The sequence below is a fragment of the Coptis chinensis genome, chromosome 8 (genome assembly GCF_015680905.1).
Source record: "Coptis chinensis isolate HL-2020 chromosome 8, ASM1568090v1, whole genome shotgun sequence".
NCBI classification, from domain to species: domain Eukaryota; kingdom Viridiplantae; phylum Streptophyta; class Magnoliopsida; order Ranunculales; family Ranunculaceae; genus Coptis; species Coptis chinensis.
In genome coordinates, this window is record NC_141463.1 from 24,168,650 (window position 1) to 24,229,597 (window position 60,948).

A 60,948-nucleotide genomic window follows, 5' to 3' on the forward strand; every position below is an offset into this window, starting at 1 on the left:
TTTTAAATAATAAATAGCCCAAGTAAATCCCATTTGATAGAGTTATTAGTGTGTTTTCTGAGTTGACCATACGCTTGAGTCTGATGCAAATAATAGTAGGGTATCAGTCAAAACTTGGAAATTGTTAAGCAACACCCACTACTGTTTTGTTAGTTTTGAAACTTGGTATTAGTTTTTTGAAATGTAATATGTCTTGATACTTTGCAAGGTTGTGTGTCAGTCGAAATAAGTATTTTGTAGCTCATGTTGCTCACATTGTAATGTTTACTGTTAGTTTTCTCTCTTAGTATACATTATATCTATTAGTCTAGTATTTATGGAGATAAAGATTGTGTCCTTTGCCAGTAGATTTATGAGTAATTTAACATGTGCTATTTTATAGCTGATTTTATAGGCGCGTTGTTGCCAATATTATCCAACACCTGATTTAAATGGGATTTTTAGAATATGCATTTATCTCTATTAGACCTGTCAAGAGTATGTATCCAAGGTGATTGTTTGTTTCTTTATATAGCTTTAGCTGTAATAAGGCATTCCAGCAATCTCACCAAATCTTTTTTTTTTAACCCACTTCCATTTCCAGAAAAGAAGTGCATTTCTCAACCATTTCTTCTTTCTGTTCTTGTTCTTGTTTGTATGATGATCTTCTTTTGAATGCAGGTGTTTGTAACTTGAAATGAACTGCTTCTAAAGATCTTGTTCTTGCTTCTTCTAATACCTTTTTTGGAAGAAAACAAAAAAAATGAGATACCAATAAATGAAGGGTCAATGACACGGATATTGAAGAAAATGAGAACAAATAATTTTTGGAGCATAATTGGCTTCCATGGAGATCACTGATTACATGAACTCTTTACCCCGTTGTGTAGTATAGACCTCGACATTACTACACTCGCAGGATTAATGAAGTAGGATACCTGCCATTTCAGAAGATGCATCAACTTAGATATATGCACCTTAGTTTCAGTTTTAAAAATGATGATCATACCAATAAAAGAATGATAAATGATACTTACAATCTCTAGAAGGCCGACTCTATGCAGGAAAAACTCGTTGTGCATTTCTCTGGGGGTAAGGAACACATCGTAAGAGCTCAGTCTATGATTTTTTGTCTGAGAAGATAACTCTATTTGCACTTTGCAGTAACAGGAGGTCTATTCACCTAGTTACTATGACACTTCCGTTTGCAAAAGGTTCATCTGCAGGTCCCAGATTCCCAATGTGACTTATGCTACCCTCGCAGATGTAATGGTTGGCGCAAGCCTGTTTACTCGTGTACAAATTCTAAAAAATAAATAAATAGGAAGAAGTTGCTAATTATCATGAATTTAGAGGGTCCCTCTAGTGGGATAACAATTACTACTAAACATATGAGTACTTGTATTTGTTCTCTTACCACTCCAAAATTTTGTATAGATACTATATATGGACTTATTGACAATATTTATTTTCTTTCCATCTCCAAGCTCTGCACATGCTATCAGTGAGTCATATCCAACGACTATTCGCTTGGCAAGAGTGCATGCCCAAAAGAATATAGGTAGTTAGAGCAAAATTCAGTTAGAGCAAAATCACTGGGAAAAAGATCAATGTAAGAACTAAGATCATTTAGTAAGATGTTAGTACCAGTCACCATCTGTCTCTTCTCGTGTCTGTGTTAGCTAATGCGAATGTTCACTTTCAGTGTAAATTCCATTCCCCTTACGCAAGTCAGCCTGGAGAATTCAACTGAAACTCGGTCAATAAGGCTTGAACAATAAGTCATGGTCACTTCTACTATAATGAAACTGAGCCAATAAGAACAAAAATATAGCTTCACTCCAAAACTTGGGGCAGAAGAAATCTCTTCCTCAATTCAATAATATCCACAGCAGTACGTAGCTTTTATCTACAAATGATGAATAGTGTGCTTAACTGCTTCAGCCCAATCTACTTTTTGTCTTCCTCTCATTGATTCTTTAGAACCCTCAGGTACACATCCCTTAAAACTTGGATTTCTTTTATAAGAATCAATCCAGAGATAAGAAAATAAGTTTTAACACTAGGTTATGACATTGTTGAACCTTGAGTCATCATGAAGTCAAAGAGAGAAATTGTATAACATTCAGCTATGGATTATGTAAATTTACAAAATAACATTATTTTGCTATAAATGAAGTAAATAAATCAAATTAATGCATATATAAAGTTTAAAATAAGCGTTCAACAGAATGAAATTATGATATTCAAGTACCAATCCTCATGGTTTTCTTTTCTTTATTCTGAAACGATTCTTCTCCTCTTTGTTGCTTTTGTCCTTGTTATGGTTTTTCTCCATGTCCTTCATTTCTTTAATTTTTTCTTCAAGACAATATATCTTGTCTTTGTTGTGTTTATCATCAACCAAACTGTATAAACAAAAATTCTCACCTCTAAGATCCTAAGTCTTGGTTTTTTTTCTCTTTTTTTTTCTTTTCCTCCACCCACCCCCCTCTCTTTTCCTTCCTACTGTTCCTTTTTATATCACCACCCCTTCCCTCTCAACCTTTGGTCTGCCTCCTATCTTTCGGTCCACCCTTGCACAGTTGTCCTTTTAGAGTTCTGCAGCCCCTGTTCCTTCCCCTTTAAGTTGCCTCTTCTTTGACTCTGACCGCACTTTTCTCACCTGCCATTGTACGACTTGTCCCCTTTTAAGGTGTCGCGGTCACGATCCGGTGCTTCACACCTCTACTTTCTTACTCTACTTTGGGCCAGCTGACATGCCACCTCAGTGGTCGTAAAATAGGTTGATATAGATGCCCCCTCTCGGGCTGCGGATATACGCAGATTCACGGGCCGGGACTCAACAGCTGGCAACCTACCGAGTTGTCTTGTCACCAATCAACCATTCAAACCCTTCTGACAACCACGTTACCTCCTGCCTAGACCTCCGAGCCCTTGCCACGCGTCCCTAGGCACGTGCCCTGCGGCGCACGCCCAACTAGCCCTGTCTTTTCGATTCTTGCGATGCCACACGTTTCCCCCTGAATGGCCCTCTTTGCCAAGTGCGTGCTCCCTTTTACTACTTTGCCCTTGACTTATCAAATCCCGCCCAAACGCCCTCATTATGCACCCCTCCATCTTCACAACTCTTCACTTTTCTTTTCACACCCTGCCTTCTCATCTTCTATCACTCCCATTTTCTTTCGTCTTTCATTCGTTCTCCCCTCCATTAGGTACCCATCACCACTCTTATCCCCCTTCTTGTCCTGTCCATTCCATTTTAATTAGTACCATGTCTAGCTCAAATTCTGGTGGCTCCTCCGCTTCCAGATCTACCAGATCTGCGTCCTCAACCTCCCAATCAGCTTGCTCTTCCACCGAATCTGGATCTTCCGACCCCTCCGCAGACCAACCAGAGTCCCTTTCCAATGAGTCAACCCATGCGGCCGCTGCCCCATCAACCTCCGGTAGATCCTCCGCGCTACCTCCCCCTCCATCTCACTATCGCAGACCAAATCTGGCCGCTGTGCAGGCTGCATACGATATCCCTGAGGACGAGGTCTTAGAACATGTGCCCGGGGTCACTCATTTTCCCCATCTAGTACCACCGCGGCCTGGGTTTTTGGTAGCAACTGTGGGGCAAATAGCGGCTGGTCTCCGCTTCCCCTTGTCTTTGTTAGATGTTGAAGTCTGCAACCACTTTAACATTCCGTCATGTCAAGGCATCGATAACTTTTGGCGAATCATGTATGCCGCCAACCATTACAATACAACGAATACCCCGCGGATTAGCCTGCAAGACATTACTTCCCATTATTTTATCAAGAAAAGCACCAAGTTTGGGAGTGTGGGGAATCAATCTTTCTGTGTGCGTCTGCGGAAGAAGTCGTTCGTTATTCGCGTCACCACCTCCGACAAGGTTTGGCATCACTACCCCCTATATGTGTCTGGGAACTTCCTTTCCGCTAATCTTCCCCCTGAACTGTCCTTGAGGCAATCCCATTTTCTCCACCGCGGTGAGTGGAGTCGGTTGCTTTGTTCGCTTCATACGCGGTCCTCACCTTGACATGTCTTTTCCTCTGCTTTTCAGGTTGGAATCCATATTCTAACTCCCAGATATACACTGGTGTTTTCTCTGAGATTTTCAACAGACTCCACAGCCTAGGGGACAGCCAGTGCGACATCCTCGGCATTGACCCCGACAAAGGGAGTCCGCTCCTCTAAGACCCTTCCCTCAAGGACATTGGCCGATATCGCGGCTTTATATACCTTCTGCCCCCGCCCAAAAAGAGGAAACCCAAACCATCTCCCCCCAAAAGACGGAAAGTAAAGGCCCCAGTCCAGTGGTCTTTCGGTTATACCACGAAGATCTCCCATAACCAAGCTCTCGCCCGGAAGGCCGCCGCCTCTCAGACTTGTAAGCCCCCAGTTGGCTCTTCCTCAATTCCCCCTGACACAATCCCCAGGTCTTATTCTTCCATAGCTGATTGGGAAGACGATTTTGCCCCCCTATAGGCACTTCCGGCAATATGGATGTTACCAAACTCAAGCTTTGGGAAAGTGGTTATGATGGCGAGGAGCCCAACAACACAGCGGCTAAGGGCCCTCCTGCCAAGAAGGCCAAGACCGCCGCTCCTAGTGCCCCCGCTCCTACCTCCCGACCAGCATCACCGCGGCCATCCTCCCGCCGTACCAGCAAAGCGGCGGTCCCCATTGGTCCCTTGCCCGCAGGGCCTGTAGAAATCTGGCATCCTCAGTTCAAGGCCAGAGACCGCGACGTCACCACTCGCAACTTTGCACGGGATAATCCAGTGGTGGTTGCGTCACTCTTCTTCAGTCCCCATCTCCCTAGGGATCAAGTTTATGGGGATTCTGGCTCCTTTGCCTCCCACCGGGCTGTGATCTACACTGGTTGGGAAAGGGTATGCTCCCCATCCTTTTCCTTTCCTTCTTTGCTGCTTACTTTTTTCTAACTTTGCCTTTATCTTCAGCTGAGCTTGGACATGGGTTATGTGATTCGCGGTCTAACCAACACCCTGGACACGTTTGAATCTATGAAGGCTGAGATCCACGGGCCGGCCACGCTCAACTAGAGAAGGAAAGAGATGATGCCCGTCTCACGGCCCTCAATCATCACAAGGAGCTCCAGCGCGACGAGTAAGTCCATAGGGATTATGTGGCCGGCGTCACCTCATAGCTTTAGAGTCAGAGGGAGGCCGCCACTCAGGCTGACCTGGAGCAGTCGTTGAAAGATGAAGCTGAACACTTCAAGGTCCTGGCCGCCAAGAAGATCGCCCGAGAACTAAACCAACAATTGGAAGCTCTAACTGCCGCCGGACATCTTCTCCCTGAACGGTCTCCTGCTTTGGCTCCCACCGACTCCGCGGCCATCTCCCCTGCTCTTGAGACGGAAGCCGCTGCTACTCCTGGGGTGTCAACATCTCCCATTGATGTGGACGAATCTACTGAAGTGGTGGAGGAGGGTGGCCTACAAGCGGACGCCTCGGGCGATTCAAAATGAAGCATACTTGGATTTCTCTCTGTTTGTTAGCTTAGCATGCTGCACAATTTAAATCTGATCTTTGATGATCTGACTTTTTGTTATAACCCCCAGGTCTAGATTTCTGGGTAGTCCTAGTAGACCACGGTGGGCCTCAGTTGCCTATTCAGCACTCGTTTGGTGGAAAATCATTGCAATCAATACATTCATATTTTGTAATTGTGTTGCCATCCTTCCCTATTTACTTATTGCCTTGTTGCACGCTGGCACTTGCACATGTCATAAGCGCCCCTCTGCCATTCCCATAGAAGGATTGGGGACGTTCGGTTTACCCCCAAGTTTACTTTGGCGATGTTGGGGGCCACTAAGTATGCCCGGGCCACTCAGCTTGCCCCCAAGTTGGCCGTGGAGATGTTAAAGGCTGCTGAGTATGCCTGGGCCAGTTAGCTTTCCCCCAAGTGGACTAAGGAGAGGTTGAGGGTCGCTGAGTATGCCCGGGCCACTCAGCTTGCCCTCAAGTTGATCGTGGAGATGTTGAGGACAGCTGAGTATGCCCGAGCCACTCAGCGTGCCCCCAAGTTGGCCACGGACATGTTGAGGGCTGCTGAGTGTGCTTGGGCCACTTAGCTTGCCCACAAGTTGACCGTGGAGATGTTGAAGGCCGCTGAGTATGCCCGGGCCACTCAGCTTGCCCCCAAGTTGACTAAGGAGAGGTTGAGGGCCGCTGAGTGTGCCTGGGCCACTCAGCTTGCCCCCAAGTTGATCGTGGAGATGTTGAGGGCCGCTGAGTATGCCCGGGCCACTCAACTTTCCCCCAAGTCGTCCGTGGAGATGTTGAGGGCCGCTGAGTATGCCCAGGCCACTTAGCGTGCCCCCAAGTTGGTCGTGGAGATGTTGAGGGCCGCTTAGTATGCCTGGGCCACTCAGCTTGACCCCTAGTTGACCGTGGAGATGTTGAGGGCCGCTGAATATGCTCGAGCCACTCAACGTGCCCCCCAAGTTGGCCGTGGAGATGTTGAGGGCCGCTGAGTATGCCCGGGCCACCCAGCTTGCCCCCAAGTTGACCATGGAGATGTTGAGGGCCGCTGAGTATGCCCGCGCCACTCAGTGTACCCCTAAGTTGGCCGTGGAGATGTTGAAGGCCACTGAGTATGCCCGGGCCACCCAGCTTGCCCCCAAGTTGTCTAAGGAGTTGCTATTAAGTTTGGAACCCCCTGTCCGCTGCCCTGGCCTAATCCACACATGAACGGATGCACACTTATCAGATGGAGGAAATTTGCTATTGCTTTCATTAACATAGTAGCTAACTTAAAATACCATTACAAGGCTTGAATGAAGCAAATACAATTTTCTTTAATTAAAAACACTAAAGACAAAGTTACTCATGGAATTCCTTTAACATCCTGATGTTCCACGGCTGCTTGATGCTATCCCCTTGAGGGGTCTGCAACCTGTAGGTCCCGGAAATTCCAGCCTCCACCACGGTGTATAGTCCCTCCCAGTTGGGTCCCAGCTTCCGGTCTGTCTCTTCCTTGGTGACCCCCTCCGAAGCACCCGATCGCCAACCTCAAACTTCCTCGGCTTCACCTGCTTGTTATACTATCTCTGTAACCTCCAGTAGTACTCCTCTAGTCTAATGCACGCGGCGTCTCTCCTTTCCTCTGTAAGGTTCAGTTCCCCGGCCAATATTTTCTCATTAACCCCTGCTTCCACAGCCTTGGTTCTAGTTGTTGACGCCATCATTTCCACAAGGATCACTGCCTCTACCCCATAGGCCATTGAGAATTGGGTTCTCCTGTAGATCTCTGCGGTGTCGTGCGATATGCCCACAGTACATGGTATAACTCATCTGCCCAACATCCCTTGCGTTCCTCCAACTTTTTCTTTAGGTTATCCATGATCAGTTTGTTTGAAGACTCTGCCTGTCCATTCCCCTCTGGATTGTAAGGGGCTGAGAAACCTTTCTTCACTTTGAAGGCTTGGAGGAAGGCTCTCACCTTCCCCCCTGTGAACTGGGTTCCGTTGTCTGCGATGATGGTGTGCGGTAGTTCGAATCTACATATTATATTCTCCCACAATAATTTTCTCACCTGTTCCTCCTTCACCTGCTACAGAGCCACCTCCTCAACCCATTTCGTAAAATAATCAGTTGCGGCTAGCATAAACCTCCTCTTCCCGCTGGCCATATGTAGAGGTCCGACGACATCTAACGCCCACATAGCGAACGGCCATGGGCTAAAGACCTTGTGCGGCTGTTCTGTAGGCGTGTGTATCAGCGGTGCAAAGATCTGGCATCTCTTGGCATACTCGGTTGCTTCTCTCTTCATGTGGGGCCAAAAGTACCCCTGTGATAGCAGCCGGTGAGCAGTTGTCCTTCCAGCTGAGTGGCTTCCACAATCTCCTTCGTGAACCTCACCCAACACCTCTTGCACCTTCTGCGGTCTTAGGCATTTTAGGAGTGGTCCACTGACACTCCACCGATATAACTCACCATCTAGCAGAACATATCTCTGTGACCTCTATTCCATTCACCTCCTTTCCCCCTTGTCCTCTATTTCTATCCCCAAAAGGTAACTCTTGATGGGTTCCATCCATCCATGCTCTTGCTCTGTAGTCAAGCACACCCCCGCATCCTCTGCAGTGCTTGGTTTGCTCAGCACCCTGACTTCAATAGATCTGCCTTCTGTCCCAGGGAGTACTGCGGCAACATACGCCATGGCGTCGACATGTCTATTCTCTCCCCTGCCTAGGTGAGCAAAACTGACTTTCTCGAATTCTCCTGCCTTTCTCCGCAATACCTCTAGATACTTTGCCATCCTAGGGCACCGCGCCGCGAATCCTCCATTGACTTGACATATTACCAAATTTGAATCATAATATACTGTTAGTTCCCGCACACCCAAGTTCTTGGCCAAATCCATCCCTGCTATCACTGCCTCATATTCAGACTCGTTGTTCGAAACCGCAAAACCCAATTTCATTGATAACTCTAGGTGAGTATTCTCTGGGGTGACCAGCACCACCCCAATGACATTACCCGTGTCGGTAGCGGACCCGTCTGCGAAGACTCTCTATCCATTTCGCATGTCCCAAGGGTCCAGGGGGTCGTGGTTTTGGTCCGCCTCCGGTTCCATGATCATCTCCTCCCCCCAGGTGGTGGGGTCCTCAGCCGGAAACTCAGCCAGAAATTCCGCCATCTCCTAGGCCTTCTCCGCGGTCTTGGCTTGGTACTCAATGTCATATGAACTGAGCAGCACAACCCATTTCAACATTCTCCCTGATTTCTCTACCTTCAGTGCCTGCTTGAGTGGCAAGTTGGTCACCACTACCACCGAATGAGCATCGAAGTAAGGTTTCAACTTAAGTGTAGAGAAGATCAGAGCTAAGGCATACTTTTCAATCCTACTATACCTTGTTTCGGCGTCCAACATTGTTTTGCTCTGGAAGTACACCGACCTCTCTACCTTGCCCACCATCCTTATCAACACTAAACTAATTGCACACTCTGACACCCCCAGGTATAAATACAGCTTCTCCCCCTACCCTGGCCGTGACAAGATCAGGGCTTTGCCCAAATATTCTTTCAATTCCTGAAAAGCCCTTTCACATGCCTCGGTCCACTAGAAGTCAGTCGTCCTCCTTAATAGTAGGTACAAGGGTCGACACTTATCTGATGACTTGGATATGAACCTATTGAGTGCCGCGACCCTACCAGCCAGCCTCTAAACCTCCTTCATATTCTGCGGAGATGCCATTTCCAATAATGCTCTAATCTGGTCCGGGTTCGCCTCTATGCCACGATACGTGACTGTATACCCCAGGAACTTTCCGGATGTCATCCCAAATGTACACTTCTCTGGGTTCAACATTAGCCTGTGTCTCCGTAGTATAGAGAATGTCTCCTTCAAACCCTCCAAATGCTCCTCTTCAGTCATACTTTTTTCTTCCATGTCATCTATATAGATCTCCATCTTCTTTCTGATTTTAGTCTCAAACATCTTCTCCCCCACTCGCTGAAATGTTGCCCCCGCATTCTTTAGTCCAAAAGGCATTATGGTGTAACAGTACGTTCCTCCTTCCACTATGAATGCTGTCTTTTCTTGGTCCAGGCCGTACATCACCACCTGATTGTAGCCCATGGACGCGTCCATGAATGAAAAGAACTTATACTTAGCGGTTCGTTCCACCAACTCATCTATCCGTGGCATCGGGTAGCAATCCTTCGGACATTCCTTGTTGACGTCCCTCAAATCCACACACATTCTTACTTTCCCATTCTTTTTCGATACCACTACCACATTCGACATCCATTCAGTAAACTTGCATTCGCGGATGATTCCAACATCTTTCAACTTCTTCACCTCCTCTCGAATTCCCTGTGTATACTGAGGCTTCATACTCCTCATTTTCTGCTGGACTGGGCGGGCACCTTCCCGCATATGCAATCTGTGACATGCGAACTCTGGATCTAACCCCGCCAAGTCCTCGATCGTCCATGCAAATACATCGCTATTCTCAGTTAACAAGGCAACCAATTTCCTTTTCCAATCCTCTGACAAACTTGTCCCTACGATTACAAACTTCTTCTCCTCTGTTATCCCGATGTTCACCACCTCAATTTCGTCCATTGTCTTGCTCCCGACGAGCGGCCTTTTCTCTCCGGCCGCGGTCTGTAATTGCTAATTTGTTATGCTAGCTTGTCCCCTATCTCCGGTGCCTCTTTACTAGGTGCTCAACTCAGACCCCTCACTGTCACCTAATAAATGTTCTGTGCCGCGACCTGATCGCCCCTTATCTCGTACATCCCTCCGTTCGTCGGGAAGCGGATCACTTGGTAATAAGTAGACGGGTCCACCTTCATCTCATGAATCCATTTTCTTCCCTGGATCGCGTTGTATTGTGAGTTAGTATCCACTACCAGGAATCGGGTTAAAGTGGTCATTGGCCTCGCTGATCACCGGCAGTACTAGTTCCCTTAATGGCTCGGTCATGCTGTCGTTGAACACGAACAAGTTGGTTTGAGGGGGCTTCATCTGCTTCCTTTCTATGCCCATTTCTTCCATCGCACTCTGAAATAGGAAATCCACTGAACTCCCACAGTCTATCAGCACCCTTTTCACCATGTAATTCCCCATCACTATGGTAATCACCAGCGCATCCTCATGAGGCACGCTCACCGACTCTAGATCCTTTAGAGTGAATTCTATCCTGTCATTCCCTTTGCTACCTCCTGGAACTAGCCGCGGACTGCTCACAACTTCATTTATCTACTGCAGATTGGCTGTCCTCCTCATCTTATCTCGGTGGGCGTTCCTTCCCAGCGTTTCACCACTGAAAATAACATTTATCGTGCCCAAGATTCAGGCCGCGACAGGAGCCCTTTCGATCAGCTGCACTTCCTTGACATGCTCCTTCAGTTGTCCTCTCCCAATTATTCTCTCTACTAACCATTGTAAAGCACACTCATGGTAGCATGATTTCTGACTTGATGATACGTACAAAACGGCTTTCCCTCTATCTCCTTTGGCGAGCTCCGCAGTTCTTCATAGTGCCGTTATCCTTTGATCAGCGGCAGGATTTCCTCCAACGGCTTGTTCAGTGGAGTTAAGTCTATTTCGCGGTAAGGCTTTCTCTCCCTATACTCCCTTCAGGCTTGGTCTCTGCCTCTCTCCACTCTCTGTGTCTCCCCTCTATAATTTCCTCCATCTCTTGTTTCGGCCTTGTCCCGGTCTCTCATGTCCTCCGCGGCCACGGCGTGCACTGACTTGTCGGGTTTCTTGTGTTCCTTACTATTTCTCTGCAAGATGTCCTCATATCAATCTGATGTATCTCTCTACCTTCAAGTACAAAGCATGCAAGGAGGTAACTTTGATCTTAGATACTGATTCATGCACCCGGGTTCCCTGCTTCAATCCATGCTGGAATGTTATGACCGCGGTGCGCTCATCCAAATTTTCCACCCTCAGCGTCTCTTCCTTAAATCTGCATAGGAAGTCTCTGAGTGTCTCGGTAGAGTTCTGCTTGACATTAAAGAGATCCGCTACATCAACTACCCTCTTCTTCCGATGGATGAAGTGATTCACAAAAGCTTGTTCCAATTCCTCGAACATTTGTATACTCTGCGACGCTAACCGATAATACCAGTCGGATGCTCCCCCTTTCAGGCTGGCAGGGAATATCATGCAACAGAGTCCGTCATACTTTGCCTCTTTCCACAGCGGCATATGCTGCCTGAAGTGACGCAAATGGTTAGCCGGATCTCCTTTTCCATTGTACCTTTCAAACCACGGTTGCGTGAACCTCTTGGGTACCTCAGAATTCCAGACCGAATCAGTCAGTGGATTCTAATTCAGGCTTTCCACCACCTTCTTGGCTACGCCGTGTTTCTCTTTTTCCACTGCGCGGTTAGCCTCTCTGTCTCTTTCGATCATCGCCTGCACCATTTCCATGGTAATGCCTCCTGCATGGTTCGCCCCGGTTGCCTGAGGAAGTTCCTCGCTTTGCACTTCCACTTCACTACCCGCAAGTACTGCTGTTTCCACTCCCCCCTGAGTGTCTTCTCTTTCTCTCCTCAACTCATCATTCTCTTCCTTGAGTCTACCTACCTCCTCTTGAAGCAACCTAGTCGCCTCAGCCACCGAATCTTCAACCTCCTCTTCCCCCACCTCTATGTTTTTCGCACTAACCGTTTCATTTGGAACGGCCTCCTCCCTCCTCGGTCTTTCTCTACCTCATCCTCTCCCTGTTCCTCTACCTCTTCCTCTCTTAGCTGGAGCCATGTTCCGCAATTTTTCCCTTCTTCTCAAGTCGTGGACCTACCTCGTCCCTACAGACGGCGCCAAATGTATGAACAGAAATTCTCACCTCTAAGATCCTAAGTCTTGGTTTTTTTTTTCTCTCTTTTTTTCTTTTCCTCAACCCCCCTTTCTTTTCCTTCCTACTATTCCTTTTTATATCACCACCCCTTCCCTCTTAACCTTTGATCTGCCTCATATCTTTCGATCCACCCTTACACACCTATCCTCTTAGGGTTTCGCGGCCCCGCTTCTGTACCCCATGTTCCTTCCCCTTTAAGTTGCCTCTTCTTTGACTCTGACTGCACTTTTCTCACCTACCTCTGTACGGCCTGTCCCCTTTCAGGGTGCCGCGGTCACGATTTGGTGCTTCGCGCCTCTACTTTCTTACTCTACTTCGGGCTAGCTGACATGCCACCTCGGTGGTCGTAAAATAGGCTGATACACAAACAATCTAGCATAATATTTCTATGGGCATCGAGTTGCTTTTGTCCTTGTTTTGGTTTTTCTCCATGTCCTTCACTTCTTTAATTTTTTCTTCGAGACAATATATCTTGTCTTTATTGTGTTTATTATTAACCAAATAATCTAGCATAATATTTCTGAGGATGTCGAGTTGATTATGTTTCTCTTCAACCTCTTTTCTTTTCGTCATAAGTTATTTGAAATTGAAGTCTTCAATTTCAATATCACGTTCATCCTTTATAAACTGTATTGCGTGAAAAGTTGTTGAATCCTCTGCTTTTGCAACAGAATATCTAGTGCTTACATCAATTTCTTTAATTACGACGTCTTCATTGTTAAAGAATAAGTCTTTTGGTACCTTTAATGTTGCAGTGCTTTTGAATCGCCCGTTCTCTAATTCTGTGTTGTAGACCGGATCTTGTTGAACGTTAAGTCCTTCTTCTAGAATTTCATTTAGCAATTTTTTTTTACATAAGTTGTAATTTTCATATGACATTATCTGAAATATACATAATAAAATTTATAAATTCTTGATCCAATACTCTTTAATATAACAAAAAAGAAAAGAGACTTCAATATGAAATTAAGTCAGAAAATAATTGTAAATAATGAAGAAGAGGAAGAAAATAGACTACCTTGTTTTTGGATATGTCTAGTGTGCAATTGTTTTTTTTGTACATATATAGGTTTTTTTAGGTTAATAGATTAGGTTTTACTACGTTATTGAAAGTTCACTTTTCGTAGGATTCTAGTTTTGTATATATCTTAAATTAGATTTTTTTTTTTTCAATTAGAAGGTAAAGATCAAAGTTAGGTAGAACATGTATTGTGTTTGAAACTTCTACGTGTACTATTGGGCTTAGGGCCCAACAAATTTTATAAGATATGTTATAACCCGAGTTTTGGGTATCGCAACTTCTATTCAAATTACAGACCTTGATTCACTCTGCTACCTCTTTTTCCGACACATATTTTGCTTCATTTCACACTATAGATAAGGTATTTTCATCTCCAATTCTCAATTTTATATTAAATTCATGTAAAATTTTTGCCAAAATGAGAAAGGGGCGTTAGTATTGTTCAATTTATTAATAACCGGTTTTCATTTCTCACAGTATTGGGATAGAATTCGAATAGGTTGCGATATATTAGCCGTAGAACACCATATCTGGTAACAATCCTGACGTTGGAGCTTTGTTTTCTGGTTTGATTTCTTAGTTGTTTGTTATGTATTGATTTCAGAGAGCAGATATGCTTAATATTCCTAACACAAATTATGGTAGTACTTATGCAAAATGATTTTGATATAGTCTTATGTTTCATCGACATAAAACTGAAAGAGTTTGAAATTTTTTATTTTAATTTCTCTGCTTTCTGTATTTCAATATAATCTCTGTTTCGATTTTTTTTTTTGTGAGATATCTCCGCTCTACATTAAGTTTGCTTTGGCTACATGGAGAAATGGACATTATTTGGATCATCGAGAAGTTGACTTTGCCGAGTAAGTATATTGATCTTTAATTTTTACCTATTTGTTTGTCTACCCGGATTCTCCGCTTTTAATTACTCCATTTTCTGTATTTTAATATATTATTTGTTTTGACTTTTTTATTATTTCTTTTTTGTGAGATATCTCGATCCGCTATATATTAAGTTTGCTTTGGTTGCATGGAGAAATGGACATTATTTGGATGATCGAGAAGTTAACTTTGCCGAGTAAGTATATTGATCTTTAATTTTGACCCGTTTGTCTGTCTGCCTGGATTCTCCGCTTTTAATTACTCTGCTTTCTGTATGGCACTATATTCTCCATTTTTACTATTTTTTTTAATATTTTCTTGTGAGGTATCTCTGTTGTATATTAAGTTTGGTTTTACTGCATGGAGAAATGGACATTATTTGGATACCTTATTATTTCTACATCTAATGGGATCGAGAAGTTTATTTTGCCGAGTAAGTGTTGATTTATAATTTTTACATATTTGTATGTCTTCACGGATTCTGTCGGATTATCCACTTTTAATTTCACTGATTTATGTATAGCTATTGCATTATATGCAAGACCTCAATCTAATTCATATTCAAAGTAGTCTCAATATAATAATAATATGTTAGAGGATAGACAAACAAAAAAATTGGCATAATCGATAAACATTAAACTATCGGCTAATTGATTATGACATAGTTCCATTTGGTAGACAAAATTTAAACTAATAGTTTCAATAGTAACTAATGTTCATAAATAGTATGCTTTTATTCATAGTGCTTTGGCTATCACGCTTTGATGGTTTCTGTGTTGTTGATATAGAAAACTTGTTCGTTTTCTAATATGAATGTCATCCAAGTTGCTTCTGCTACAGTTGGGTATGTGTAGTATGTTTTTCCATTTTTATTTTGTTCCATGTAAACCTTGTTTTCCTCGTTGTTGGCATATTCTTTCTTTTCTACGGCCTGTAAAAATAAAAGAATTTGTGCTCTTGGAAATCTTCTGGTTCGAAAATTTATCCTGTAGATAGCTGTATTTTTTTTTTTTATTAATTATCATTTTTTATCTCTAACATTGATTTGTTAATTTTTAACAATTAGTAAATGTAAAACGTTTGGATTTACCTTTTTCAAAATATTGCCTGTTGCATAAATTCATCATAAATTTCTCAAGTTTCATCTTGAATACTCGGTTGACAAATCCTTCATTCCTTGAGCCAATTTTGTTTCTTTCAATACATTTTTCAATTTCTTCATCAACATTGAAATCCATTACAATTTCAAAGGTTTTTGTGACTATGTTAGCGCTGAAAATTATTTGTCTAACCATTGAGTTGTCAGTAGTATCATAGATTCCACTGATGCGGTCAAGTTCACTGTCTCAGAACTTATAATTGGGTACACATGGTTACCTCAGACTGGTGTGCCTTATACTGGTGGCCTTGTAATTTGAACTTCTAGAAGCCGATTAGACGTTTACTCAATTGTTTTGGGTTTATTCTCACTTATTGCTTACAACATAAATGATGTCTTATGCTTAAAACAAATAATAACAAAAACTTTCACATTAACAGAAGCCTTTATCTCTAGAGAATTTGATATCTAATTCATTACCTTTATATCATTGCCCATCAATGTCACCTATGTCCAGAAGTTTCTCTTATGCTCATTATGTAATTCGAATGTCCTTTCATCTCAAGTTTTGTTATTGCCCTTTTTAACGATTATTGTCGCTAAGTTCACTTCAATTGTTTATACTCTTTTCTTCTTCTCATGTTTTCTTTTGCTTTCCAAATTGTATGTGTATTCTTAATTTTCTTAATGCAGCAAAATTCTTAAAACTACTATGTTTTGTGCAACCATTTCCTTCCTGTTCTTCTTTCCCTTAAAATGCATCAGAATTTGCCTGTGACTTCTTCACGTCTTTGACACAAACATATCAATAATTGCACGCCATGTAAACAATTCCAATTTTTTTTTTAGAGATCATATATATACATGTAGCATTTAGAGAATTCCATGATTATCAAGAAAAAAAATAGTGCACTCCGCATCTAGAAGACACACTAAGATCTGTCAAGATACCATTGGCAAGTATGTAGAATTCACAAAAATAAGTTCCAGATAGTTATCACTGAAGAGGTCTCTAATACGATTGAAGCCTTGTTGATTATTTATAATACAATATAAGTACCAGCCCACTATTACCAACACTAAATAGATTGAAGTGTATCACAATACTACTAAGAATAGATTCACAACTCCAACTGCCTTCAAAAGTCTTGCTATTGGTCGCATTTATAAGCAATTTATAGTATCCTCTCACTTGTGCCGGTTGACAACACCACAACTATCACTAACTTTGCATCTTCATGGGCATAAAATTAGCTAGTTGCCAATCGTATCTGCAACAGCAGTTCCTTTGCTCCTGCATCAAGTAATTAATAATAATAGAGTTAGCTTCAAGCTACACCTCAACTATTACAATGCATCGTGGAAGTCTATTTCAAGATGTCACAAAGAGCAAAACCATTTTGTTCATATCATAATATAAACCCCAAGTTTCATGACCTACATGTAACAGCGGTACAACGTCAGAATAATACTATGTTAAGAATGAATGCTCATATTACACATGTTAAGACTAATATTCTTGTGTGTTTATTTGCCTACATGCCACAAAGAGCAAAACCATTTTGTTCATATCATAAGATAAACCTACATGTAACAACAATACAATGTCAGAATAATACTTTGTTAAAAGTGAACGCTCATATTACACATGCTAAGACTAATATTCCATTGTATGTTAAATTATGATGCTAGCTTAAGATAGGATGCGGCATTCTGGTATACAAAGGCAACTTCATGGAAGAATAAGCTATGCTTGGGTTGATACAATTATCATATGAGGTGATTACCAAAAAAAATATATTATCATATAAGGTCTACCCAATGCTAGATGAAGAGAAGTATGACAGATCGAGCTCAAAATGTTATTTATTTATTGAGGTGACATGTTTTTGGTTTCCTACAGTCTTGAATAAATATGTTCAAGCAATAGTATAGATAAGGTATTGACTCATTGGTATATGAACCCCCTCCCCCTCTTGACACAAAGTAGGGTGAATTTGTTCAAATAATTTTGAGTCATTAGTATATGTTGAGTCTTTCAATCTCTTTTTCTGCAAAATTCTTTAGAATAATATCCTAAAAGACTATTGCAAGTTAAAAAAAACAAAGGACTCAAAGGAGTCCAAAGGAATTCAAACCCTCAGTCAATGGAGTATACATACAAATAAACACATTCATATCTATATGTAGAGATATAACATGCAGAACTTACCAACTTTTGTGTCCAACGTTGAAGATTGAAACACCGTAGCATCGGGTACTTGAAAAGCAAAGTTGACCAACTCGTAAGACTACCCTGCCATTATTCTCAAGTTAAAACCCACAAATTCAAGCAAAAAAAAAAAACAACAAACGATATAATCTTACCCGATAAAGTCTCAAAGCTAGCAAAATTTCCATTCCTTTGCAACTTAAGTGTTATCTCTTGCCTATCAAAATCAGTAGTTTGAAAAAACCATACTAAAGCTTCTTATTCACATTAGTTAAAAAAAATGAAAAGAAAAAAGAAAAAGGAGAATTAATAAATGGGAAGACATAATTACTCGATTAACTGGCCATTGAATAAGCCAAAGCTCCTTATTAGAAGTCATTGAAGATATATCTAAAAGTGGGTCCTTATTATTCTCTTCAAATTTCGGTGCATTCGGTTTTTTTGCCATTTGATCTATTTCAGATTGATAATTTACAATACAGTATAAGTACCAGCCCACTATTACCAACACTAAACAAATTGAAGTGTAGCACAATACTATTAAGAATAGATTCATAACTCTAATTGCCTTCAAAAGTCTTGCTATTGGTTGCATTTATAAGCAATTTATAGTATCCTCTCACTTGCGTGGGTTGACAACACCACAACTATCACTAACTTTGCATCTTCATGGGCATAAAATCAGCTAGCTGCCAATCGTATCTGCAACAACAGTTCCTTTGCTCTTGCATCAAGTAATTTATAATAATAGAATCAGCTTCAAGCTACACAACTATTATAATGCATCGTGGAAGTCTATTTCAAGATGAGCACCAAGGTCATACAAAGTCTCAAGATGGGTCATTACAGTAAGATATAGTTTATTGGCATACTTATCACATTGTGGAAGACCTTGAAAAAATGAAACACTTTTGGTACAGATTGTGTGTTTATTTGCGTACATGTAACAAAGAGCAGAACCATTTTGTTCATATTATAATATAAACCCCAAATTTCATAACCTACATGTAACAACAGTACAACGTCAGAATAATACTTTGTTAAGAGTGAACACTCATATTACACATGTATGTTAAGACTAATATTCCATTGTATGTTAAATTATGATGCTAGCTTAAGATAGGATGGGACATTATGGTATACAAAGGCAACTTCATGGAAGAATAAGCTATGCTTGGGTTGATACAATTATCATATGAGGTAATTACAAAAAAATAAAAATAAAAATAAATAAATATATATATATATATATATATATATAGAACGTATGAGGTCTACCTAATGGTAGATGAAGAGGGGTATGACAGATTGAGCTCAAAATGTTATTTATTTATTGAGGTGTCATGTTGTTGGCTTCCTACAGTCTTGAATAAATATGTTAAAGTAATAGTATAGATAAGGTAAATTGACTCATTAGTATATGAACCCCCTCCCCCTCTTGACACAAAGCAGGGTGAATTTGTTCAAATAATTTTGAGTCATTATATGTTGAGTCTTTCAATCTCCTTTTCTGCAAAATTCCTTAGAATAATATCCTAAAAGACTATTGCAAGTTAAAAAAACAGAGGACTCGAAGGAGTCCAAAGGAATTCAAACCCTCAGTCAATGGAGTATACATACAAATAAACACATTCATATCCATATGTAGAGATATAACATGCACAACTTACCAACTTCTATGTCTGACACTGAAGATTGAAATACAGTAGCAACGGGTACTTGAAAAGCAAAGTTGACCAACTCGTAAGACTACCCTGCCATTATTCTCAAGTTAAAACCCACAAATTCAAGCAAGAAAAAAAAACAACAACAAACAATATAATCTTACCCAATAAAGTCTCAAAGCTAGCAAAATTTCCATTCCTTTGCAACTTAAGTGTTATCTCTTGCCCATCAAAATCAGTAGTTTGAAAAAATCGTACCAAAGCTCCTTATTCACATTAGTTCAAAAAAAAAAAAAAAAAAGAAAAAGAAAAAGGAGAATTAATAAGTGGGAAGACATAATTACTTGATTAACTGGCCATTGAATAAGCCAAAGCTCCTTATTAGAAGCCATTGAAGATATATCTAAAAGTGGGTCCTTATTATTCTCTTCAAATTTCGGTGCATTCGGTTTTTTTACCATTTGATCTACTTCGGATTGATAATTTACAATACAGTATAAGTACCAGCCCACTATTACCAACACTAAACAGAAACCACTAATGCATAGCACACATAGAATGACTAAGACTAAGCAACGTCAAATACATGTAAAAGCGAGGACAAAAATACTTTGGTACAGTACGATGCACAACTTCAAGCAAGTATTAAGTCTTAATATCCAAGTGTCTGCTTAAAATTCAAAAATCTAAATACCCAATATAATATGGTTGAGCTTGTTAAATTTAGTTGGAAACTTTATCTTCATAGCCTGGACATCATTATGTTACCGACAACAGGATATCTTTTTTGCATGTTTCCAAATGTGTTGACTCAAGGAAAAAAATATGTAAAAGTAAAGACTATGCATTTTGCGCATATAACTATGTTAGAAATTTACAAATGACCACAAAGTTATTATTGTGTAGCATTGTTAAGCATAAACAATATCTTGCACAACACGCACTATCAACATAAATAGTAGACCAATGAGTTGCACATGATAATAATTAGGGTTTTTTAGACTTTGGTACCACTTTTTAGTACGATATTAGGAAATAGTACCACTTTTCAAAAAAATTAGGAAATAGTACCACTTCTGTCAGTTGACCGAGTTAACCGAAGTCAAACTGTTTCAATCTGTTTGTATTTTCATAATGCCCACAATACCCTCAATGTGGTTATCACGTGAGTAGGCAAAATACTGTTTAAAAAGACAAAAACACATGTCAAAATCACAATTTAATCCAACGGTTCAAAGAATAGAGTCGTTGGGAGGTTTTATGACCCATATAAGATCGAGTTCTCCTACAAGTCATATTCTTCTTCCCTTTCTGCAAATCATCTTTAAACAGTATTTTGCCAAATAAACTTTTAAACGAAGCCATGGGTGGAGCTCCTGTAATAAGTTATGTTGCACTTGAGGTATTTGCTAAACTAAAAAATGTAATGGCAGAATAGTGGTACTAAAGCCTAATTTTCAGTAATACATTGGTACTAAAGCCTAATTCATTCTGACGGTTTCTAATTCATTTTTTTCACAGATATATATGTCAGTTGTGTGAGCAAGAAGGCCACACAACTCTAGCTTGTGCCTACCTTTATAAGAGATGCAACAGCAGCTCCCCTTATTCTCCCAATAGGTGTAGAGGCATTATGAAATTAAACAAAGGTGCTGATGATTCTGGCAAAATAGTTCAAACGTGGCTTTCATGTGACTGGGTAGGGTGCTTCCATAAGGAGATGATTTATAGTGCTCCTAACCAGCCAATGGTGCCGACTGAGAAGAATACTACTCTTGTACTAGATTGTGAAGTGTGTGGTAATCAGCTGTGTGTTGTTGATTATCCTAAGTGATGGTGTGTGTTTATGTAATGGTTTTTTTCCTAATAATATAAAAGTGAAGTTCCTATAAACCTTAAAAAGATATATCTGCAACAAATCCAAATGAGATAAAATAGCTCAACAGTACCACTGCAACACTAACCATCTTAAACAAACCATAATAATTCAAACCAAACCATAATATTGCAACACTAACCATAATACTTCAAAGACACAAACAAACCTAATCATAGAAGTAGCAAACCTGAACCTAGACGCATAAACAAGCCTGAACCTAGCTAGATAACAAAGGAGCAAAACACATAACCAAACCTAATCATTGAACCAAAAGACAGAAACAAGGGACCCCAGAAACAACCTAAACATAGAAGTCCCTACAATTTAAGCTAAAGCAGCCCTTAAACCTTGCACCATGACTCTAATTGCAGCCTTCTTGTCCTTCTCCAGCAAAGCAGCCTTGCTCTTCTTATTCTTCTCCAAAGCAATCTTGCTCTTCTCTAAAATAGCTTTGCTCTTCTCTAAGCCTTACTCCCTTCCACAACACTTAAATATTGGCAGACCTCATCTTGTGTGCAGCCTGGATGTTCATCTATGAAGTCCTTGCAAATCTTTCTTCCTTGAGCCCCAAAGTTGTTATACCCACGTTTATATAAATGAGGATAAGGTGTAGGTGACTCTACTGCAACTTCTTTTCCCTTCCCCATGGGTGTTTGCTTTCTCCTAGCCATTTCAGTCTTCAGTATTGATGTTCTGTATTTGAGTCTTGTGTGTGGAGGACTGAGTGTTTAGGGTTGTGGTTTTATAAGCTAAATCATTTAATGAGTTGGTTGAAGAAGGTTTAACTTGGGTAACTTAAATACTGGGTCTTCCCTTCTGATGCATCTAGGTGGACTTAAAGACAACAACTACCAAGACATAAGGGGATATACTGCTAGAATCCAAGGTGTACTTTTCAAACAAATAAGGACTTCAAAGTACAAGGACTGGATGTTCAAACAAGTGCATATGTAAACAAAAGAAGGGTATGCACAAAACAATAGCAAAACAAATATATAAAAATCAACATAAACACATAAGGACATATAACACAAGTACTGGATTCCATTAAAATAAATAGGGACACATAAACACAAGTACTGGATTCCATTAAAATAGGTAGGGACACATAAATACAAGTACTGGATTCCATAACACATAAGGGACATAAATACATAACACATAACACAAGTATTGGATTACAATAACACATAAGGGACACATAACACAACCATTTGTTTATGACATCATATCCCATTTGTTTGTGACATCATAAGCATAACCATGATCCAAAACAAGCAAAACATGCAAAAAACACCAAAATATGCAAGTAATAACTGACCAACTACCGTGTCTGGCTAAGTGGCTCTTGTGCTGATGCTGATGTACTTGCATTTCTTGGAGGAGTTGAAGGTGTTTCTCCCCCTCCTCTAACTCCTATCTCTCCCCTGGTCCTTGCTCCTCTCCCTCCCTTGGTCCTTGGTCCTCCTATCCCTCTTTGAACTGGGGCTGCTGCTTGCTCTTGAACTAGTTCTTGTTGTTGTTATGCTGCCCTTGTTGCTGTTGTGCTGATCTTCCTCCTTTGGCCTTACCTTTTGATCCTCTTCTCCCTCTTTGCATTGGGGCTACTGCTTGCTCTTGAACTTGTTCTTGTTGTTGTTGTGATGCTCTTCCTCTGGGACTTGGAGGTTGTTGTTGCACTGATACTTGATGTCTAGATGTTGCTTCATCTTGCACTGAGACAGTTCAATTAACATAACATATACATCCACAAAACATTCAATTAAACTTACCCTTTTTTTTTCTTAGAGTTCTTTCCATATTGGCCATTTTGTCTTAGTGCACATGCAATTACATTGCGACCAAGTTCTCCACATTTTTTGCATTTCCTATTTGTTTTGGTTGGTTCATCTTCTCCCTTGATTCTCTATTTTCTTGGCCTTCCTGCCTTTCTAGTTAGTTCAGGAGGCAGTACCAACTCTTCAGGATCCTCCTGTTAAGAGAAATACCAACATCAATATTAAGTTATCAAGTGTACTTATAATAAAAGGGTAAAGAGTACATAAATTAGGGAATCTAGTTGACTTATTATTTCTGGCCATTCCTCAATGTTATCAAGTGGGTAAAGGTAATTTGAATAAGTTTGTCTAAAAGCCTCAACACTGAAGTATGGACTACAATATCTGCCAACATAGTAAATAGTAAATTAATGTAAACATTGTAAATAGAAAATTATTTAATTAAAAGAGAAAAACAAGTGTCTTATCTAGCCCACTTATCCCTCCTCCTTTGTCTAATGACAGCAATTCCATGTACACAAGGTACTCCAGACAATTGCCACTCAATACATGTGCATTCAAGCTTCACTAAGTCAACTAAGTACCTTGACCCTTTCTTGGTATTCACTACTAAGTATTCAGTATCACTTACAACCCTTACCTCATACCAATTGTACCTCATCTCCCTTTTCTTTATCATGAACAACACATTTGGAACAACATCACCCTCAAGTAACTCCATAGAAAGCTCTCTTCTGGTATACATCAAATTCAATAAATCTAGGTTGTATTGGTCAATAAAACGGACACAAGGTTTAGCTCTTATGTAAAGTATCCATGAATTAAAAGACTCACTAAAATTATTTGTCAATTGATCACACTTTGTTGTCCAATCAAAGTGTGCCCTAGCCCCACAACTCCTTGGCTCCCTGTCCAACCAATCCAAAGCTTTGCTATCAGTTTTGTTAATGACACCCAATATCCTTGTAAATTCTTGTACATTGTATGCCTCTGTTGCTCTCCAAGCCAGATTCTTCCACAACTCACCACGGAAAGTTTTTTTCAAGTTTTGGTACATGTGTCTGAAGCAGTTTCTACAACAACATATGCACTAATCAGTCAAACTTCACATCATAAAATATGTATTAAGAAAACAATACATCTGTAAAGAGCATGTGCCTGTGATTTGAGTCTAGAAAGTACTCAGCTACACTAGCTAATAATCCCTTTTGTCTGTCACTCATGAATGTCAGCTTGTCCTTATGCATGTCTAAATGTGACTTCATCTCACATAAAAACTGCCTCCATGTATCCTTGTTCTCTACTTTGCATATGTAGATACCAAGAGGGAAAATTCCATTCATGGCATCAAGTCCTATAGCTGTCAAAAAACACCCTCCATACTTGCCTTTGAGAAAACAACCATCAAGACCAACTATTGGCCTACACCCATTCTTCTACCCATCTAGTGATGCCTTGAATGCAACCAGAACACCAATGAACTTATAACTGTCTTGGTTCACAAGTATTTGGAAATACTACCTGGGTTTCTTCTCATAATATGCCTACACATTTCTGGGACTAGTTTGTAACCATTCTCATAATTTCCATGGATTGCTTCAAGAATTTGTATTCTAGCATTCCAAGCAGTCCAGTAGGATATGTTAATTCCAAACTGTGAAAACATCTCCTTCATTATATCCTTTGGCCTGTAATCAGGATGGTCTCTCATTTTTTCTAAAAGTGCTTTAGCAACCCATGGTGCTCTAACCTGTGTGTTCAGATTCTTCTCATATGCTTGACATGTATGTTCATCATTATAACTCCTGAGGATGAATGTGTGATTATCTTTTTTAGTAACACTAGCTATTATAGCCCAATCACAGTCAGGAACTTTACACTTCAACTCAAGTCTAAGTCTATCATTTCTCACTTGCTTAGTACTAAACTTATGCTTGATTGCCATTGTTTTGAAGAAATCCCTACAAACCTCAACAGTAGCCCATGACATCCTAGGCTTCAACTCACATATCCCAAACTCTTCCACCATTGGGTCTGCAACCTTTGCCATCTCCTCTACCTCATAAATGTTTCTATTTAACTTCACAACATTGCCCAACTCAGTACCTTGTATTTCTTCTTCCAAATTGTTAACTTCTTCATCCACCACAATTGGATCAATGTCTTTTTCTAACTCATTATCTAAGCAATCACAATTTGTAGGAATGTAATCATAATCTGCATCATCACTTTCACAACTATTATAGCTTGTATCCTTCTTATTGCCAAACACAGGTCCAAACCTATCACCATACTCATAATGATCATCTTCAGTGTCACTTCCCCCATCACCACCAACATCCAGGTTCTTTAGTATATCATTTCCCCCATCACCAACATTTAAATTCTCAATTACATCACTATTATCAAGGGTATTATCAACTATATGATATTCTACATGAGCCTCCAATTCTTCAATATATGCATGAATATTCTGAGTACAGAAGTCATGATCTATGGGATCTAACTGAGACTCTATCACATTACTATCTGACATCACAACATCTTCTTCACTATTGCCTTCATGAACAACATCTTTTAAGATATTGACTTCATCATGAGCATCTTCTTCACTTTTGTCATCATCAGAAATCTCAAGGACCATTGGCTTCCATTAGATCCTAACACTGGTTTAGTAATTAGTATGTCAAGCCTTGCAGACTTTCTTACAGGTGCCATTGGTTTAGGTTTTATTTTCTGAGTGTAAACTAGTTTAGTCTTTTGAGTGGGAGTTGATTTAAGGTTTTGAGAGGGAACTGAAGTAGTAGGAATTGATTTGGGGTTTATGGATTAAGTAAATAATTGTAACTTCAACATAAATAATTGTAACCGTCTCAAGTGAATAAAACCAAGTACCTCTTCGCGTTGAGAACTGAAAACTGATATCGGCACATATATATAACAACATTGCTTGAATCCTTCTATAGGGAGTGCCACCATGAAGAGCAAAATCCTTCTAAGCACTTCCTACTACAGGTTGTCCATACTCAAAACGCCAACATTATTTGAAGCTTTTCCACTATGGTAGTATGGTTCATAAGCTGCTAGGTAAACTATCATAATTTCAGGGGAGAAAACCGAACCCAAATATCAACTGCTACCAGTTACCACAGTAGAGATGAATCAAACAAACTTTGTAAAGTTGATATATCTTAAGAAAGATCAAAAGTAACAAAAAAGGGTCACAAACTCGATCCAACTTTCTAAGCCTGGATAAATAAAACACACATGGCATAAGATCTTGACATTCTTCTGATTTTCTCATGAAAAAAAAAGTACAACAGCTCCATGCTCATCAAATTCAATAATCAATATCTAAATAGATTTTCCCGACATACCGAGGATAGGAAAATATATTTAACTATTCATATACATGTAATTGTAATTTGTAAATTATTCAAAATAGAACTTCCACTTGATGGACAACTAAACCCTTACATCTATTGGTTTAAACATGGCTTTATTGACTCTATTTTGGTGAACCGTACCAACAGAGTTATATCATTAGTTGTTGTGCACTTGTTGCACACACATTCTTAGAATATCCTGTATATTTAGTTTCCACATATATGTGTATTCTATATTGTATAATTTCCAACTATAGATTCTCGGTCAGGAAGTCTTTCCTTAATGTACATTCTTGGTGAGGAAGTCTTGCCATATTGATTGTGATTCTCCTTAGTGAGCAAGTCTTGTACAGTATATATAGAATGAAAATCTTGTCTCTCTTTAGTTAGAGCAAGACAATAAACAATCTCTGTTATTCTTTACTTTCGCATACAATTCTCTATTTTACACACATATACATATTGACAAACAAAAACATGAAAAGAGAACAAAAACCTGATTTAGGATATAAGAAAAAAATCTAGTCCACACCCTCTCATGTCCCACTTGCTTTCAATTGAAAAACCATCCGTATCTCTTGCATTTGAATCTAAAGGCACTACTCTTGCAAGACATTATGCTTTCACAGAAACGTTAAACACACACAAACCGAGCTTAAAGTCTAGCCTGGGGCTTTACATATGTTATTATCAAGTATCAACTAATAAGAATCAAACGAGATTGTATTTCATTAGATGTCTTTTATTGCCAAAAAGGTCTTACCATGTATGTGTGGAAGGTGCAGTGTGTCCTGAAGAACATGATTTGCAAATGGAATTAGCAAGGCACTAAGCCACTAAGGTCATTTACCATTTCAGCATACACCAAACATCATAACCACTTCGTTTGTTATGCTCAAGTAGGTTGCGCATAACAGAACATATCAAAGGATTAAGACAAATCAAATAAACAAAGCATATCTTCAGGCTTCAACCACATTAACAATCAAAGTATCAAATTGAAATAGCAAATATGTCTATTTTTTGGTAAACCATTTTTGCTTATTTCTATTAAATCAAGTCCATATTTGATGAAAGAAGAAGAAATGGATTGTTAAGGTATCAACAGATAACACACCTGTTTTGTAGTTTTGGTTTTGAAGTCCAAGATTATCAAAAGCTCTTTCGATCGCCAAGGAGTGCAATTTATGTTCCATAGAAGAAGGTGGTGATATTCTTGTTGTGCAATTCTCTGTTCAGTAGTCATATTATCAATGTGATTTCTATAACTACAACGACGTTGTTGTTGTTGTGTGAGTTGGGTCTGCCGGTTATCAAGAACAAACATGGTGTAGGAGATTGAACAGTAGTTGAAGAAGGAACTGAATGAAATTTGATCCTTACACAATTAAAGGTACCTTGAGCATAAGCAAAATCTGATTTACACCAATCCAGCACCTTCGGTTATCAAATTTGATCTGATTTACACCAATCCAGCATCTTTGGTTATCAAATTTGATCCTTAGACAGTTAAAGCTACCTTGATTGACGAATCCAGCACCCTTGGTTATCAAATTTGATCCTTAGACAATTAAAGGTACCTTGAGAAGAAAATCAATTGACTAAAAAGAAGCACGGGGTTTTTTTTCCCTGAAAGTGCATGTGAAAACACCAATTCAGCACCTTTACCAAGAGTCCAACACTGAAGTCGACCAAAAGGGAAAAAACCAAGGAAACTAAGTCAAACCCAAAGAGATGGAAGCTAAGCATAGGAGATTTTAGATTTTGGAAGCTGAGCATAAAAGGAGATTTTTGTTTTTTTTGTTTTAGTTTAGTGGAGGAGACTGGAGAGAAATGAACAAGTAGAACTACTGATATATACGACTAAAAACGTGGAGCAAAAATAGGGATGGTTAGAACCGATAGACAACTTATTCGGCTAACTTAGACACGTGGATGGTTAGAACCGATAGACAGGGGTCACAGGGCTAACTTGCCCTTAGTCACACAAATCGTGGGGTTAGTATAAAGCTCCGCTCGGTTTGGCGATTTTCGATGAAAAGCTTGTTTAAATCGCGCTCCCAATTATTTGAAACTGCGCTCTCAATTTTCAAAACCGCACTCTGATGTGTTAACTGCCGCTTTTACACTTGCAAAGCAGTTGATGGGTTTTCAATCATTCTTTTGTGGAAGTTTTCTCCGGAAATTAAAACCCACTTTTAATTTTTTGGACAAAGCATTTGCAATTTTGAAGAAAACAGATATAGATTTTGAATCCAATTGAAGATGAATGAAATATGGAAGAAAGAATAACTGTTTCTGTAGCGACCCAATTTATGATGGCCGATGGTCCGGCGGGTGATGGATCCAGAAAGAGGACATGCAATGGGGTGAAGGGCATTCTATTAGGGCCACGGACATAGGAGTCAAGTATGAAGGCTGAGAACCAAGGACTGACAGTGTAGATCCGCGATGGGAAGCGATAGCTAACCTGGAATTGTACCATCAGGACACGTGCCCAGCAGGAGCACGGGAAAAACCCTAGGGTCGTACGGGAACCCTCCACGCGGCAATCCATGGACCGAGAGATGGAGGGACACATGGATGGCCTAAAAGAGAGATGAGAGATTATCAATAGAATAGAAGAGGAGGAGAAGGGGATAGGTCACAACATTTGGCGCCGTCTGTGGGGAGAGAGAGTGGAAAATAGTGAGATGGCAACAAAAAGAAGAGTGGGTCGACCAAAAAAGACGACGGTCGCCGAGATGGATGTGGAATCAGTCAGGAGTGAAGGGGAGGAGCAAGGTAGGGAAGAGACAGTAATGTCAAAAGCGGAGAAAACAAGGTTGTTGCATGAGGAGATAGCGAGGTTGAGAGAAGAAAATGAGGGGTTAAGGAGGGAGAAAGAGACAATAGAGGAGTCAGAAAGGGAGGTGTCGAGAGCAGAGAAAGAGGAGGAAGGGGGAACAGATGCGGAAGAACAGACGGTGGCAGGGCTCACCAAGGAGCAAGTCAGAGAAATAATCACCAGCGATCTGAAGGCTAGTCTGGAACAGACCAACGGCATGGGACGTGCGGCGAGTCAGGTGGTGGTAGGGTTAAACCGCAACCCACTGGTGGACTCGATCTGGAAGTCGGAGGTACCGAAGAGGTTCAAACAACCAATGTTTGAGAGGTACGATGGGACTGGGGACCCCTCTGACCACATTCATCATTTCCAGCAGCAGATGTCGTTGTGGCAGGAGCCGCGGTATGACGGGTTGAGATGTATGATGTTCCCGGCAAGCTTAAAAGGGGGAGCATCTGATTGGTATTACAGATTACCTTCTAAGAGTATTAATAACTTTCAGGAGTTGGAGCAGGCATTCATTGATCATTTTATACACCAAAAGAAGCATGTGGTGGACATCGCGGCCTTGTTCAACGTAAGGCAGAGGTCCACTGAATCGGTAAGGGATTTCTTGTGTAGATTCAAAGCGGAGACCTTGAAAGTGGAGAATTTGGATGAAAGGACGGCGGTGATAGTCTTCGAGAGAGGATTGTGCCCGGGAACAAGGGTACATGAATCGGTAGCCAAGAATGAGATTGCAACATTACAGGATCTGTACCCGAGGGTGGAGAAGTACATCAGGTATGAAGACACCATGCAGAAAGAGGTGAGAAGGCCAGGGAAGACGGTGTTATCGCTGGAAAAAGGTGAGGGGCGTCGATGATATGAGTCCTCGGACAAAGGGGGCAGTGGGTACCGAGGGTATTCGTCGCAGCCCGAGAGGAGTAGAGAAGAGGCTAGGAGGGAGAGTGGAGACAAAAAGCCTTATCGCGAGGCAGAGCAAGTGCCAGTGAACAAGTCATTGAGCGAGATACTACCATTAATTCCGAATTTGCAGGGGTATGAGGGTCCACGAACCAAACCAGTGGAGGTACAAGGCAGACCCTATTGTGCCTATCATCAAATACACAACCATGAGACGGACGGCTGCTATGCTTTAAGATGGTTAATTCAGAGGATGATAGGGAAGGGGTTGTTGAAGGAATTTATAATAGAAGAAGAGAAGGTAGAGCAAGCACCGAACCAGGGGAGGATATTGGGGACGATCAACGTGATCTTCAGTGGAGAGATATTGAGTCACAATGCACACCGAGATAGAATACGGCGGGCGGCAAGCATACAGCAGATACATGAATCAGCAGGACATTCGCGGGCGACTTCCTGGTCCGCGAATGGAAGGGGAAGTATAATGTTCACTGACGCGGACCTTCAAGCCATCAATTCCCCGCATGAGGACGCGCTGGTGATCACTGTGGCTATGGGAAAGTACATGGTAAAGAGGGTGTTAGTGGACTGCGGCAGTTCCATAGATTTACTGTTTAGAGGGACAATGGAAGAAATGAAGATATAAAGGAAGCAGTTGAGACCCTCACCGACAAATTTGTATGGGTTCAACGGAAGCATGATGGAACCTTTGGGGGAGCTTCTACTCCCCGTGACCACGGGACCTGTTACGGTGTTCTCGAGATTCAAGGTGGTGTATGCCAACTCGCAATACAACGCCATCCTGGGAAGGAGGTGGATTCATGAGATGAAAGCAGTTCCCTCTACCTACTACTAAGTGATTCGATTCCCTACCCCAACCGGGGTATATGAGGTCCGCGGGGATCAGGTGTCAGCTAAAAACAGTCACCAGAGTACAGTGAAGAGGTTGATCCGTGGATTAGAGGAAGAGACTTCGCGGTCCAGGAACAGGCAGGCATAGCAATTACAGTGCACCGTCGGGGAGGGGTCGGCGGAGTTAGTAGAGGGACCGAAGACCTTGGATGAGATAGAGGTAGTGAATTTGGGGGAAGGTGACGAGGAAAAGTTCACATCAGTGGGGTCCAGTTTGCCTGAGGAATGGAAGGTTAAGTTAGTACAGTTTTTGTCTGCCAATAAAGATGTGTTTGCATGGATGATTGAGGAAGTCACCGGATTAGACCCAGAATTCGCGTGTCATAGGTTACATATGAGGGAAGATGCGAAGCCAGTAAGACAGAAGATTCGAGGAATTCGACCGAAGTACGCCGAAGGAATTCGCGAGGATCGCGAGGTTGAAAGAGGCAGGTATAATACGAGAGGTGTCGTTTACTAACTGGTTGTCAAATGTGGTAGTGGTGCCTAAGAAGAATGGCAAGGTACATATGTGTGTCGACTTCACTGACGTGAATTCAGAATGTCCCAAGGACAGCTACCCCATGCTGAGAGTAGACGAGCTGGTGGATAGAACTGCATGGTTTAAAGTGTTTTCCTTCATGGACGCGTCAATGGGATATAACCAGGTGGCCATGTATGGGCCAGATCATGAGAAGGCAGCCTTCGTGGTGGAAGGCGGTACATATTGTTATACGAGAATGCCGTTTGGATTGAAGAACGCCGGGGCCACATTTCAGCGGCTAGGGGAGAAAATGTTTGAAAGCAAGATCCGAAGGGGGATTGAGATTTACATAGATGACATGGTGGAGAAGAGCATGTCGGAGGAAGAGCATTTAGAGGGTTTGAAAGAGACGTTCAATATACTGCGGTCATACAATTTAAAGTTTAATCCAGAGAAGTGTACGTTCGGCATTACTATGGGGAAGTTTCTGGGATACATAGTTACTTACCGGGGAATAGAGGCCAATCCCGAGCAGATAAGAGCCCTAGTAGAGATGTCGTCGCCTCAAGATGTCAAAGAGGTTGCGGCTTTGAATAAGTTCATCTCAAAGCCATCGGAAAAGTGTAGGCCATTGTATCGGTTGCTCAGAAACACTCTGGATTTCGAATGGACCGCGGAATGCGAGGAGGCGTTCCAGGAGTTGAAGAGTTATTTAGGTAAGGCTCCTCTGCTGTCGTGACCGGAATAGGGAGAAAAATTGTAGGAAAGTTAGAAAAGTCGGTGTACTTCCAAAGTAAAACACTGCTGGAGGCCGAGACCCGGTATAGCAGAGTCGAAAAATATGCCTTGGCATTGGTGTTCTCTGCCTTGAAGTTGAAACCATACTTTGAAGCACACTCTGTAGTGGTGGTGACAAATCTGCCTTTAAAGCAAGCGTTGAAAGCAGAAAAGTCTGGGAGGATGCTGAAATGGGCAGTAATGTTGAGTTATTACGAGATACAATATCATATCAGAACAGCAGAGAAGGCACAGGCGGTGGCAAAATTCTTAGCAAAGTTTCCAGCGGAGGATGCCACCTGGGGAGAAGAGATGATCATGGAGCCGGAAAAGATTAGGGAACAGGACTGGCTGGACCCCTGGGATTGAAGAAATGGGTGGAGAGTGTTCGCCGACGGGTCAGCCACAGACGCTTGCAGTGGGATAGGAGCGGTGTTGGTCACGCCGGAGAACAACAGAATGGAATTAACCATGAAGTTAGGGTTCGCGGCATCCAATAATGAAACAGAGTATGAGGCGGTAATAATGGGCATGAGAATGGCAGAGGATGTGGGGGTAAAAGAACTGACAGTGTATTCGGACTCAAATTTGGTAGTGTGCCAGGCAAATAGGGGGTTTGTCGCGTGATGCCCGCAAATGGTAAAATATTTGAAAGTGCTACAAAAGAGGGTCGCCGGGTTTGCAAAGATCAAGTTCATACACTTTGGTTGCGGCGAGAACAGACATGCCGATGCCCTAGCATACGTGGCTGCTGCAATCCCAGAGTCTGAAGAGATAGTTATAAGGGTAAAGCGATTGGAGAAACCTAGTACAGAGGAAATGGAAGAGGAAGGGGCTGAGATATGTCAGGCGGAGGAGGAAGAGGGGGGTTGGATTAAACCCATCAAGAGTTTTTTGTCTGGGGACGTGGTAGAAGATAAAAAGGAGAAAAAGAGATTGGAGCAGACTTCTCGGAGGTACTTGCTAATAGAAGGAGAGTTGTATTGAAAGAATTTTAATGGGCCTTTGCTAAAGTGTCTCGGGCCGAAGTTAGCCCTAGAGGTGCTGGCGGAGTTACATGGGGGAGATTGTGGAAGTCACTCAGCGGGTAGAACAACAGCACACAGATTGATAACGCAGGGCTACTTTTGGCCACACATGAAGAGGGATGCCGTGAACTACGCCAAGCGATGTGAAAAGTTCCAGAAGTTTGCTCAGATGATCTTTGCGCCGGCGGAACCACTACATAGTGTGTCTAGTCCGTGGCCTTTCGCAATGGATATAGTGGGTCCGCTGCCCATGGCTATCGGCAAAAGGAGATTCATGTTGGCGGCCACAGATTATTTCACCAAGTGGATCGAGGCAGTGGCCCTGCAACAGGTCAAGGAAGCCCAAGTGATCAAGTTCTTGTAGGAGAATATCATCTATAGATTTGGGTTGCCATATATTATCATAGCGGACAATGGAGCCCAGTTCACCGGATCCAAAGTGCAGGCGTTCTTACAAGCATACAAGGTGAAGCAGGGGTTCTCAGCTCCATACAATCCAGAAGGCAACGGGCAGGCATAATCTTCCAACAAGACCATTATGAACAATCTCAAAAGAAAGTTAAAGGGTAAGAAAGGCGTGTGGGCAGATGAACTGAGTCATGTTCTCTGGGCATACAGGACAATGCCTCGAACGTCAACCGGGGAAACTCCCTTCTCTTTAGCTTACGGAGTCGAGGCTGTGATTCCCTCGGAAATGGTGGCAGCCACAACGCAGACAAGAGCGGTGGAAACAGGACTGAATGAGAGCATACTGGCAGTGGATATGACTTTAGCAGAAGAGAGAAGAGACGCGGCGCTAATCAGACTAGAGGAATATCACCGTAGCCTTCAGAGACGTTATAACAAGAGAGTCAAGCCGCGACAGTTCAAAGTAGGGGATGCCGTGCTGCGACGAGTGACGCGCAGTACCAAGAGAGAGTATAACAAAAGCTGAGACCGAACTGGGAGGGGCCCTATACGGTGGTCCACGTAGGAGGAGCTGGTACTTACAAGCTGCGAACAGCGGAAGGAAAAGTGCTAGAAAAACCATGGAATGTGAGAATGTTAAAAAAGTTCTATGCTTGAATGTAATGAAAATCCAGAAAGACACACTGGAGCTGTTTGTAAATATATAATACAATGGCACTTTTGAGAAGTAAATTTCGCCCTTATGCATAAATGTAACATTCAGGCCAAACACGGTTTGAGGGAAAGAGATGCCCAAGGACGAGAGGTCCACCTCAAATTAGAGTCGCGGAAGAAGGGCATACGCTACACCGGGGGCAAAGAGAGAAGCCTAGCGATTGGCGAAGCCACTCCAAAAGAGAGACCGCGGTAGGGATGAGCCCTCCGCAGACAAACTGCCTAAATCGTGTCCACGGCAGGTTGAGCTGCCCCGATGGAACTCGAAGTCTATGAGTGACTACGAAGTGAAATGAGATATTCACGAGTGAGAGGCGTGGGTCACACATGGGGGCAAGAAGAAAGAAGGCCCCAGGGTAGAGACTGACAAAGGGAGAGAGTAGAGACAGAAAGGGATGAATAGCAGCATGTCAGGCAAAATAGTAACTAAAGCCAAGAGACCATACATATAATGGGGAGGAGTGAAACAGTTCCTAATCAAACCAACACACAAGTAAAAAAAAAAGGGAAAGAAAAAATAATATCAATGGCACACTTAGTCGGAAAAGTTAGTTACAAGACAACTAGTAAAATGACAGATAGCCAACATGGGGGCTAATCTAAGTTCGGCAACAAGTCTTCAACAAGAGGTGCATGGTCGAGAGCATTCGAGACAGGGCCCGGGGAGGTGGCCTCCCAAACAGGGTCTTCACAAATAGGGTCTTCAGGCAGCAGATCGAGAGGGGCAACATCAACTGACTCAGAAACAGTCTGTTCCGCGGCAATGAGGAACGTGACGACTGGATCTTCTGACATGGGAGAGGGAGGTTTTTCTGGGAGGAGTCGGCCTTCTTTGATTAAATGTGCATGCTCGTCAGCGAGCTTCTTGGCCACACGCTTGTCGGCTTGAGCTTTGAAGCTTATCCGCAGCTGCTCCATGTCTTGAGTGTGTTGCAGAAGGAGAGCGGCAATATTCTCGGTGTGTTGGAGGATAAGGGCTTCCCGCTGCTTGCTTAAGCGGTCATTCACTCCGTCCATGAAGGCCTGGTGGGAAGCTTCGGCCGTCCTTAGTTCATCTTCAGCTCCAAGTTTGGCCATGTCCATGTCTGCGGTGATCGGATTTGAAGGCGGCGTGCAATGTGGCCCTTAGTCCATTGGGGCCGCCGACCTCCTTCTCTAAAGATTCCACAGTACCCAGGGAAGAGAAGAGGCCGCGAATCATGTAGGCCATTTACAAGCTCACCTAGCAACAGAAAAGCAGTCAAAATAAAGGGCAAAACAGAGAGTGGAAGGTGTGGACAGAGGGACATACCTTCTCCCAGCCGGCATATAGGGAGGTGTGATGCTGTTCAAAGGACCCAGTATCTGCATAAGCCAGGTCGCAGGGGAGATGGGAGCCGTAGAACATGGCTGAGGCCACAGCAGGGTTCTCCAGAGCAGAGTCCTCCACATTGATGGAACGGCCGGGCACCTTGAAGGTGGGGCGGAAAGTTTCCGGAGCCGCGGACCCTGGGAGAGATCGAGCAGTTTCCTTGCCAGGGCGCTGCAGCTGTGGAGAGGGGTGAGGAGCCGCGGAAAGTCTTGCGGTAGGAGATGATCTACTGCGCTTATGTGGGGGCTCTTCAGACGAGAGATCCGCTGGACGGGGGGCCGGGACAGCTTGGGAGTTGGGAACTTCAGTTACTTCATCATTAGAATCACTGTCGAATAGCTTAATCTTGGATATGTCCATGGGGGAAGGCGGGGAGTCGACAGGAGGGGAAGTTGGAGGAATATATTGATCTTCCCAGTCAGCGACGGAGCGGAAGGAAGGGGGTGTATATCGGCAGGACGGAGAAGGAAGGTGGGCAGTAGATTTTCTCACTATCTCCGCTAGAGCCCGAGCCTTGGCCTGAGACTTGGTGGTTTTGCGAGTGAAGCCGCGACTGCGAGGCTTACTTTTGGGAGGATGGGACACGGATGGTGGAGGAGGTGAAGGCCGAGGCTTTTGTTCTTTGGGGGGCGGTGGACGATAGAATGGAGCAGAGTATTTACCCAAAGTATGCAGAGCGGGCCGGTCAGTTAACAAGGGGGTTCCGTGGGAAGGATCTATGCCGAGAACTTCAGCTTGAGAAGAGCCCAGGTTGGGATTTGTTCAAAGACTGCGGACTTCACACCGGTGTAAAAGCGGGATTTCGAGTCGGACTTCCAACCTGCGCAATTGAGAAATAAAGATAAGGAGTGAGTCCGCCGCATAATCGATATAAGAAAGAGATGTAGTAAATCGAACTCACCGCGAGGCAGGAAGGTGAGATGGTTGAGAGTCACTTCAGATGGAACATCCGCGGACAAGAAATTACCGGAGACGTACAGGGGGTAATGGTGCCAAGTTTTGTCCGATGAGGTGAGTTTGAGGACGAAGGACTGTTTACCGAGATGGACACAGAAGGAGTGATATCCAACGCTCACGTCTTTGGTGTTTTTGCGTATATAGTAGTGAGAAATTATATCGCGGAGGACTATTTGGGGCTCATGGTGGAGGTTGTAATGGTTGGCGGCATACATGATACGCCAAAAATTGCCTATACCCTGGCAGGGGGGAATGTTGAAGTGGTTACATACTTCGACATCTAGTAGAGACAACGGTAGTCGCAAGCTAGAGACAATTTGACCAACCGTGGCCACGAGACATCCAGGTTTGGGGGGAACCAAATGGGGGAAGTGAGTCACGTCGGGCACGTGCTCAAGGAGGATGTCGTCTGGTATACCATAGCCAACCCTAATCGCTTCCAGGTTAGGCCGACGGGAGCGTGGGGGAGGCGGTGGAAGTTTGAAAGGCCGCCCAGTGGTGGAGGGGGCCGCGGTGGGATCAGACGGAGGAGAAGACTCCTCCGCATATGACCGCGAGGAAGTCGGATCCTCTGATTGGGAATCCAACATGGGAGAGAGCTAAGGAAGATGAACAGTTCACGAAAAGAAATGCAAAAGAGAAGAGGAAAGATTACCAACCTGATGCGTCAACCCAACAGCAAGAGCAAACACTTGAACAAGCAAAGTATATAGAGAGGAAGAGTGAGAAGAAAACTAGAAAAGGGAAGGGGTTGAATGTAAAGAGAAGAGAGAGTAGTGTAAAAAGAAAGTAGGGAGTTTAAAAATGGCGTCTGGTGAGAAAGAAGAAGAAGAGTGAGGAATAAATGAGAAGGAGAGAGGAAGCGAGTGGAAGTTGAAATGTGAAGGGTGTAAAAGGGTAAAAGAAGGGGATCGAAAACCAAGGAGCCGTCAGGGGAACCAGAGGATGCGTGACACGTGGAAGAGCAGGAAACGAGGTGATCCGAACCAAGCACGCGTGGGACACGTGTGCTGATATATGCTCTTTACTACTACTTAGAGTTTTGAACTCTCTAAATTGATGTAAAAGCAATCAAGGTTCCTTACTCACGATCTTCGTTTCGTAGAGTTGGAATAAAGATTCGAACTAAACTAAAGCTTAGAACAACTAAAAATTGGAATTTACAATTAAGGGAAACTAAGGAGTAAGGTCATAATATAAATGCTAGATTTTTCCTTCCTTCATAAACATTAAGAAAACATTAACGTTGAAAATATTCACTTAATACCGAAATAGAAATTTGAAAGAGCAGGTGGAGAGTTAATCCTCCTCATGTGAAACTATCATTAGTGTTAATTTGAAAAAGGTTTTGATTCTTCCTAGACTCATAGACAAGTCCCTAATGGAAAAATAGATTTGATCCCTAGCATGCATGGCTCACTAAAGAGCTCATACATGCTAGCAAGTGAAACCAAACAATGACTTATCTCTAAGCTCATTGCTTGATTCCTAACTAAACTCTACACCAACTACCATTTTGGGGTAGGATGTAGAGTTAGTTATTCTTCCTAAACCTACCAAACCAACAACAATTGGTTTACCCTCACATGAGTTAGATTAACTCCCCAAAAGGGAAGTTAGCTCATGATCCTTGGGACAAGGATTTATGAACTAAGAAAAACACAAAAGAGAAAGAGAGAGAGAGAGAGAGATCAACAACCAAACTCACTTCTATTATTTTCTAGAAGAACAAGTGTTCCTCCATTAAAACTATTACAAGCTTTTTAATAATAACCAAAAACTAACTTCTCATTTTCACTAAGGAACTAAAATAATGCCATGTGAGGAAAATAAGTCAAGGGAGTAAATGGAGTATCCCCCACCCTTGTCTAATTTCTTCTCCATTTGAGAGAAATCTCATTTTCTCCCACGTGAATTATCAAACCACATTGATTCATTTTTATCTACCACATTAAAACAAAGTGACACCTTGCCTTTTTTTTCTCACTATTAACACCTAATCTAATTTATTATATGCAAGGTGTCAACTTTGCACCAATAATTTGTTATCTTTGTCTTGACATGCTCCATGATTGATGACTCATCCAATCTTGTGGCCCCGCATAGTGGGTCCATGTGTAGTCCAGTGGCAGTCCGGTATTTTGGGCAGTTTTACAACTTCCCGCCTATGCGTAGAGTCCATCGCCCTGATTGTCTGAGCAGCTCTCTTGTCGCATTCGGAGTCCTGGTTCGAGAGGTAGGAGCTTTGGAAGTTTGATGCTTCTACGTGGATTTGGGAGAATTCATATATCGCCGCTCCTCGTGTGCTTTATTTCAGGTTTAACCAATATTTCCATGTTTACTGCAAATACCTGCAAAAGTATGAAAACATATTTATTTCATGATTATTAAACACATAATGAACCAAATTTATATGTCTCAATGGGGTTTCATAATACACTTTTGGGTGCTTATCATGTGCCAATGATAAGAAAGCGTGAAACAGAAACCAAAGGAAAAAAGCAGGCAAATTGAGTTCTCGTGCCCACGAACGTTCAGGAGGTTCGCGGACTCGAGAGAGGGCATTGTAGCTACCCAATTTATGATGGCCAATGGTCCGGCGGGTGATGGATCCAGAAAGAGGACATGCAGTGGGGTGAAGGGCATTCTATTAGGGCCGCGGACATAGGAGTCAAGTATGAAGGTTGAGAATCGAGGACTGACAGTGTAGAGCCGCGACGGGAAGGGATAGCTGACCTAGAATTGTACCATCAGGACACGTGCCCAGCAGGAGCACGGGAAAAACCCTAGGGTCGTACGGGAACCCTCCACGCGGCAATCCATGGACCGAGAGATGGAGGGACACGTGGATGGCCTAAAAGAGAGATGAGAGATTATAAATAGAATAGGAGAGGAGGAGAAGGAGAAGGGGATAGGTCACAACAGTTTCAAGACCCAATTAGAAGAAAGGAGATATGTTCATTTGAATGAAATACATTGGGTTCTCAAATTTCATTGTAATGTTGTAATGTGGTAGGTGAAAGTGTGAAACCAGTTACTGAAATTCGTGGGTTATGTGAACTGGTGAAGGCAAATAAGAAGACAAGGACAATTATAGCGTACTCCTTATCCCAAAATAGCACTTGTTACTTTTTTAAGAGTAAAACTAGTTTTCTAGTTTGGCAGCCAATTAACCAACAAAGAAATTAAAACAAATACTTGTGTTTTCAGTGGGATTTATTGGTCAAATCAATGTTGTTTTTATTACTTCTCCTTAATTTCTTTCCTTTTGGTATTTTCTATTTACCATATAAGTTATATTGGACTATAGATTACCAACGGAAAAATCAGTAGTAATTAATAATATCTCTCTTTTATTTGTAGTTTAATTAATATAAATATTAGTATAAATAAGCGCTTTGTAGATGCTCTCAAAGTGGGAGCTTCTCAAGTTAGGCGCTCTCGCGGTCTCGCTCCTGCTCTCGCTTTCGCTCCCACTTAACGATCTGGTGACTAAGAACTTGCCCCACGCCGTTTATAAATAGTAGAGATAGAGATAGAGATTGTGGGCTTTTGAAATTTTAAGTCCAATAGTTGATTAAGAATAATGAGCTTTCAATTAAAAAGTCCAATAAAAGAATTTGAGCTACAATAAGAAAAGTCTAACATATATTATGTCTTTTTAATTTATTTTTTTAAAGATTTATATATGTATCTGGCTATATGCCATCAAAATTATAACAAAAAAACTTAGAAAAAAAAATTTCAAGAATTTGGACTATGGATATTGTACAAAACTTGGAAACACATAATTAATCATGTATAATTATTATTTATCTATAATCCCAAATAGTCGCGGTATTGACACCCCACTTTATGGGACTGCCACCCCTTTGACCAATTCCAAGGTATTGGCACCCTCCATTAATCACATAAAAAAACACCTACAACAAAAAATTGTCGCGAGATCGCACAATCTACGACATCGGGTTGCCGCAAGATCCCATATACGGAAAGTTGTTGTTGTGGGTCTTTTTCTGTTTTATTTTTTTTTTAATAGCCACCGTAAAAAAAATTAGTTGCCGCGAGATGGTTGTGTTCACTAAAATGGAGTCTTTGTTTGTGTCTATTATCAAAACTCTTCTTCATTAATTTGATCACAATTTTTTCTTATAACATATGAAAATATTTGTCGCGAGATAGCAAAATTATGTCTCGATTGTACATTTTTTTTTCATGGTTTTGGTATTGTTATTGGAGTGTATAAAAAAGCTCTAAAGAAGAAAATGAGGTATTCATATGTCGTGTGTATTCAATACGCAAAATTTGAAGTGAAAAAAAAAACAAAAAAATACAAAAAAATCCTCCACGGCAACTACCTGCCATGGGATATGAGATCTCGCAGCAACTCGATGCCGTGGATTGTGCGATATCGCAGCAACTGTCTACTGTGGGATATAGGATCTCGCGGCAACCCAATGTCATAGAACTATCGAGCATGTGGGGGTGTAAAAGGACATATAAGAAATAACCATTATTGTTCTACTTTTTGCTAAAGGGGTGCCAATCCCTTAAAATGGGGTGTCAATACCGCAACCCCTTTCTTATGCCGACCATTTTGGTATGGTGAAGATTTTGAGCATTCAACTAACTGTTACAACATGGATACTAGGATATGATCATGCTGATTTCGTCACTATTTATTATTGTTTTCTTAATTAATTTGTGCATATTGAGCCAAATCTGATTTTAGTTATTGAGAAACATGTTTTTACATAACATAATCTTATCTAGATTTAGTATTTATATGATTAGCATGTTATAATTATAATCCTAAAAGACCAATAATTTTACATATCGTCACTGTGATAGATCATAGATACACTCGATTAAGTACATTTCACTCGAACGACGGTTTTCTGCTGCATGTCAATGGCACAATTCAACGTGATCTGGCAACTTAGCAAGTGACTCCGAGACAAATATTTGTTTTGGTAACTGACTTGGAGAATAATATTACAGTTTTTTAGATTTCCACCCCTAACAACTTTGCTAATTAGACTTCCACTCCCAGTTCTTATATTATTAGACTTCCACCCCTAATTTCACAGCATGATCAAGTCAGCTGTCATTGACTTGACTTAGTCTATTTGGTGCATGTTCAATGTCAAATCTACCCCTCACCACGTAAAATGTCCAAAATACCCATTGACTCTCACAGTACCAAAATAGATCAAAGATACACATGTCACCATCATATGCATTTAATCGAACGGCCACGAATATTTGACAAGCAATTACGCGAAACTTCAATTGTGACATATTTGATTTGAAAATTTTCTATGCAAACTTTTGTTTTTATTCCTGGGACATCATGATTTTGATCTAATTTGGAAAATTTGCAGCATTAGTAAAATTGAGTTGCTTCCAATTATGATTACTTGTGTTACTTCCTTTAAAGTTAAGTTGTTTGTAATTATGATTAGTTGTGCTGCTTCCTTTTCTGGATTTAATCATAGTATTGAATGTTCGTTACACATTGCAGTAATTTCAAGTTATTAAATCCCATACAAACCTTAACGTGGAGTAGTAATTTGATGAGAAAGTCATTGATGTATGGGACTCAATGCGTTAGGAGACGGAAGCTATTAAAAATCGACGTAATTCCTCCCTCTCTCTCCCTCTATGTGTGTATGTCTGTCGGTCTGGTTGAGTCGATTGGCAGTGTGTGTGTTTGTGTTGAGTGGATTGATGCTGGAGGGGACGGGACAGTGTGTGTGTGTGTGTGTTTGTGTTGAGTGGATTGATGCTGGAGGGGACGAGACAGTGCAAGAAATGTTTGGGTTAGAGGAGGAAGACAATGAGGGAGCCATAGGATCAATTTGAATGGACAATCCATTTTAAATCACATTTGTTTGATTTAATTAAATCACATTTGTTTGATTAAATTTTGATGACCGCCAAGATCACGACACATGTGCACCACATTTCATGGGGTGGACCATTTACTTAAATGGCAATTTTGTAAATCCAATGCTTATCAAATATTCTTGGTCGTTCGATTAAATACATAAGATCAATGGCGACATGTGTATATTTGATCCATTTTGGTATTGTGATAGTCAATGGGTATTTTGGATATTTTATGTCATGAGGGGTAGATTTGACATTACACATGTACCAAATGGACGGAGTCAAGTCAATGACAGCTGACTTGGTCATATTGTGAAATTGTGAAATTGGGGGTGGAAGTCTAATAACAAAAGAACTGGGAGTGGAAGTCTAATAACGAAAGAACTGGGGGTGGAAGTCTAATTGGCAAAGTTGCTGGGGGTGGAAATCTAAAAAACTGATAATATTATTGCGTGATTCATCCATGGTTGTGAAAGAGCTCCACAGTTGTTTTTTTGAAACACGTTAATAGGGTTACACACTTACTTACACAGACCATTCCCCCTTCCCTCCATTATAATCTTTGAAATAAAAGATTTTGGATACCAATTGTTGGAACAATCTAGTGCAGTATTATTTGGATACCATAAATTAAAAGATTTTGTCTAGAGATTCCAAGTTTTCAAGACGAATGTTCAATAGAGAATATTTACTCCCTTGGGACCAAGTCATAGAAAGTATCATCTTGTTTAATTTTGTGTTTTATTTAAGCTGAAACTTAACATATAACACTGGAAAACAGTGAATATGTTTGTTGGATCAGCTTCCCTAATGCCTAAAGGAAAGAAGAAACGTAATTACTAGATCACGTTGGACTGTTCCATTGACATGCAACACAAAACTATGCACCAATAAATAAACTTTGCATTGCACATCCCTGCACTATTTTTTTTTTTGGGTAACTATATCACCTTCACTGAAACCAATTGGTCTCCCATTATATTCAAATCTCAATTCCTAATTCACAGGATATGATGAGTCTTATAGGCTTATGGCACAACGAAAGTCATCACAAAGCATTCTTAACTATTCTAAGCAAATTCTCAACAATGGACATTGACAGATCATCCATCTTTCTTTTTTTTCCGATAAAAATTTCCCTTCCATATAATAAACTTAAAGCCATAACGGAACAAAGTTTGCCTCTACCAGACACATTGGTAGATCTGACATAGGTAACTGGTGAGCATCCACATTAAGGCAGGAAATGGAGCGGGTTCGGGTCGGATTCTCACTCAAAACTCTTTACCATATCCGGATCCATTTGGATTCGGGTAGGATTTCGGATATCCATATCAACTAAAAACACACAAAAAAATACATTATTTTAATGATTTTCATATATAAATGTAAGATATAAATTATTTTTAGGCATCAAAATATGAATCTTGTTAAAATAGTTCAGGTTTTCGGATATTTGGGGTCGGATAATTTAGATTCGGATATGGTCTATTCGGATAAAAATGAATTCGAATATGGGTCGGGTTTGAGTTGATCCCGTACCATTCCCAGCCCTGATCCACATTTACAGTCCGACTCACCCAACTGAACATTACAAATTCTAAAATACTGAAAAAGTTTTTGTACAACAAAAAGAAGTCCACTTAGATTCCATTTGCACCCTCCCCCATTGAGCGACTGTATGAGCTCTTCACAGTCCCCTTGGATCACATATTCATATTTTCCCAGATAGCAAGCCAGTAACCCAGCAACTTCACTCGCTACCATCTCTGCCTCTCCAAGGCCTTTTGCTTTGAACACTCTAACAACTGCTCTAACCAAATCACCCACATCATTCCAAGCCATACACCCAACACTTGCACATCCAGTCTCCCTGTGGAAGGCAGCATCAAATCTTATCAGAATGCTATCTCTAGGAATTACAGGAAATAAGTTATTTAAACCATTAATATGATGAGGGTTAAAAGGAGGGTTAGGAGGAGCTTCTCTGAAGGCATTGCAGCAGCTTTCTATGACAACAAAACTTTTCCTCAGGAGCCTTGCCCTGTTTGGGGTCTTATGCTCAAACTTTGCTTCATTTTGAGCTTCCCAGATATGATAAAGCAGAACACAGCTGTATACTCCAGCTTGGGTGATGTGTTCCTCTCCACTAGAGCACCACATCATAAACTTATCCAGCCAAGATCTGATAGTATTACCACTATCCAGCTGTATATAAATCCCAATTTGTGAACCAAACCAAGCACTTCTGGTCCAATCACATCCAAAAAAAAGATGCACATATGATTCTATGGTGCTCCAACAGAAAAGACATGCAAAGTCCCCATGCATATTTCTTTCCATAAGAAGATCCCCCATGGATAAGGCTCTTTTATAGACTTTCCAGAGGAACAGTTGTATATGGGCTGGTAGACTTGTTTTCCATAATCTAGAGATGGTTCTATGGTTGAAACTGGAGGACTGCCCTTCCCAACTCCTTTGGGTTAAAAACTTATAGATAGTCTTCACAGTAAAATCCCCTTTACCATCCCCAAACCAGATCATCTTATCTTTTTGAGCCCCCATAGGTCTCACCACCACCTCTTGGATTTGTTGGCTGATTAGAGGTGGGAGTAGATGATTTAGCTTTACAATATCCCACCCATTGCCATTGGGAAGGAACAAATCAACCACATGAGCCTTTTCAAGAGCTGGGTGGTCAACTCCCAGTTCTTGGAGGGTGATAGGTCTACCATCCTTACAAAGCCAGGGATCATGAAGTATTGAAGTGGTTAAGCCATTTCCAATAGCCCAAATAAGACCCCCCCCCCCCACTTATGAGGTTAAACACCCTATGAACTCCTTTCCAGAAGTAGGATGTTGTTCCAGGAGGTTTTAGCACATCCCCAATCCAGTTTTTATTGTAAATATTGGTAAAGACTCTAGTCCACAAGGACTCTAAGTCAGTAGCAGCCTTCCAAGGTAACTTAGCAAGCATTGCTATGTTCATATCTCTAGCTTTGCGAAACCCTAAACCTCCCACTTGTTTAGGTTTATACAGCTATCCCCACCCAATGGTATGGATACTATTAGAATTATAGGACCCATTCCAGAAGAAATCTCTGCATGCTTTATCAATCTTGTCACATGTAGAGATAGGAAGAAGGTAAGTAGACATGGCATACAAAGGGGTTGCCTGGGCAACACCTTGTATAAGGGTTGCTCTCCCTGCCTGGGAGAGCACCTTAGCTTTCTAGCCCTTAATCTTGCCATGCACCTTGTCCACTAGATAATCAAAATTTTCAAATTTTTTCCTAGACAACATGATTGGGACCCCAAGATATTTGTCCTTAGCCTCAAACAGCTTCATTCTCCAGAACCTTTTCTGTTTAAATTTAACTTGAAATGTAACATTTCTGCTAAAGAAAATGCTTGATTTGTCATAGTTAATCAGCTGTCTAGAGGCATCACAATACTCTTGTAAGATAGTCTTGAGATGATTACTATCCTTAGGAGTAACTTTAGATAAGATAATCAAATCATCTGCATACAGAAGATGAGTGATAGCAGGAGAGTTCCTCTTGATCTTGATCCCTTGGATCTCTCCTCTTTCTTCAGCTTGTGCAAGCATCCTTGATAAGGACTCAGAAACCAAAATAAACAAATATGGGGATAAAGGATCCCTCTGTCTAAGACCCCTTTCAAGAACAATTTTTTCAATAAGGGATCCATTCAACAGAACCTTGAAGGAAACAGTTGTAAGGCATTGGAGAATCAAGTTCCTCCAAGGTTCACCAAACCCTAGTTTATTAAAAATGTCATCAAGGAAGGACCACTCCACTCTATCATAGGCTTTTGCCATATCCATTTTGAGAGCCATCCATCCATTTTTTTTTTTTTTTTTTTTTTGTTTTCATATTCTTTATGTGATGGAAGGCCTCACAAGCCAGCCCAATGTTATCCCCTATACTCCTCCCCTTTATAAAGGCTCCTTGGAAAGGGGACACAATCTTGTTAATATGGCATTTCAGCCTATTAGCCAGAATCTTAGAAATGATTTTGTAACTAAAATTGCATAGGCTAATAGGTCTAAATTTGGACATATGGTCAGGGTTAGACACCTTAGGAATCAAAGCTATAAAGGTTTCATTGAAGTTAGGATTCAACTTACCAGAAACAAAAAAAATTTGAACAAAAGCAATGATACAGCCTCCTATAATATCCCAGCAATCATGGTAAAAAGCACCTTAAAACCCATCAGGCCTAGGAGCCTTTAGCTTCCCAAACTTCCTCACCACTTGCCAAATATCATCAGCAGATGGGAGCAATGAGAATCTCATTCTCTCTATCAGTGATCACAGGATTAAAGAGATCCAAAATATTGGTGTTAACATCAGGACAATCAGAGGAAAAGATATTAACAAAATAATCATTGACAGCCTTGCCCACATCAAGTCTACCAACTTGCCAATTGCCATCATTATCTTCTATGCTTTTAATTCTATTTTTCTCCTTCTGTATATGGTAGAGAGATGAAAAAATCTAGTATTCCCCCCCCCCCCTTCCTTGATCCAGTGATCAGTGGATTTCTGTTTCCAAAACGATTCTTCTTTCACATACCACTCAAGCAAAGTGGCTTTTAGAGCCTTAGCTTTATAATGGTTCTCCACATTGAAAAGCTTAGTTAAAACATTCTCCAACTTTCTTTGTGTTTTTTTGATATTTTGAAAAATATTTCCAAAGACATTCTTATTCCAATAGGACAGATTGTCTTTGGTAGCATGCAATCTCTTAATCACATTTATATCAGGCAGCTCATGCATAACAGATTTCCAAGCCTCATCAATACAAGGTTTGTAGGAGATATCAGATAACCACATATTAAAGAATCTAAAGGGTTTTAAGCATTGGTCCTCATGTTTCGTGAGAGAAATATGCAAAGCCAAGTGATCTGATGAAGCATTTGCCACATTCCTCACACTTGCATGAGGAAAGCAAGTCAGCCATTGGGGGGTGGCCATAGCACGATCCTATCTCTCGAGAACATGAGCACCTGGGGTTCTATGGTTATTCCCAATGAATTTTGGTCCTATGAACCCCAAATCCACTAACCCCAAATCATTGATAAAGCTATTATCCAGCATATACTTGGTTAGCCTATTACTTTACTTTCTCATTCAAACACAAAATAGCATTAAAATCCCCAAAGAGACACCAAGGACTAGGTACCAAAGGAGAAATGTCCCTTAGTTCCATCCAGACCCTTCCTCTATGGCAAGGAACAGGGTCCCCATACACAAAGGAGAAAAAAAACGAAACTTTATTGTAATAATTAGAAATTTTACCTATAATTTGGTTCTTAGTAGCTCCAAGAACTTCCAGGTCCACTCCATCTTTCCACATGATAGCCAAACCCCCACTCAAGCCTTCAGCAGGAACACAAAAGAAATTTTTCAGTTTTAACAGCTTGCTAACCATCTCTATCCTTTGTATATCAACCTTTGTTTCAAATAAGCACACAATATCCACTCCCAACACCCCCATCTGGTCCTTTATATGTTGAATCACCGTGCTGGAACCAATACCCCAGCAATTCCAGGCGTAGATCGTCATTAAGGTGAAAGTGACTGTGTAGGGACAGTCACCACGAACCCTTTTGAAGCATTGGCATGGTGTGTGCTTGGTAAATTTGTGCTGGTACTCGAGATGGACATATCCATGGTCCTGTTATCTGACCGAACATATTGTTCCAAAATGCTCTCATCACTGTCTTCTGGAGCTGGAACAGAGCCTTGACCTTGACAACTTGTTCTCCTACCCATGGGATGTCGCATAGCTGAGTCATCAGTTGCCAAAGGTGGGGGCTGTGATACACTATCATCCAAATCATACTACTCCCCCTCTTGCTGATATGGGATCATTCTTGTCTCCTGGTCCCCATGATTCTCATTTGATTCACTGGACAGAGAGATGATGTGTGCATTTCTTGGAATAAGACTTTTCCCTTTTCCTTGCCATCTCATTTCTTCAGCCACTATCTTAGCCTTCTTAGATCGGTTGATGGCATTCCTCACCCCTCGACTAAGCATCTCCTCTTGCTTCTTTGATTTTTTAGCCATGGTGAAGCCCAAAGGTGAAATTTTTCTTTTGTTGTTTGTGTCTGGGCTGGAGAGATTAAAGCCAAGATCTTGTGGAAATGAAGTACCACTGTGAGTAGATCTACCCTTACTTTTTCTAGCAAATCTCGGATTTCGCACCGCCAGCTGCTTGAAAGCTTTGCCATCTTTTCGAACCAATCTGGTGTGTTTGAAAAGTATGGCGTGGTCAACAGATGCATTCCACAGACCTTGGATTCCCTCATCTGTATTAGCTAGGTATAGATCAGGTTGGTTTTCCAAAGAGTCCCTGTAGAGAAGATAAGGTGTCGGGTTGTGGTGTGTTGTGTCTAGGGATTCTATCTGCTTCAAAAGGGAGTCTTGTGGGATGATCCATTTCTTGAGTGTCCAAACTATGGGATCCAACATGATTGTCATAGGCTTGGGCTAAAACCACAAGGTCAGTTCCAGAGCACGATCCAGAACCTGACATCAAACCGGTACCTTCAGAGGATGGGCTAGGCCCATGTTATATATTGGACTGTGGCCCATTTGATTCAAAACTGCATAGTCTAAGGTCCACCTCCATGTGTACTTCTGTATGTACCTCCGTGTTTTCAACCGTTGTAGAGCCAGATGGTCCCATATTCTGAGCCCTTCTTGAAGAGTCTTCAACGGCTATATTTTGGTTTTGTCTTGATGTTATGTTGGACTTATCTTTCCCTGAGGCGCCACGTGTCACCGATGATCGACCATGGCCAGAAGACCCCCCCCCAACCCAGGGGCTAGGATCTCGTTGAAACGAGGTTGTTTTGGTTGTCGAGAGATGATTACCACTTATTTTTCCTTGCAGGCTATCCCATTAAAAACTTGTTTGCCTTCATCATGCTTGTGAAGTTTGGTTTCACATCCTTGCTTGACCCACCACATTTTACCAGTTCATACCGATGATGTGCTCTAATCCGGCAAGCATAGTGATCATGCCCTATAACCCCACAGAAGTAGCAGAAAAGGTCTAGCTTCTCATACTTAAACTTAACATGAAAGGAGGCTCCTGTTTCAAGCATGACCGTGAGGTCCTTTGTGAGCCTTTCCTTGATCTCCAGCAAGACACGAACCCTTACTACTGGTTGGTTGAATTCAATAGGACAAGATATATCCTCCTCCGATACCTTTCCCAGTTCCTCTCCGATGATTTTAACATTTGTCTTGTTGATACGTTCCCTTGGCAAACCCCATATCTGAACCCAGTAATTGATCAGATCAAAATTATAATCTTCAATGTGCTGAGACCTAACCCAGTTCATGATGGACAAAATGTGCCCATGAATAAGCTAGGGGCCATTGGTGGTAACATGCCTTAGTTCGTCCTCTCGCTCAAACAGAATCTGGACCTGTTCTTTAGTGATGAGCTCCATCGTTATGTTCCCTCGTGTTTGCCAAATACGGTGTAGTTCCTTTCCCAAATCGTCTAGGTTAATTGGGTAGCCCCCAAATAATTTCCCTACCACCATGAGTTGTTCACTAACTTGTTCTTCTGGATTATGACACTCTAGTCGCACTTGTTTTGTTGAGGTAAGAAGATTCTTCATTTGTTGTTGAAGTAATCCACTTTTGCTGCTGTGGAGATAGATGGTTCCCCTAACACAGTGGGTGTTGCGTGGGAGTCATGTTACTAATCACCCAAAGATGAGAGATACAAGGATGAGAGCTAAAGAAAGGGGGGGACAATGGCTGCTATCGCCCGCAGGAGAGGCCTAGCGTCACAATACTTGACAGATCATCCATCTTTCCTGTAAAATAATGGCATACATACCCTTTGGGCTTGTTGATCTGTAGATAAGTAGATTTGTTAATTGTTATGCTGTGGCTACTGCAAAGAAGCAGTAAGCATACATGACAAAAATGGCAGTGATAAGCCTTGATGAGGCCGGTAGCTCTTATATTAACTCAAAAGGTTGAAAACCTATGAAAATGATGGCAAATTTTTTAAAAAATAATTAGAAGAGTGATTGAAATTGTATTTTCTTAATGTAATTCATTGAAAATCGTGAGAAATACAAGGTGGCCGGTGTAAGAAATTTCTGTTTAATTAATCTGGATTTTCGATATGGTAATCTCCAGATATTCCTGATTAGGACCTAGGATCAAAACTTGTTAGGTACGTGTTCGATAAAAGTTGGAAGCCACATTTGCGAATTGTGTCCAGGCATATGCTCAATACACAAGCTCCTATTCATTTTTGTGTCGAAGTTTGTTGCAAAGGAATATCAAGGAAGAGTGGAAGACAACTCCTATATGACACCATAGAGAGCAGTTGTTAGCCATAAACTTCAGGCCAAGTGGAAATGTATAGAGAGCATGGGAGTACATAACATAGCTGCTACCATGGACCTGCTAATTGTAATCCATCTTGTCCAATGTTAACGGGGAACAGTTATCCAATTAAATTAAATCTGTATTGAACATGAAGACATTGTAAAGCACCAAACATTGAATATTTTCCTTGAACATCTCCCTACACAGATGGAAGATGGAATTAATTCGAACTCAAATTAAAGTACAGCTAATCAAGTAGTGCATGAACCTGTAAGACTTGGGCTGTACGTCCACATGTGTGTTGGATTAGGACTCAAGTCTCCAGTGTATCTAAAACACTTAGAGAGATTGATCCTGATTAGAAACAACCACATCTCTTTATCCCTATATATTGGGAATAGAAAACCAAGTGGGTTTAGAATTCCGAGAAAGAATTTACAAGCGAGAAATGGGGAGTTCTCATTATAAATATTGGAATTCTTACAAGTAAAATCATAGAGCAAATCCCATTTAGAGATAACAATGTTTAGGCAACCGAGTAGCACCTCCAGCAATGTTTCTTCTAAATACAATGTTCAGTTCTCTGGTGTAGTCATTGAAACTACTGTCACGAACAAAGGTTCAACGGCTGAGGACTGGGTAATTGAAATTCGTACCCTACACAATGGAAGAAGAATCATTCTTGGCTTAGACTGCGAGTGGAGATGCCCCGATAAATGGGGGTATCTCAACAAAGTCGCAACTTTGCAGCTGTGCGTCGACAATAAATGTCTAATTATCCAAATGGTCTACATGGACTACTTCCCTCAGTCTCTCAAGGACTTTTTGAATGACCCTAACGTTACTTGTGTTGGGGTTGAAGTCAATGATGATGTGTCGAGGATTAGGAACGAATATGGTCTAAGCTGTTCCAGTACTGCAGACATTCGTGAATTGGCGTCTAGGTCTTATTCTCTTGATGCGATATTTATGTATAAGCCTAAGCCTGGGTTGAAAGATCTTGCATTGCTTGTGGCGGGACTTGATATGGAGAAGCCTAGGTACGTTGTCAAGAGTGACTGGCAAGCTGCTGTCCTTGATCATGAACAGATAAGATATGCCTGCATTGATGCTTATGCTTCTCATAGAATTGGCCGCAAGCTCTTAGGACTTGGTAATTGAGTCATTGGTGAAATCGAATAAGCAGAGAAATTAACTTTTGGGATGGCTAGGGAGCAGGCTTGTCTGGTTATGTTTTTGGGGCTGTGCCTAGTTCAAATATTGGTAGTATATTTGTTGAATGAATGTCAGTGTTTGCTGTATGCGGATAGAGCATTTCTATAAAAATTGTTTCTGGCTTTGACTTTAAACTTTACTTATTAATACTTTATGTTGCGAAATTAACTTAATAACAAGCATATTTAAATTATTAGACAGCATATTTATATGTTCTAACGATTTAAGGAATTTTTGTCACTGTTTAGGTGCGAGAATTTTTGTTTTGCTTAACCCTGTTTAGGTTCTGTTTTATTTCAAAACAGGTAGCGGGTAAAATATTTAAAACCACAGAAAATTGTTAAAGTCCAATACCACAAATATATGTTCCAGATGATTAAACTTATAATAGTAGCTTGCAGATCATCAGCCAACAGTTCTTAAACTTCATTTCCTTCATCTCCTAATTTTGAATGGAAACATCTTCTTGAAATTGAAGAATTGCAAACTAACTACAGAGACATTTAATTTATTGTTCAAAATAGATAAATTTTGAAGGCCCTTTTTCATATATGGGGGACCTAGGAGACATTTAATTTATTGTTCAAAATAGATAAATTTTGAAGGCCCTTTTTCATATATGGGGGACCTAGGAGACTCAATCAACGATTGCGGGAAATTGAACCATTTGTTCGGATTATGAAGCTAGCTTACATTCCTCCCTTGCAAAGGCCACATAATTGTCTCGAGTATTATATATAAACCTACGATTGGTTTGCATATAACTTCCAATGAGAACAGAAAAAAATTCATGATCATGGGGACCAACTATAAAGCAGAAACCGTCTAGAGTTCGCAGGAATAATTGGGTAGGATCAAGTTCTAAATCTGCCCCATGAAAATGGAATGTCATAGACGGATATGGAAGTCTTTGCTGATTTCGGTTTAGGTAACATAAATCAAACATTCCAGGTACTTGCTCCAAATGAAAAGCCGAGAAGTGTGCTTGCATTGCAGATTTCACAATGTCATATTCTTTTCGATGAATTGCTGTCCACGGGGATCCAGTATCGAGAAGACACCCACCATTGTGATCCGGTGTACGTGCAAAAGCACCTGGATCAATTTGGAGGCGCACTCCTTGGACGGATATCCCCTCCAAAGTCACAAAGTAATGTGATTCACCTGGAAGTAATAGAGTGTGATGTATTTTTTGCCCGTCTTTAAAACCCACATCATTGCCCATTCGTAGAAACGTACTCATTTGGCCATCATTGCTCCATGGTTGCAAGCAGAATGAGAAATCGGAAAGCCGTAATTGGTTTGGTAATGACGTTTTTTACCTTCCTAATCCAATAATCCCAGCTATCTCATTCTGCATTGGAACTGGTTGATGAAAATCAAAGTTGCTTTGTTTGAATCCACAACCAAATAATAAATTGTCAACAGTTTCAGTACGACCACCAGAATCGGAATTGAAGGTGAATTGTTCGGAAGCAATAAGACCCTCCGTTACAGCACCATTTCCATACGCCATATTGTAAGTGCATAGATTATCCTCGCAATTACCAACATCACATCGACCCTCATTGTCACAAAGCAACTCACGAAAAGTTGTGGACCTAAGGAAAGCAAACAATGGTTGCTTTTGATAAAAACAAGGATTGCATCCTTCACACTGTGTCCATGTAAGAGAACTACCAGTGTCAACAAGAAAATAGTATGACTCATAATGTGCATCTGGCGCAACCTTAGTTGGGCCAATGCCCACCGAAGCCAAATAAAAGGAGCCTTCTAGTGTTACCGGTACATGTTTGACATTAGTATGTAGAGTCTGGTTTGTCGCTGCTGCCCTTGTCACTGCTGCTACCAAAGCCATCTGTTCCATACGTGTCTTTGATTGCTGGTTAAGTCTAACAACTCTTTGTTCCATGGTGAGATTGCCAGGGTATAGTGGCGACTCTATTGAGTCTCTGTGGATTAACTTAATAGTGAGTCCATCAGGTCCTGCAAAGGCCAAGTCTAGTATTAATAGTGAGAGAAAGCTTGACAGAAGATTTTGAGACAAACTATTCATTCTCAAAATTATATTGTTATGAATTGCATTTGTAAGGTAATCGTGCAACGGTATATAACTATATATATAGGTATATATAGTTCTTTTTTTTTTGGCAAAGACAATTTATATAGTTTTGAAATCTCGGTTTTTTTTTTTTTTTTAACATAACACTAAATAATGGTCATATTTTTAATCTACTATCTATATACTAAAGTAGAGACCTTTAAATGAGGATTTTTTTCTCTTCTATGTGGCACTCTAATATGAGAGTTAGCCTTTTCTCTATCCTATCGCACTCTAATATAAAAGATAATATTTTCTAATAGCCTATAATTCCACGTACATTGAACCTCTTTGGACAGTTTGAGTATATTTTTAATTCTTATATTTTGGGAGTTTGAGTGTATTTCTAATTCTTATATATTTGATCAAATAAAAAAAAAATTGCTAAAAAAAAATAGGTAATTTGTATAAAGTAATTTCCTATTACGAATCAAACACTTTTAGTGTTCTAATTTTTATATATTTGATCAAATAAAAAAAATTGCAAAAAATAGGTGATTTGTAGAAACTAATTTCCTATTACAAATCATGCAGTTTTAGTGTCTATGATAAAACACCGACTTATTTCGAATATTCTTTTACTACCTCTAGTCAGAACAACTGACTTGTGACGCTCCTTTGTGATTTTGGCCTTAGTGCAAGATTCACCATGTACAAAATCGTCCTCATTCAAATTAGAAATTAAATCAAGTATGCTCATGTTCTTAACATATTTCGTGTTAATATGACATAATCTACCATGCCAAACATTAACAGAACAAGAAATCATGTAAGTAGACGTATAAGATTATTAAGATCAACAACATCCAATTCGGTCCATACACCTAACAATCTCCACCTTGGACCGAAACTGGTTTAACCGAACCATCGGCTTTGTCCCACCAGTCAGGCATGACCAGGGCCAAGCCTAGGGACCATCCATGGCACCCTCACATATGTCTCACCCAAGACTGATACTGTTCCAACCTTAGCCATCACTTGGCGCAATCCTCAGTTGGACCTCATCTAAGGTGTGGGGTTCTATATCAATAGAAGTGTAGCTCATTACTACTAGATGTGGGATCAACAAACTTCAATATCTCCTTACATGCATATTCCTTACCAACAAAAACACCAACCTTGGTGATCATATATGTACAAAAGAGAGATTAATCTCAAACAATTATGTCTAGTCAATGCAAAACCTTTCAATGCATGTTAATCAATACCCAGTGCCACAACATATTGACTAGATAAATAACTAGAACATATAGACATAGGTTTTAAATTTCCTTAAATTAAAAACCCTAGCATGTAATTTTATGTTTTAATCTATCTCACAATATAAAACAAAGAATTGCATAGATTTGGTAAGGAATACTATACCTATCTGATTAAAAAATCGGATTACCACGTTTTGCTATTCGACGAGAAATTAGCCCATAAAGAACTGTAAACTGAATCAGCTCTTGACAAATTAGGCTTCAACTTATATACCGTTGGAAACATCTCTGTGTTAGCTTTCTAATGCAAAAAGCGGATTGCACAACCGATCACTGAGTACAAAGTTACAACTGTTTTCGTCATAAGTGTCTTTCTATTTCGAATTTTGAACTGTTTTTCTTTTCCGGTAATCTGTGAACCTCGAGCTCAGACATTGTTGATAAGTGCTCAAAAAGTGCTATTTAACCCTCGATTATGCCTCTTGCTTAGCCATCTTAGTGGACTAATAGTGTTTGTAAGTTGTGTTTTAAGATTCTATAGGTGAAAAAGAGAGTTTTGTAGAATATTAGAGAAAAAGGGGTAAAACGGAGCAATTCGGAGCATTAAGGATCACATGGGAGACCCGTGGACAATCATGGAGAAGGCCAAGGAATTGGAGCTATTAAAGATGCGACTTAGACCTATTTTAAAGCCTATTTGGAAGCCCAAGGCCAAAGGATTTGTTGCTTGGACCAAAGCCTGCAAAAGAGGATAGAAGGATAGAGCAGAAGAGACAAAATCGGTTAACGCGTCTGGGACGCATGGATCAAGCGTCTAGACGCATTGCTTACGTCTGAGACGCATGAATAGTGCGTCCAGACGTATGAATCGACACTGTAGCCAATTTCTTCTCAATTTTGGAAACGAAGTTGAACTCTGAAAGAAGTCTATTTGTATTAGGAAACAAATGATGGTTTGGAATGCTTCTAGAGCTCATTGTAACCTCTATAAATAGAGGACCTAAGTGCCTCATGTATTTTGCCAATTCACTTATACTCTTGTCTCCAAAACTTGAGACAGAGAGAGATTAATAATAAAATATCGGTTTTAACTAGCTGAATCTTAATAAATTAGTCTTTCTAGTCTTATGTTCTTCGACTCTTCTTCTTCTCGTTCTTCCTTCTTTATGGAAGGTTAATCTTCTCCTTCAAGGGAGGAGATGAAGCCAGTGCTTAAGGTTTAATGATTATTCTGGTTCATGGTATTATTCAATCAGGTTAGTTCTTTATGTTTTTAGTTATTAGTTCCATTGCCCACACCAGGGGATGGAAGTATAGATTAAGGTTTTTATTTATTGCAATCGAATATCATGCTAGTTTAGGCTTTTATTTATTGCAATTGAATATTTGCTAGTGACATGTTTTTATTTATTGCAATTGAATATAATGCTAGAATAGGGTTTTATTTATTATAATTGAATGTTATACTATTATTCTCTACTTTTCTTCTAGTTGTGTAGTGTTTTAGAGTAAGGGAAGTATTCCTTGTGTTTGCCTTAGATGGTGATTCATTGAATAGCTGCCCAAGCTCACATAAAAGGAAAGAAGATACTAGTAACATGAACATAGGAACAACCTTAAGTAGAGTTATTTGTTAACGATGTTTTGTCCAAGAGGGCATCGGCACTCGCTCGATTGCCTAATTGTAGTCTACTTGTGAAAACAACCATGAAGCAAAAAGTCATTGAATCAAAAGTATTGGTGGATTCTAATCTCTTGAATTCCATTTCTTATAAATTCTCAATAGTTTAGTTTAGTTTAGCATTAGAATCTAAAATATATAATAATAGTTTTTAATCCCTCAAACCACCTTTTCAGTCTTATCCTTCATATAAACATACACTTAAAAGTGGAACGATACCCTACTCATCCTTTACTTATTAAGGGATAATTAGGTTTTGATACGCTTCTATGTTGTTCAATGACCATCATCCATCTACATCATCTATCTATATCATCCATATCCCATACACCATCTACATACACAAAAAAGAGGCAAGGTCAAATGGCGCCGCTACCGTTTTAAGTTGTTTATGTTTAACGTTTTTTTTCAAGATTAGAATTTTAGATCTTGAGGTAATTTTAGCCGCATAATCCATCCTTTTGAGAAAGAGAGAAACTTGAAGGACATCTTGAAGACAAGATCTACTATCCAGGTTAGTCGAATCTTCATTCTTAGTAAAGTTGCATCGTAGTTTAGTTTTATTGCTTTATAGTATAATTGCATTTAGGACATTTTCAACAATTGAAGTTGTAAGCCAACACAGTGAAACATTAAACTCTAATGTTTCTTGTCTGAATCTTGACAAACGGACTATCGTCTATCGGTCGTGGTACTTAAGCAATCCAAGTGATTCACCATAACCCTAGAAGAGACAGCTTTAGACAACGGGCGAGATACTAGCTGATAAAACGTTAATTCGTGTTTATTGGTTTTCTTGATTAAGTATTTTCTTAAGTCAGAGGTCCACAGTCCAAAGTCCGAAGTCCAAAGACCTAAGTCCAAAGTCCAAAGTCCAACGTCCGTATAGTCGTACGTTTTAGTCAAGTTACCTTACTTACGTGGGTTTGGTAGGATAGGTCGAGTAAGGGATCGTCCAAACCTTAGGGCTCGGAAAAGGTTCACAACTGGAATTACAACTTTTGGTGAGTAGGATTTTAGGTTTTTTAGTTGGATTTAATTAAATTAACGGTAGTGCAATTAATGTAAATTACTACAGTGATTGTGATGTAGGTAAACAAAGATGGAGAAACAGGGAGAGAGTTAATCATGCTCATGCAAGAATCGCTTTTCAACAGTTTACTATTACATCACTACATCTCTAATTCGCCTCGTTTTGGAGACGACGCCGAGTATTGATCCCTAGCGCATGCCCACATCTTTAGGTCGCATTGCACTAGCATAAGGAGTTTAACTAATATCTCATCTCTGGTATATTATTTCAGCTCCTGGCTCGATTTCACATCAGCTGGACAAATTGAAGAGTCAGTCGACACTGCAGAGTCGCCAGACATTTTTGGGTTCGCGATGAGACCGCTCGAGCATCGGATCTCCAAATTGGTACAGTCTCGGTCATTTTGGGACCGGATGTCTAATCCATGCCTAAATCCTAAGTAGTGATTCTAGAATATTAAAGAGTCAATCCGGATTTTCACACGAGCAGCATAACCCTCCCCCTAAAATGGGGCTTTAGCTCATGGTCATAGAAGGAATAATAAAACTTGTTGTATACATTAAGTAAGTAAATACAGGACAGGAATTACACTAGAAAAGAAATGACTGTTATTAAGGGTAAAATAACTTACAGTATTTAAGCTACTGAAATGGAAATGACAGAATGTAAGTACTGAAAGAAACGAACTAAAGCTAAGCGGATGCTAAAGCATGAAAATGCTGAAGGGGAAATAATGAAGGCGACCCCCTCATATATATAGGCGGATGTCTTGTGAAGCCTTAATTGAGTTGTGTTTGTTAGCTAATTGAATTGTTCTTCTCAAAGTTTTGTTTTCATCTGTTATAACTTTTGTCTTTTACTTATTAAGTTTTGTTTTCATCTGTTATAACTTTTGTCTTTTACTTATTAAGTTTTCGTCCTTTTATGTTTTGTTTTCATCTTTTAGCCCAATTCAATTCAAACATTGAATTGGTACGTGTCTTTCCTCTTGCAAGGTGGCACCAAATTGAATCCATCACTTGCCACCTGCCTATGCTGACTCGTCATGCCTTTGGGCCCACAGAGTGGGTCCACTTAGTGTGTCTAGTGGCGGCGCCAATTTTGGTGTTTTTACGACTTTCTGTCCTTGCGCAGAGTTCGTCGCCCGAGTCGCTATGGCAGCTTCACTAGCCAACGTCGGCATCTAGATTTATCCGATTTGAGCTTTGGAAGTTTGTCGCTTTATATATGTGGACCCGCTTACGACCGGTTTTGTTCTTTTGGAAACTTCGCTCTAGTCGGGCTTTGTTGGGCTTCACGGGGTTGAGTGGGAAACTTCAAATATTCCAAAGATTCCCGTGCCGATGCATGTTTTATCATTATATTCATTTTAATTGCGGAAACCTGCAAAAGTACGAAAATATAATTATTATATGATTATTAAACACATAATCGACCAAAATGATATGTCTCTCGTGGTTTAATATTACAGTTTTGGGTGCTTATCACACCACCCCCAAACAGCACTTTTCTTGTCCTCAAGCAAAGAAGAGACATTAAAACGATAAGTGGTCAAAAATGTGTTTTGCCTAAGCTAAATCTCATTTCGCAGAGTGCGGTTGCATTGACCGTATGCAACAAGGCCTTGAACCACTAGGAATTCCCTAGTGGACGAGTTATAGCCTCGTGAGAGCTTTCCAGAGAAGATACTCACAAACTTCATTTATACTACAACGACTTAGTAACAAAGGCTTGTTTCCTTAATTAATCTCAGGTATCTAGACATCTCACTAGCGGGGGAAACAAGGATTTAATTCTTTTGAATTTCAAGTTAATATACATACAATAATCAAAACATCTACGTATGAGCATGCATGCAGTGATCTTATAATGAAATGTACGAAAGGTGGGTCAAGCTTACGGATCCTTTGGATAGCGTCCTTAAGTAAGTTCTCACAGGTATGTGTCGAAACACAACTTCTCTCTTATTTTTCCACTCAAGCTTTGCTATCTCCAGTGTGCAGTGGGCACATGTTTCCTCACATACTTAATGACAGTCAGAGGAGTCGAGGTCGAGAAGGCACAACTACTACTTATTATCATACTATCAAAGATGAGAGTATCAAGCTGATTCTTTTTCCGCTCTCACTCAAAGGTAAAGCCTCTGAATGGTTAACTGCACAGCCGATCAATTCAATAGACAATTGGGAGAAGTTGAGAACAAAGTTTATGAACAAGTTCTACCCACCCCATAAGACAGATGCCATGCAGCAAGCCATCAGCAATTTCAAATGGAAGGTGACTGAAGAATATCATCAAAGCTGGGAGAAATTCAATAATCTGCTAGTCTCATGTCCACATCATGGATATGATAAGAGCACACTTGCTCATTTTTTCTATCGAGGACTCTCGATGATGAACAAGCAGATGATACAGGCAATGCACAAAGGCAGGTTTACATCAATGGATGGAGAGGAAGCTTACAACTTTCTCGAGAATTTAGCTGAAGAAACACAATAATGGACTACTAGCAACGAGGATGTCGCTAGCATGGAGGGGGAGCCAAAGCAATTTGGTTACCAAGCACATGAACAATCAGATCAAGAACTGAAGTCTACATTGGCAAGCCTGGCCACCAGCATTGAAACTCTAAGTAAGAAATTCAATCAGTTCTCCATGAATCCTTCCACGATAAACAAGTCTCAAGCTAAATCTCTCCCAGTCATGCAAGCTAGCCAATACTGTGAAGTCTGTTCAGACACTTCTCATGCAACTCTAGAATGTCCTGGTTACTATCAACATGAATCAGTTGGAGAGTACAATGTGAACTCATTTCAGAGGCCCAACCAAG

At 40.8% G+C, this 60,948-nt stretch overlaps 5 protein-coding genes across 5 annotated transcripts; 2 read left to right on the top strand and 3 right to left on the bottom strand.

Annotated features, from left to right (window-relative positions):
- Positions 1–7,989: 7,989 nt before the first annotated feature.
- On the bottom strand, positions 7,990–8,442 carry LOC147480691 (uncharacterized). The gene has a single exon (XM_086578719.1). The coding sequence runs from the start codon at positions 8,440–8,442 to the stop codon at positions 7,990–7,992; it is 453 nt and encodes a 150-aa protein (XP_086434845.1).
- Positions 8,443–29,002: 20,560 nt separating this feature from the next.
- On the top strand, positions 29,003–30,816 carry LOC147480692 (uncharacterized). The gene is made up of 3 exons (XM_086578720.1): positions 29,003–29,868; positions 29,977–30,559; positions 30,610–30,816. Exons 1-3 carry the CDS (start codon positions 29,003–29,005, stop codon positions 30,814–30,816), a joined length of 1,656 nt encoding a protein of 551 aa, XP_086434846.1.
- Positions 30,817–43,981: 13,165 nt separating this feature from the next.
- Positions 43,982–44,851, bottom strand: LOC147480693 (uncharacterized). The gene has a single exon (XM_086578721.1). The coding sequence runs from the start codon at positions 44,849–44,851 to the stop codon at positions 43,982–43,984; it is 870 nt and encodes a 289-aa protein (XP_086434847.1).
- Positions 44,852–51,011: 6,160 nt separating this feature from the next.
- LOC147480694 (3'-5' exonuclease-like) lies at positions 51,012–52,119 on the top strand. The gene has a single exon (XM_086580839.1). It carries the CDS (start codon positions 51,409–51,411, stop codon positions 52,045–52,047), a length of 639 nt encoding a protein of 212 aa, XP_086436965.1. The 5' UTR covers positions 51,012–51,408; the 3' UTR covers positions 52,048–52,119.
- A 1,300-nt stretch (positions 52,120–53,419) lies between these two features.
- On the bottom strand, positions 53,420–54,157 carry LOC147480695 (putative aspartic protease At2g35615). Its single transcript, XM_086578722.1, has one exon. The coding sequence runs from the start codon at positions 54,155–54,157 to the stop codon at positions 53,420–53,422; it is 738 nt and encodes a 245-aa protein (XP_086434848.1).
- Positions 54,158–60,948: the final 6,791 nt, after the last annotated feature.

What these genes read in the sequence shown, in the direction of transcription:
- LOC147480691 (XM_086578719.1), bottom strand. Translation starts at nt 8,442, where the DNA reads ATGAAATTGGGTTTTGCGGTTTCGAACAACGAGTCTGAATATGAGGCA.
- LOC147480693 (XM_086578721.1), bottom strand. Translation starts at nt 44,851, where the DNA reads ATGGGGGATCTTCTTATGGAAAGAAATATGCATGGGGACTTTGCATGT.
- LOC147480692 (XM_086578720.1), top strand. Translation starts at nt 29,003, where the DNA reads ATGGATGTGGAATCAGTCAGGAGTGAAGGGGAGGAGCAAGGTAGGGAA. An exon ending in AGGGTGGAGAAGTACATCAG is followed by an intron (nt 29,869 to 29,976) that starts GTATGAAGACAC and finishes CAAAGGGGGCAG; the next exon opens with TGGGTACCGAGGGTATTCGT. An exon ending in TGGCTATGGGAAAGTACATG is followed by an intron (nt 30,560 to 30,609) that starts GTAAAGAGGGTG and finishes TTTACTGTTTAG; the next exon opens with AGGGACAATGGAAGAAATGA.
- LOC147480695 (XM_086578722.1), bottom strand. Translation starts at nt 54,157, where the DNA reads ATGAATAGTTTGTCTCAAAATCTTCTGTCAAGCTTTCTCTCACTATTA.
- LOC147480694 (XM_086580839.1), top strand. Translation starts at nt 51,409, where the DNA reads ATGTTTAGGCAACCGAGTAGCACCTCCAGCAATGTTTCTTCTAAATAC.